The 64,753-nt window shown below is 36.9% G+C and overlaps 4 protein-coding genes and 1 pseudogene across 5 annotated transcripts; 1 reads left to right on the forward strand and 4 right to left on the reverse strand.

Moving 5' to 3' along the window:
- The first annotated feature begins 16,331 nt into the window (after positions 1–16,331).
- Positions 16,332–20,947, forward strand: LOC109146669 (annotated as a pseudogene).
- A 17,460-nt stretch (positions 20,948–38,407) lies between these two features.
- LOC109146761 (F-box/FBD/LRR-repeat protein At1g13570-like) lies at positions 38,408–40,437 on the reverse strand. 2 transcript variants are annotated; one of them, XM_019294405.1, is made up of 4 exons: positions 40,423–40,437; positions 39,497–40,288; positions 39,225–39,377; positions 38,408–39,112 (listed from the first exon to the last, which is right to left on the reverse strand). In XM_019294405.1, exons 2-4 carry the CDS (start codon positions 40,271–40,273, stop codon positions 38,762–38,764), a joined length of 1,281 nt encoding a protein of 426 aa, XP_019149950.1. In that variant the 5' UTR covers positions 40,274–40,288; positions 40,423–40,437; the 3' UTR covers positions 38,408–38,761. The 2 variants fall into 2 exon arrangements, with proteins under 2 accessions (XP_019149950.1, XP_019149949.1); XM_019294404.1 differs by having other exon boundaries at positions 39,497–40,324.
- A 15,713-nt stretch (positions 40,438–56,150) lies between these two features.
- LOC109146670 (protein FAR1-RELATED SEQUENCE 5-like) lies at positions 56,151–57,434 on the reverse strand. Its single transcript, XM_019294322.1, has one exon. It carries the CDS (start codon positions 57,432–57,434, stop codon positions 56,151–56,153), a length of 1,284 nt encoding a protein of 427 aa, XP_019149867.1.
- Positions 57,435–57,461: 27 nt separating this feature from the next.
- On the reverse strand, positions 57,462–59,310 carry LOC109146671 (protein FAR1-RELATED SEQUENCE 5-like). Its single transcript, XM_019294323.1, has 3 exons — positions 59,091–59,310; positions 57,941–58,760; positions 57,462–57,564 (listed from the first exon to the last, which is right to left on the reverse strand). The coding sequence occupies exons 1-3, from the start codon at positions 59,308–59,310 to the stop codon at positions 57,462–57,464; spliced, it is 1,143 nt and encodes a 380-aa protein (XP_019149868.1).
- Positions 59,311–60,060: 750 nt separating this feature from the next.
- On the reverse strand, positions 60,061–63,623 carry LOC109146673 (F-box/LRR-repeat protein At4g14103-like). Its single transcript, XM_019294324.1, has 5 exons — positions 63,268–63,623; positions 62,841–63,165; positions 62,572–62,724; positions 62,374–62,472; positions 60,061–60,348 (listed from the first exon to the last, which is right to left on the reverse strand). The coding sequence occupies exons 1-5, from the start codon at positions 63,621–63,623 to the stop codon at positions 60,226–60,228; spliced, it is 1,056 nt and encodes a 351-aa protein (XP_019149869.1). The 3' UTR covers positions 60,061–60,225.
- Between the last annotated feature and the right edge of the window lie 1,130 nt (positions 63,624–64,753).

Here is a 64,753-nt window from a genome sequence, read left to right on the forward strand (position 1 = left end):
TTCGTGTTACCAACATCCATGAGCCGTAATTACCAATCAAGTCTTGTACATAACATTCAGAATATGAGTCTTCAATTTATTTATCGGTACATAATTTATAAATTAAAAATATTAGCTGAAAACAGATACTTTTTAGACAATGCAAGAGGTCCATGGTCCATGGTAGAAATAATATTTATTACGAGTATTATTTAATCAAAAGTAATTATTATATTAGTTATTCAAAATCCCCTAACCAATTAAGGCCACTTTAACAGATTAACCCCATACAAGCACCTAGCCGCCTATTGCAGTAAAAATAGATGGCGAATATCATTTGGGTGGAATCCTTCTCTCTACTCTACCACTTTACTTTATAGGTATATATATGTTCCTAATTATATGCTTTTACTACATTAAATTAGGGGTTTAAATATTGGCCTGGGATGCAAAATTTGTTTGTTTTGATTTCTTTGTTCTTCCGTTTATGTTTGTTAGAGTCATCTAGGATATGGCAGAAAAAGACAGAATTAATGAACTCCCAATGGACCTATCCATCTTAGTGAAAAAAATGTTACCATATATTTTTCTAAATTATTTCAGGAAACTCCTTGTCACATTGATAAGTGGTTACTTCTTCTCGCTCAAAATGGTGTTGAAGAAATCAACATTTCTTTTTTGTCCAATTGCATATTTTCTTGCTTATTTTCTTGCTGAACACTCAAGAGATTGAGTCTTTCAATTCTAAAGCCTCTATTAAACTAGCTAGCAAATGCCTATTGTGTACTTTCAAATGTCACATCAATTTGTCTCGAATATATTTACTTTGAGTGTAGAAATCGTCTAGATTATGTTGTTTATCTTCCTATGCTTGAGGATCTCTCTTTTGTTGATTGTGAAAACATACTTTATTTTAACATTGTTTCCCCAAAACATGGTTGTTTAAAAATCATCTCAACCGAGCATCAATGTTCTCTTGATGATCATAATAAAGAATTGAAAAAATGTACAAATAGGCCATTGAACTATTTGGGATAGCAATTAAGCCACCAAGCCACCAAACTCGAATAAGCTCCAAATTCATCTAAACTTGTAAAAAAGAGCAATTAGCATTTTTTTTAATGTACTAGCACAACTCTTTTTTGGTTTAAGTTAATTAATGGCAAGTACCCTTCATACAAAATTGGTTGGAGTATTTTTAGTTCATATACTTCTATCCAATCTACTCAATAGTCATGCCTCCATAACAGCATACATTGTTTAATTACCTATAATCATTTTAATTTTATGCATCTCCTTAATATTTACTATAAGTTCAGTAGTGTGCAGTGTAATGATGCGAATACCCTCTTCCTCCGATCCTCTCCCTACCAAAAACAACCCTCTTTGCTTCAACCAACTTCACAATGGGATCGAGTACTTAAATAACATAGATACTAGATGAGTTTCAACAACCGATGCTTACATTTCTAGGTTGCATCAAAATTGAACCCATGGAGCTTTATCATACTAAATTCCTACATGGTTAAAACCATCTGCAATCAATTAGTCCGGACTCCTCAGAGTCCTACAAACAATTTGGGCTTTCGGAGATGCACGAGGAAAACACAACAACTCCCTTAGGTTTTTGACAGCTACAGAACCAACAAAGGTATCAATATCATCATATAGCTGTATTAAAACTCTCTCTAGTGCAGGAGATTTCAAGAGCACCATTTTCACAAAAAGCTTTTCGGGTGTAGATCCACTAAACCAATGCACGAGAATATACGATGGCAGCATATGTTTACGCGAAATATACAAGCTAAGTTCCTGTAAACCATTTCTCGAAAGAAAACGACACCATCGATCTAAATCAGAGTCCGGGAGATAATGATGCCATGCATAGTGTAGAGTAAATTTCTTAACAGGTCCAACATGGAACATTAGAATATCATTTATTTTGTTAATCGGAGCTATACCTTTCTCACCTTTGTACTTTGAGAAGCATCGGAAGAAGTACCAATTAAACACAAGTCGCCCATGCTGCAACCAAACATTGTTCCAGTGAGTTGAGAGCAGAGCAGTTCTGGCAGCTTCTTGGGTAGACAAACACTCCAAAATCCTTTCCTTCACTTCTGCCCGCAGTTCACTTATCAGATCCCTTCCGGCACCCCCTTCGGATTTTCTCCGATGACAACTCGCTATTAAACTGGAAACAGAAGTTAAAATCGCTCGTCGATTTGAATTCCAATTCAGTCACAAGGTTTTGGAAACATACGAATTTGGGAAGAAGTTTAGGGGAGAAGTTTTAAAAACCCTTGCGTTTGCTACTGCCTAGATGTTTTTGCGTTTGGAAGAAAAGAATACTGGACGCTTGATTTGGGCCTTGGCGGAACAGTAGGCTAAATTGTTTCAATCATTATTGTGTGGACCATATTTTGTAACGGTAAAATAATTTACATTTAATACAAAAATAATGTACATTCAATACAAATATAATGTACATTGTATTCATGGGATGTACATTATATTTGTACTGAGTGTACATTATATTGTATAATGTACATTCAGTACAAAATTAATATACATTTAATATATTAAAAAAGTATTTTTTGTTATGGTCCACATAACACTGTGTTAACCATAGTCCATACAATAATTTGCCAACTACCCCACTAATAATACTAATAAATCATTGGGCTAAAAGTTCAAGCCCAAGGTACAAGCATCATTTGACCGGCGTTTTTTTTTTTTTTTTGAAAGATAAGTAGGTAACTTCATTAATAATCAACCAACAACGAAAGACAGGTCAGTGGCATAGCAAACCACGACCCGAAATCATACAAAGAAATAGACGCCCGTGCTAACACATGGGCAGCATGATTCGCTGACCTATTGACATGGCGAATAGAGACGTTTCAAATGTCAGTAGCAATCTTACAACATTGCTTAACGACCAAACCAACATAAGAGGAGTTCAGAGTACGAGAATTAGTTTCTAGAACAATATTATTGATCTGGTGCGATTTCATCCATGTTAAAGCTTCCTTCACCGCCATTGATTCCGCCATAAAAGGATCATTTCCACACTCCAGACTCACACTGCAAGCAGCCACGAACTTGCCATTTGAATCCAGTAACACTGCACCAAAACCCTCTCCATTATCGAACATAGCTGCGTCTACATTGCAGTTAGTAAAACCAACAGAAGGAGGTGACCAACAAGAGGTATGCAAACCAGCAGTATGAAGGGCAGAAGGTACCTCACTGTGTAGTTGCTCCCACGACGCAACAAGCGTCTGTGCATGTGTTCGCATCGACTCCAAAACTGGTGCTTTATTTCTCCAAATCATTTCATTACGGGCATTCCATATAACCCAACGCCGAGCTGCTGCATCAACAAGCTCCCCTAACGGCAAGGTGCGTAGCATTATGGTCATAGCAGACGCCAAGCCTTCACCATTGAAATATGTGGTACTCCCCCAAGCTGCATAACCACCGGACAATCACAGAACAAGTGATCAAGCGTTTCACGGTCATGTGCACAGAAGGGGCAGCCATTGCCCACCCAGACATGCTTGGCCCTCAGGTTCTCTCGCAAAGGAAAAAAATCCCCCATGCATCTCCATAGGAAATTTCTTACCTTTGGAGGGATCGGTAGTTTCCATAATTTAGACCACTCTTTGAAGTATAATTGTGGGTTGACATTTGGGTTCGACATCATTAGGTGCCGGTAACCTTGACGCACATTGTATCTACCATGGAGGTCATCTTTCTAGAACCACTCATCTTTGTAGTCCGGTGAGATAGGGGTAGCAAGAATCCTAGGAACATCAGCTGGAACAAATAAATCATGAACAACCTCGAGGTCCCAGGTGCCCGAAGTTGTGAGTAGTCCAGCCACCGGTGCTTCTCTCAGTTCTTCAATCATAGGCATGGTGCTCCCCAAATTGTTGTGTCCTTGCCATCCCCTATATGTTTTGCCAAACCTGCCCGCAGAACTGGTATGCCAGCCAAGATTGATCTTAGATGTAACTTGGATTGTTGCTCAGCCTAGCATCCAGAAAATCAGAAGAAGGGAAGTACTTCGCCTTGAGAGTTCATCAGACCAAAGAATTAGGACAAACCATAAGTCTCCACCCTTGTTTGGCTAGTCGTGCAAGATTAAATTCATGGAGCTTTTTAAATCTCATCCCTCCTCTTTCCTTCGAGGCACACAGACGCTTCCAACTTAGCCACGATATTCCCCTACCTGTTGATCTGCCACTTTCCCACCAATAACGGTTCATCATTCTTTCTAGCTTGTCAACTTAGCCACGATATTCCCCTACTTGTTGATCTGCCACTTTCCCACCAATAACGGTTCATCATTCTTTCTAGCTTGTCACACACAGTAAGTGGAAGAAGAAACACAGACATCGCAAAGATTGGTAAAGATTGGGCTATGCTTTATAGAAGAATCTTCTTTCCCGCCCTTGAAATAAACTTAGTCCGCCACGAAGCTATTCGGTCTCTGATTTTGTGCTCAATAAAGCGAAAAGCTGCAACTTTGTTTCGCCCCAAGAAGGAAGGCAAAACGAGGTACTTCCCAAGATCATTAGTTAAGCGTACTCCTAAGAACCCCGCAATGTCTGCCCGCATACTCACTGGTGTACTAGCACTGAACATCAAACTTGACTTATCAAAGTTTATTTGTTGTCCAGAAGCTGCACAATAAAAGTCCAACACATTCCTCACTGCATGCATTTCCTATGTACAAGCTTTAAAAAACATGAGGCAGTCGTCAGCAAATATATAGCAAATGAGACAGAGGTGGGGCCCCTCAAGCGATTTTCAAGCCATGAATGTCACCCCTCGCTTCTACCCTATTTAGAAGAGTTGATAGGCCCCCCGCACAGATGATAAAGAGACATGGAGACAAGGGATCACTCTGCCTTATACCTCTCGTAGGGACAACCGTGCCAATTGATTCATCGTTAACCGTAACAGTATAATTGATAGTTGTTACGCACATCATAATAAGGTGGAACATGCCATGGACAAATTATGTTGTGGAACTGCAAGGTGGACACGATTTTAAAACTGTCATAATTATGAATATAAAGTTAAAAAATTATGAACATAGAGTTCTATAATTATGAACATAGAGTTCTATAATTATAAACATAGAGTTTTGTAATTGTGAATATAGAGTTCAATAATTGTGAATATGAATTTAAAAAATTATGAATATAGAGATCAGTAATTATGAAGATAGAGTTTTGTAATTGTGAATATAGAGTTCAATAATTGTAAATATGAAGTTCAAAAATTATGAATATAGAGTTTTATAATTTTGAACATAGAACCGTGTCCACCTTGCAAGGTGGACACGGTTCCATGGCATAACAATTGTATGCCCTGGGTAAATTATTGTGTGGATTATGGTCCATATAGTGTTGTATGGACCATAAAAAAATACATTTTTAATATAATTAAAGTACATTATTTGTGTACTGAATGTACATTATATAAAATAATGTACATTCAGTACACAAATAATGTACTTTCTCTTATTACAAAGTACATTTTTAATATACTAAAAAGTACATTATTTTTGAACTAAATATACATTATTTTATAGTATACAAAATATGGTCCACACAGCTTGTGTGGATCATGGTTAAAATACACAATTTATATACTGAATGTTCACTTACATACTGAAGGTTCACAATTTAAATTGTGAATATTCCGTATGTAAATTGTGAACATTTAGTATATAAAATTGTGAACATTCAATATGTAAATTGTGAATATTCAGTATGTAAATTGTGAACGTTTAGTATATAAAAATTATGATTTATGAACACTCAGTATATAAATTGTGTATTTTGGACCCGGATCCACAGAATAATTTGCCTTATTCGATAGTCCTATGACTTTTTTGTTTTGTTTTTTTTTTTTTTTAATTTATTTTTTATTTTTATTATATTATAATGTAATGTAAAATTGTCAATGACCTTGTGGTCTAGTGGCATGAAGTGGCTCTCCCAAACGTGAGATCATGGGTTTGAGCCTCAGCAGGGGCGGTATCGACTCTTTGTAGTAATTTGTCATACAATGATCAAACCCATTGATACATGGTATAAATTGTCCACCCCCACTGGACCTCAAATTCATGACCTTCCAATTTGGTGTGCGCCCCGCGCCTCCTAAAACGACGTCGTTTTGGGAGGCGCGATAGGAAGTTGACATGATTATGTATATTTTTTTTATACAATTATGTACATTTTTTTTTATACAATTATGTACATCCGAATCAGGAATTTTTTGTGTATTATGTTAAGAGTTGATGTGTATTATGTTCAAAGTTTATGTTTATTATGTATTATGTTAGATTATGTGTATTATCTTTTAAAAAAGAGTGTGTATTTTGTTATATAATTATGTACATTCATGTATACAATTATGTGTATTCTAGTATAACATTATGTACATTTTTGAACATGAGATTTTTTTAAGGAAAATTAACTGCCAAACACTGGGTAGCGAAATTTTAAAAAAAAAAAAATTGAAACGACGTCGTTTTGCATCTGGGCACACAATGCAACGCGCGCTGATAAGTATTATTTTTATATGTTACTAGTATTTTCACCCGTGCGATGCACGGAATGGAATTGTTGTAATATATTAAGAATATTTAAATCGATATATAATTATTTAAGAGTTAATTTCACCAGAGGTCGTTTATCTTTCCTGACAATTCCAAATTTAATCCTAGACTATAGTTATTAATTATTACAATTTATTCTATGTTACAACTCTTACGTTAATATTCTTACTATTATTATTAACACTTAATTACTTGTAGATATTATTATTACCACTTACATTATTATTATTATTATTATTATTATTATTATTATTATTATTATTATTATATTATTATTATTATTAGTTTCTTTTCAAGTACTGTTAGTATATAAAGGTCGTGAGGCACAATAATAATATAACCATAATTAAATATTCTTGTATTGTATTCCGGAGTTAATGCCATTTTTGGTCCTAGACTTATTGAGGCATTGACACTTTTCATCCTCCATAATAAAAATTGCCACTTAGTAGACATTGTTATTGGTCGTTGGACAGTTTTGATCCTCCGTCAATGAAGTCGTTTGTTGACCGTGAATTAGAAGGGCTTTTCTGTCTTTTTATGTCTTATTCTTCTAATCTTGTTTAGACCAGCGCTGCTGTGACTCCTGTGAGGCGAGATGGCGAGACTTGGCGGCTAAGTAGTAACCGTCGGTAGTGAGTAGCAGCGAGGTTCTTCTCCGGCGAGTTGTGGGTACGGCGGCGAGCATACGAGGCAGTAACTCCTTCCAGCGACGAACCAGTAAGGCAGATCTGGCGGTGCAGCAACAGATCTGGCGAGGTTGGAGCCTTCACCGCTGGTTTTTGGTTCCGGCGAAGCAGAGAGGGCAGCAGGTCGACGAACCCTCCTATGGTAAATAGCAGTTGTAGTTGTAGATGGCGTGATGTAGAATTGCACCTGTAAGTCCTCCCTTCCATATTGACCACAAATATCCTTCCCATCTCTCTCTCTCTCTCTGACCACAACTACTTGGTGCACAACCTCAAAAACTTTATTATTCTACCTGAAATTCATTGAAGTTTCAAGCTGAAAATGTGGAATCCGCCGCTCCCCAAAAATCGCATTGTCTGAGGTGTTGGAATGGCCGGTGTTGACTTCCTGGCTGCTGTAGCTTCATTCCCCAACCCGGATGATAAAATTCGGAGCACTAGCTTTGAGGTTCAAGGAGGTGGTAACACTGGCAATGCTTTGATAAAACCCGGATGATAAAATTCGTCTTGGTCTTAATCCAAGGATCATATCTAAGGTTGCTGATGACTCGCATGGCGAAAGAATACTTGATGAGCTTGAAAGGGATGGTGTTGATACATCTTTTATGGTGGTGTCCAAAGGAGGAAACTCACCATTCACATATGTCATTGTTGACAACCAAAAAAAAAAAAAACTTGCACGTGCATTTTCACTCCAGGATATCCACCCATGATATCTGAGGGTCTACATACCCAAATCAAAATTGTCTTCAGCGCTTGGAGTAAATATTGTCTACTTAGATGGAACGCTGCATGAGACTGCTTTGATTGTAGTGCAGGAGGCAAAGAGTAGGGGCATACCTATTATAGTTGATGCAGAAAGGTTAAGGGAGGGGTTGGGTGATATTCCTGGCTTTGCTAGTTATGTTGTATGCTCGACAAAATTTCCACAGGCATGGACTAACGCCCTTTCTATTCCAACTGCACTTGTTTCCATTATCTTGAGATTGATGTCAAATGTAAAATTCGTGATTGTTAGTTGGGTGAAGATGGTTTCTTAATGTTAGAAAGGACTGAAGCGGATAACCTCAGTTTGAAGAAATGGATGTAGCAGTGACCAATGGATGGAGAAATACAAGGATTAGAACATAAAAAAAACAGACAAACCCTTCTAATTCACGGTCAACAAACGGCGTCATTGACGGAGGATCAAAACTGTCTAACGATCAATAACAGTGGCTACTAAGTGACAATTTTTATTATGGAGGATGAAAAGTGTCAATGCCCCAATAAGTCTAGGACCAAAAATGGCATTAATTCTTGTATTCCGTGAGTCACAATAATAATATAACAATAATTAAATATTGTTCAATTCTATATTCTTCTAGGATTTCTATTACCATCATTAATTATTCCCAAATTTACCATAATTAAATAATTTGACCAATTATAAAGAAAGATTATTAATAAAGTATTTTTTTTTAGAAATTGGTGGGCCAAACCGCCTACGGCAGTTTGCGGTGGATAGATCTCGAAAAAATACGTGATTTCAAAAAAACATTTGTCCAAAACGGACAACGGAGTCAAAAGTTATGCCTTGCCGAACTTTTGACACTTTACAACTTAAAAAAAAAATAAAAATTAAAGGCCGGTTCAGCCGGCGAGGAGGCCGCTGAGGAGGCCGATTCCGGCCTTCCTCGCCGCGGCCAGCGACACGATTTTTGCAACACTGATATATAAAATAGATATAGATTAGAATAGGAATAGTATTACACAATTTTATAATATTACAATAAAATTTTAACCCAGAATTATTGTAGAAATCAATATATTTTATTAGGAAGAGAGATTTTTTAGGAATTGGGCGGGAAGTTTAAATTTCAGGATTTTAATTTTATATATAGTATAGATTCTATTACACTATTTTATAATATTAGAATGAAATTTTAACGTAGAATTATTGTACGAATGGGAAAGTAGAAATCAATATATTTTATTAGGAAGAGAGATTTTTTAAGAATTGTGCGGGAAGTTAAAATTTCAGGATTTTGTTTTTATATATAGTATAGATCTATGTGTGTTATAATTATTAATTCATATTATTTAACTTAGTTTAGTATTTATTTAGTTAATAAAATGATTTATATTTATTTTTGTACTCTTTTATTTTACTTAATAAAAGCTAATTAAGATGTGTTTATATTTATTTTAGGGAAAATGATACTTTTTCCCCCTGTGTTATTTACTAATAGCACATTTCCCCCATGTGTTGTTTATGTAACCACTTTATCCCCTCAATTATTTTTGAAGTGGCTATTATTATTATTATTATTATTATTATTATTATTATTATTATTATTATTGTTATTATTATTATTATTATTATTATTATTATTATTATTATTAGTAATGAATTTGGTTTGCAATATAACTTTGCATTTTAGGCATGGAGTACTGCAGTATATTAGGGCGTTGGGTGGGTTCGTCCAATAATAATAATAATAATAATAATAATAATAATAAGTGAAATGTCATTTTTACCCTCATATTTAACAACCCTAACACTTACTTAACGAAAAGGGGAAAAAATAGCCACTTCAAAAACAATTGAGGGGGATAAAGTGGTTACACAAACAACACAGGAGGAAAATGTACTATTAGTAAACAACACAGGGGGGAAAGTGTCATTTTTCCTTTATTTTATAATCATTAGTAAAGTGGAGCCCACCCCTTTCTTTAATTAAATGAAACCCCATTTCTTAGAATAAGAAACAAACAAAAGCAAAATTATGTTGCTCCTTTTTTCTTTCTTTCGTACAGATGATGTCGTCAAAATTTCAGCGCAAAACTCGGCGAGTCTCTTGCGGAAGACATTTTCATGCGGCAATAAAAATTAGGAAATGGACGGTCATAAATGATTAGAGAAATATATAAATAGTAGAAGTTTCTGTAAAACGTTCATTCTTCCCCTCTCGATTATTCTGTAAAGCTATTATTAATGTTTATTCGTTGCTAATTTCTTTAGCTTGGTGTAGTGAATTGAAGCCCCGGAATTGATTATGCTGTAAGATTATTTATTTATTTTTATTATATAATTTTTATGCATTTGGGTATTAAATATTCTTCTAAGTTGTTTGAATAGTTATATCATTTAATTGCTATGGAGGCCTACTAGTTATTTATTTGATATAATTATTTGTTATATTAGTTAACTAGTAATTCACTCGCGCGATGCATGGGAAAAAAATTATATTATTATAAATATAAATAAAAAATAGAAAAATTAAAATATTTTAAATTATTTAATATAATAATATTTTTGAGCTTCCATTGGTCAAGTATTTATTATTTTTATAGAATATAAAATTAGAATTAAAATTAAAATTAGAATTAAAATTTTGTATGGTTAATATAGTCTCTAATTATGTGCATATTCAAATAAACTTATAGAGATAATTTACATAATTACATTGATTTATTCTTAATTGTATTTCATCTATATTATAATTTTCACAATACAAATAATAACTAAGATAATTACATTTGGAAAGCAAATTTTAAATTTTGTATGTGTAAATTTAAACTCTAATTGAACACATTTTTTATTATTTATTTGATATAATTATTTGCTATATTAGTTAATGTTGTGTTACAAATTATTCTAATATTCAGTAGCAACTGAGGTTAATTATTGACGGCTTAGTGATAATTGGTCTCGGGTAGAATATTTTCCTAAATTAAATGCAACCGTTTGTATGCTTGTGTTATTTAGTTTGTCGTTTTTCCTAGTTCCTGTTGCTGCTATTAAATTAAATCTATAGCGCTTGTCTTAGGTTATTTAGTAGTTAGGGGTAATTAAACCGTGTGTGCTTTAGTTACTTACAACTAAGGGAAAACGGAAATGAAATAATTTCATGAAAAATATTCAATTGCATATTAATTACTTTATTAATCAATGATCAGTGTTAAATTCCGGTGGTGGATCTTTACTAATCAAGGTTTTTTATTATAAGTGCTTTCTATATATTACTTGCATTGTTTTATTTGATTTATTTAATCTCTTGTTTATTTAAATTATCTTTTATTTAATCTTTATTCTCGTCATATTCAAAACCCCCTACCTTTAATTTGAGCACAAAAGTTAAACTAGTTACTCTTCGTGGGATTGATCCTTATTCCCGCTACTACGTTTGTAAGGTTTTAATTTGGGAGCCTACGACAGCTCATCACGCGCCGTGGTGCAGGATATAAATTGCCCTAGACCACAAGGTCATTGGTATTTTCTAAGGAAGTTAATTTCCTAAACTTTGAGAAAAATACTATTTTTCTTTGTTTGGTTCATGGGATTCATTTTCCATAGTAAAATTCTTCAGAGGATTTTTTTTTTTGAGTTAAAATTAGGTATTTTTTCCATAGAAAAAGTTTTATTTGTTCTCTTAGTATGGCAATTTTGCCCTCATAAATCTTTTTAATTAGATTTGTTATTATTATTGCGTAAGGGTATATTGATTTTTATACTCATTATTCATTACTATTCACAGTAATTTATTTTCTACCAACTAAACAATATAATCAATCTTTTTGGTAATTTCTTTTTCATGAGATCTCAATTTCACTCATCAAATATTTTCTAGAGCCAAACAGGTCATAAGTGACTTGTAAATTTGATAATGTAGAAATACGATTACTTTTAAAAGTGAGAGTGTGTTGCAGAGTTATGAATAGCATTAAATCCCGTTTGGTTGACATGAATTACGTTGCATTTACAACATAATTCTTTGGCATGCTAAATTACAGTGTTTGGTTGGAGGGAATTGCAATTCCCTCCTTTTTGCTAAATTGCAATTCATGTATCCCCCTACAAATTCTAATTTGATGCAGTTGCAAAAGGAAAAAAAATGATTAAATTGCCCATTATTATTATTGTTACACAAGCGCATGTTAGTCTTTACATCACTTATTCCCTTCACATTCCCAATAATCTTATTCCTCTCTACCAAATAATGTAATTTGAATTCTTACTTTATTTTCACCTTATTCTTTTCCCACCGAAATACAATTTATTTCCCCCTTAATTCCTTCCTTCTAACCAAATATCCTGCTAGGCTTTAATGTATGTTTGTGATGATATTGTGGGCAATGGAAAAGTTATTGGGATTTGTGATAAAGTGAGGGGTTGCTAGGAAGAGTGTACCAGCTTCTATGATGATGTGATAGAATTGTAAGAAGACTTATGGACTCCTGGGAATTTTGGACAAAGTTTTATGTTGGTCTCGAAAGAATAGAATAAAAGTTCAGAGGGGAGTAAATAGACTTTTATAAATAATTTGAAATATGCTAGACGATATAGAAATATAGAATTAAAAACACTTGATAAACTTAGCAGTGTCTTGTGCAAAACAGAATTTAAAACTAGGATCACGGGTTCCCCCAATCGTTATGCCTTGGACCCGTGTCCAGCATGCTTGCTGGACACGGGTAACAGTGCCGTTAGGCACTGTTATCTCCTTTTTTTTTTTTTTTTTTTTTTTTTTTTTTTTTTTTTTTTTTAATTTCAGATCACTTTGTTATAGAAGTATATGTTCATAATTTTATTACTATATGTTAATAACTATACATTCATAACTCCATAACTGTACGTTCATAACTCTATAACTGTACATTCATAACTCTATAACTGTACATTCATAACGTCATAACTGTACATTCATAACTCCATAATTGTACATTCATAATTTTCGAAGCTCTATGTTCACAATTTTAGAGCTCTATGTTCATAATTTTATCACTATATGTTCATAATTGTAAGTTCATAATGTTAGAGCTCTTTGTTCATAATTCGATCAATAACTGTACATTCATAATTCCATAACTGTAGATTCATAATCTCATAAGTGTAGATTCATAACTCCATAACTGTAGATTCATAACTCTATAACTGTACATTCATAATCTTTGAAGCTCTATATTCACAATTTTAAAGCTCCATGGTCATAATTTTATCACTATATATGTTCATAATTGTAAGTTCATAATGTTAGAGCTCTGTGTTCATAATTTCATAATTGCATAACTGTACATTCATAACGGCATAACTGTACATTCATAACGGCATAACTGTACATTCATAATCAAAAAAAAAAAAAAAACGCCGTTAACGGCAAAACACGCGCGAAATTTTTTTTTTTTAACTAAATGACGCGTTTTTTTTAAAAACGACGTCGTTTTGGGCCCGTGTCCACATTGAATGTGGACACGGGTCCAGAGCATAATTTGCCGGGTTCCCCCCTCCCCTTATGGAAAAAAAAAAAAAAAACTAGTGTAGTGATTGTGTAGTGTGTAGTTCATGTGGAGTTAATACCCAAAATGGTCCTCTGACTATTGGCTAATACTCAATTTTGTCCCAAAGTATTAAGCGTACTCAATTTAGTCCTCTTACTTTTTAAACTGTACACAATGTGGTCTTCCATTACAAATTCCTTCCAATCACCATTAAAATGAGGGCAAAAACGTCATTTTGCTTTCTTCTATCTAGAGTCCAAAATCGGCAGCTTCTCCTGATAGGCATATTTTATCCTCATATTTTAGGTACATCTTTATAATAATTTTGCATTAATTATTTAATATTATTTAACAAATAGTTCTTTTTGAAGTTTAACAGTTAATGAGCTAAATACAGTCCTAAATATATATAATATATAAATACATACTAATATATATATATATATATATATATATATATATATATATATATATATATATATATATATAGACTTGCACTCGTGCGCGAACGGCTCGCCCAGGCGCGAAATAAGAATGGATTCTGTTCGTCCACGTGTCCAGATCTAATGGATGAGAAACACTGATTTTTTTAAAAAATGCGGTGGCATTTTCGTAAATAATTGAACATCGAAGTGCAAGTAAAATGTATTACAAGTGCATGTAAAATGTATTATAGGTGCAAGTAAAAATTTACACTGAGCATCAATACTTAGTTGCACGTATAGTTCTAAGTAGTTGCACCTATAGTTCTAAGTAGTTGCACACATAGGTATAAGTAGTTGCATCTAGGTGTATGAATGTTTGCGAGTGGTTTTCAGGAGTATTACAACCCGCGGAACTCAGATCAATGAATGTTAACAAGGCAAAATTACATGCACTGATAGGTGAAAGTAGGTGCACCTATAGTTATAAGTAGTTGCACCTATAGTGATAAATAGTTGCACATATAGTTATAAGCACACCCAGGTGCATGAATGGTTGCGGAAAGTGAATGCTAACAAGGCAAAATTACATGCACTTATAGGTGAAAATAGGTGCACTTATAAGAGATTTTATTTGCACTTCGATGTTCAATTATTTACGAAAATGCCACCGCGTTTTTTTTTAAGTTATTAGATCTGGACACGTGTCGCGCGCTGATTCGTTCGCATTTTCTTCCTGGTCATTTATTCGCACCTGAGTGCGTCCCTATATATATATATATATATATATATATATATATATATATATATATAATATAGAATACATTATTTATATATTACGTAGGGTACTAGCTAGTATATATATTATATATTATATTGTTAAATATTGCTTTGGTCCAACGGATGCATGCAAAACGAATTGAAGGTTTCAATTCGTTCGACTAAGGCAGCGGACAAAACGGAAGAATCCTTCAAACAAGTCAAAATGCTTCGCAAATTTCGACAGTGAGAGGCTCAAAATTAGGAAAATTGGGTGGTTGAGGTTCATTTAGCCTATTTTAAGAATACTATAAATAGTAAAAGTTTCTTATTGTAAAATGTTCATTCTTTAATTCATTCTCCCCCTCTCGAATATTCTTTAAAGTTGTTATCAATGTCCATTCGCGGCTAATTTCTAGTTTGGTTTAGTGAATTGAAGCCCCGGAGTTCATTACGCTGTAAGGTTATTTATTTATTTTTATTATATATATTTTTATGCATTTGAGTATTAAATATTCTTCTAAATTATTTGAATAGTTGTATCATTTAATTGCTAGGGAGGCCTACTAGTTATTTATTTGATATAATTATTTGCTATATTAGTTAATGTTGTGCTACAAATTATTCTAATATTCAGTAGCAACTGATGTTAATTATTGACGGCTTAGTGATAATTGGTCTCGGGTCGAATATTTTCCTAAGTTAAATGCAACCGCTTGTGCTTGTGTTATTTAGTTTGTCGGTTTTCCTAGTTCCTATTGCTGCTATTAAATTAAATCTATAGCGCTTGTCTTAGATTATTTAGTAGTTAGGGGTAATTGAACCGCTTGTGCTTTATTTATCTATAACTAAGGGAAAACAGAAATGAAATAATTTCACGACAAATATTCAATTGCATATTAATTACTTTATTAATCAATGATCAGTGTTAAATTCCGGTGGTGGATCTTTACTAACCAAAGTTTTCTATTATAAGTGTTTTCGATATAATATTTTCACTGTTTATTCGTTCGATTAAATTTCTCGTTTATTTAATTTCTCTTTTATTTAATATTTATTCTCGACATATTCCAAACCCCCCATCGTTTCCTTAAGCACAAAGGTTAAACTAGTTACTCCTCGTGGGATCGATCCTTACTCCCGCTACTACGTTTGTAAGGTTTTAATTTGGGAGCCTACGACAGCTCACCAAATTTTGGCGCCGTTGCCGGGGAGATTTTCTAGCTTATTTTGTGTTTATTTAATTACTTATTTCTTTATTTGTTTATTTGTTTTTCATTTGCCCAAAAAAAAAAGAGTTTAAAAAAAAAATCTTCTCTTTCGTTACTTTTTGCATAAATGCTGTAATATATTTTCTTTTCTTTTTTTTATGCCTATAACTCGATCTGCTAATAAAAAAATCTTGCCGTACTATCCGGAAATTGAAAGAACTATACGCAGGTGGAGGAAACAAGCTTTGAGCAAATTGGAGTTTAGTGATCTGGCTACCGATTCTACGATTCTGATTTAGAAGGGGAACTCATGGCTCAAAATCGGACTTTAAAAGAGCTTGGAGCTTCAAATCTAGATCAACAACCATTATGCATCACCTTCCCTGCTCTGGATGCCAATGTGCAATTCGAACTAAAGTCTGGATTAATTCATCTTTTGCCTTCTTTTCGTGGACTTGCAGGTGAAGATCCTCACAAGCATTTAAAGGAATTCTATGTGGTGTGTTCGAGTATGAAACCCACTGGGGTTACTGAGGAACAAATCAAGTTGAGAGCCTTTCCCTTTTCGTTGAAAGATTCAGCGAAGGATTGGTTATACTATCTACATTCTGGGAGCATCACCACATGGAATAACTTGAAGACAATGTTCCTTGAAAAATATTTCCCAGCTTCAAGGGCGGCCAACATTAGAAAGGAAATTTGTGGTATAAGGCAAAACAATGGAGAGTCATTGTATGAATATTGGGAGCGTTTCAAGAAACTATGTGCAAGCTGCCCACACCATCAAATCAGTGATCAATTACTCATTCAATACTTTTATGAAGGACTTTTTCCGACTGATAGGAGCATGATTGATGTCGCGAGCGGTGGTGCTTTAGTTGACAAGACACCGGACGCTGCAAGAACTCTAATTGCAAACATGGCTGCAAATTCTCAACAGTTTGGCAATAGACTTGTCCAACCGTCTAAGCAAGTGAATGAGGTAAATATTTCTGCTCTTGAACAACAAATTACTGGTTTAACTACTCTTGTTCGTCAATTAGCAGTAGGCAATATGCAAACTGTAAGAGCATGTGGAATTTGCTCGGTAGTTGGGCACCAAACTGATGCCTGCCCAACTCTTCAAGAAGAACCTACTGAACAAGTTAACATGGCTGGAGGTTTTCCTGCGCAACCTCAAGGTAAGTATGATCCATTTTCTAACAAATATAATCCTGGATGGAGGGATCACCCAAACCTTAGTTATGGGAACTCACAAGGAAACCAGTTTGTTCAGAATCGCCCCAATTTTCAGCAGTATAGACAACCATTTCCTTCCAAACAACAACCAGTCCAAAGCTCTAGCGCAGGTATGAATTTAGAAGAAATTGTTAAAACCCTTGCTACTAACACTTTATAGTTTCAGCAGGAAACACAACAATTTCAACAAGAAACAAGAGCTAGTATTCAAGAAACGAAGGCTAGTATTCAGAACTTGGAAAGGCAGATGGGTCAACTAGCGACTACGGTAAGTTGGTTGGAATCACAGAGTTCTGGCAAACTACCCTCGCAAACGGTGGTTAATCCAAGAGAAAATGCAAGTGCAATTGTGTTGAGAAGTGGTAAGGAAATTGAAGGGCCTGCGGTTGCTACCCCATCAGTGAACCAAGAAAAAGAGGGAACTAACAACAATGAAAAATCTCAAGGTAAGTCTCCCAACCCTACTGATTATGAACTAGTTCCCCCATTCCCCCAAGCTTTGTCAGAATCTATAAAAGGAACGAAAGATGAAGAATTATATGAAACTTTCAAAAAATGTGAAGTGAATATTCCATTACTTGATGCAATAAAACAAGTTCCTAGATATGCTAAATTCTTAAAGGAGTTGTGTACAACAAAAAGGACACAAAAGTCAAAAAAAGGTGAGAAAGTGCTAATGGGTAAGAATGTTTCTGCTGTGATTCAAAGCAAGCTTCCTGAAAAATGCAAGGATCCAGGTATGTTTACTATTCCTTGTATGATAGGCGATACTAAACTTGAGAAAGCCATGCTAGACTTAGGAGCATCTATTAATGTTATGCCATATTCTGTGTATGCCTCTTTAAAACTTGGACCTTTGAATGAAACTAGTGTAGTTATCTAGTTGGCTGATAGGTCTAATGCATACCCCAAGGGTGTAATTGAAGATGTATTGTTGCAAGTTAATAATTTAATCTTCCCTACTGATTTCTATGTGCTAGATATGGAAAATAATGATCATTCTGCACCTATTCTGTTAGGAAGACCATTTTTAAAAACTGCAAAAACAAAAATTGATATTCACAGTGGTACACTTACTATGGAATTTGATGGTAATGTTGTTACATTCAATATTTATGATGCTATGAAATACCCTGGGGGTGATAACTCTGCTTATTCTGTTGATATTATTGATTCATTGGTTGAAGAAGTTTTTGAATTTCATGGTGAAGATAAATTAGAAGTTGTTATTTGTGAACACCTTGAAAAAGGAAATAATGAGTTTTCTCTGAGTGCCAATTTACATGAAGTTATTGCATCATTGAATCATTGTCCCAAATTGCACCAACAAAATAATGTTTCTTATATGGCTTTACCTGTCTCTATCAAAAAATTGTTACCATCTGTCGTGCAGGCACCTATCCCTGAGTTGAAGCCTCTTCCCAACCATCTTAAATATGCTTTCTTAGGAGAAAATAAAACATTGCCAGTCATAATTTCAACTAAACTCTCTGCAATAGAAGAGGAAAAACTTGTCCAAGTGCTAAAAGAACACAAAACTGCCATTGGGTGGACAATTGCAGATATCAAAGGGATAAGTCCATCCACTTGCATGCACCGAATTCTTCTAGAGGAAGGAGCAAAACCATCTCGTCAACCACAAAGAAGGCTAAACCCGCCCATGATGGAAGTAGTCAAGGAAGAGGTCCTCAAACTCCTTGGAGCTGGGATAATCTATCCTATTTCAGATAGCAAATGGGTTAGCCCAACTCAAGTGGTTCCTAAGAAAACAGGGATTACAGTTGTCAGAAATCAAAATAATGAACTTGTCCCCACTCGTATTCAAAATGGGTGGCGAGTTTGTATAGACTATAGGAAGTTGAATGCTGTTACAAGAAAATAGCACTACCTTTATGCAAATTGTTGCAGAAAGAGACATCCTTTGAGTTTGACAAAAAGTGTAAGGGAGCATTTGACGAATTGAAGGACTTGTTGACGTCTGCGCCGATCATTCAGCCACCTAACTGGAACTACCCATTTGAGATTATGTGTGATGCAAGTGATCACGCAGTAGGGGCTGTGTTGGGCCAAAAGATCGGGAAATCATCCCATGTTATTTATTATGCTTCTAGGACTTTAAATGATGCTCAGAAAAACTATTCTACTACAGAAAAAGAACTTTTAGCCATTATTTTTGCTTTAGAAAAATTTAGGTCTTATTTGCTGGGCACAAAAGTTATAGTTTATTCTGACCATGCAGCTCTTCGCTACTTGATGCAAAAGAAGGAAGCCAAACCACGATTAATAAGATGGATACTCCTCTTAAGTGAGTTTGATGTGGAGATCAAAGATAAGAAGGGGTCAGAAAATCTTGTGGCCGATCATTTGAGTCGGTTGGTACACATTGAACCTGAACCTCCACTGCGAGAAGCATTCCCTGATGAGCACCTATTGGCTGCAACTGTGGTTTTACCTTGGTATGCTAACATAGTCAACTTTTTGGTTGCTAACAAGTTTCCTTTTGATTCCTCTAAGGCACAAAAAGATAAAATCAGGAGTAATGCCAAGTACTATGTATGGGATGAACCGTACCTCTGGAAACATTGTGCTGACCAAGTGGTAAGGCGGTGTGTACCTGATGATGAAATTGCTTCAATCCTTACCTTTTGTCATTCTTATGCTTGTGGAGGCCACTTTGGTGCTAAGAGAACAACAAGGAAGGTATTGGAATCTGGATTTTATTGGCCAACTTTGTTTAAAGATTCATACTCATTTTGCAAGTGTTGTGATTCTTGCCAAAAGTCAGGTAATTTATCCCGGAGAAATGAAATGCCACAAACTCCGGTCCTATTTTGTGAGGTCTTTGATGTTTGGGGCATTGATTTTATGGGCCCATTTCCTGTATCTTTTGGTTTTGTTTATATTTTACTTGCTGTTGATTATGTTTCAAAGTGGGTGGAAGCTAAAGCCACCAGGACTGATGATTCTAAAGTTGTTGCAGATTTTATCAAATCTAACATCTTTTCCAGGTTTGGCATTCCAAGGGCTATAATAAGTGATCAGGGTACTCACTTTTGTAATCGCACCATCGAAGCTTTGCTTAAAAAGTATCATGTCACCCAAAAGGTGTCAACTGCCTACCACCCGCAGACTAACGGGCAAGCAGAGGTATCCAACCGAGAAGTAAAGTCAATCCTTGAGAAAACAGTCAACCCAAACAGGAAGGATTGGAGTTTGCGATTAGATGATGCATTATGGGCGTACAGAACCGCATACAAAACACCTATTGGTATGTCCCCTTATCGCATTGTGTTTGGGAAAGCTTGTCACCTCCCAGTCGAGTTGGAACACAAAGCTTATTGGGCTGTCAAGAGCTTTAATATGAACATTGATGAAAGTGGCCTACACCGGAAGTTGCAACTTTCTGAGTTGGAGGAGATTCGCAATGAGGCCTACGAGAATTCAAGAATCTATAAAGAAAAGACAAAAGCATTTCATGACAAGATGCTTTTGAGAAAGGAATTTTCAATTGGACAAAAAGTCCTACTCTTCCAGTCACGTCTTCGGCTATTCCCAGGTAAGTTACGTTCTCGATGGGTTGGTCCATTTATTATCACTAACATTTTTCCTCATGGTGCGATAGAGATTCAAAGTTTACAGACTTCTAAGATATTCAAGGTGAATGGTCATCGGCTTAAACCCTACCATGAAGGGGCTCAAGTTGATTATATTGCCGATATACTTCTTGAAGATCCCAGCTACTTTGAATAATATGCACAACTAGAAGGGGAGTTTGTTCTATTCTCTTTTTCTTAATCGTTATTTTTCATTTAATAATCCTTTTCTGCATGTTTTTATTCAACATTGGGGACAATGTTGGTAATAAGTGTGGGGGAGGAGATTTAGTTTTAGTTTTATTATTTCTCTGCTTAATTTAGTTTTATTGTTTGTTTGATTAATTTAGTTTTATTGTTTGTTTGCTTATGTCAAAAAGAAAAAAAAAATTTATTTTCTTATTTCATAATTTTCAAAAAATATTTTACTATTATTTTATGCAAAATAAGTATTATTTTGAAAATTAATATTTTTTTTCTTTCTTGGAATGCATAACATGATTGAATAAATAGTTTGGCAAGTTGTGATTAGTTTGTTAGCATCTCTTGTTTGATATGTAGTGGCTATATTAAGTAAGCAATAAACCTGTGAGTGTTTTGAGCCACTGACTGACACTTCGGTCTTATTTTCTTTCTTTTGTGTGATTTCTTCCATAATTTTGTTTCTCTAGAACTTGCCTTGATTCTCTTTTAAAGCTAATTAGACCATGCATGATTCAAGTGTGATTAAGGCCATTATTTGATTTTGAGCCTCACTAGCCAAATAACCGGTTTGTCCCATGATTTATTTTCCTTCGTTAACCCACTTTGAGCTTTATGACCATTCCTTTCTTTATTTTGAACCACATTACAAGCCTTTTATATCTAAAATAATGCCTTCACCCAGCTGAATAACTAGTGGAGCAAATTTTGGATTATTTTTGTAATCTACGTGAGGTTGGGAAGGATAAGTGTGGGGGAGATCACTTACTCTTATTAATATGATTGAGAGTGAGGTGAGTTGTATCTTCGTTGCCAATATGTCGTTGGTCTTCTATGAAAAAAGAAAAGAGGAAGCAGTTCACGATTCAAAAAAAAAAAAAAAAAAACGCATGAAAAATTGAAAAAAATGAAAAAGAATCAGCAATTGATTTTGAGTTGAAGTTACTTCTAAATAAATGAAGTAAGGGGAAATTCTGGTAATACTGAGGAAGCATTCTGTACCTCAATGGGATGTGTTTTTGATTGGAAATTGAGGGTGTTGGATTATTTGTATTTATTTGCTCCTCTAGTTTGAAGCTTTTGCTTAAGCTACTTTCCAAAAAAAATCCCTACCTTAACCCTAGCCCCATTACAACCTGTGGAAAGTCCTTATGATTTGTGTCATGCATGACTCTTGTAGTGGTGATTGAGAAGATATGCAAGCCTATGGTAGAGCAATTTTATAGGAATGAACTTGAACGAAATCTATACCCATCAAACACTTGAGTGATGAGTGATATTCCTGTGAGGGCTTACTTATTTAGTTTTCTTCGTTTTCAAATAGGATTGCTAACTTATTAATTGCAGGGTGCTTCAGATTGTTGTTCATGATATGTTATGAGTTTTGGGAATTTCGTTTCAATTTACTTCGCAAATAATATTTTTGCTTGGGGACAAGCAAATGTTTTAGTGTGGGGGAATTTGATAGGCATATTTTATCCTCATATTTTAGATACATCTTTATAATAATTTTGCATTAATTATTTAATATTATTTAACAAATAGTTCTTTTTGAAGTTTAACAGTTAATGAGCTAAATACAGTCCTAAATATATATAATATATAAATACATACTAATATATAAATACATACTAATATATATATATATATAAAATATAGAATACATTATTTATATATTACGTAGGGTACTAGCTAGTATATATATTATATATTATATTGTTAAATATTGCTTTGGTCCAACGGATGCATGCAAAACGAATTGAAGGTTTCAATTCGTTCGACTAAGGCAGCGGACAAAACGGAAGAATCCTTCAAACAAGTCAAAATGCTTCGCAAATTTTGACAGTGAGAGGCTCAAAATTAGGAAAATTGGGTGGTTGAGGTTCATTTAGCCTATTTTAAGAATACTATAAATAGTAAAAGTTTCTTATTGTAAAATGTTCATTCTTTAATTCATTCTCCCCCTCTCGAATATTCTTTAAAGTTGTTATCAATGTCCATTCGCGGCTAATTTCTAGTTTGGTTTAGTGAATTGAAGCCCCGGAGTTCATTACACTGTAAGGTTATTTATTTATTTTTATTATATATATTTTTATGCATTTGAGTATTAAATATTCTTCTAAATTATTTGAATAGTTGTATCATTTAATTGCTAGGGAGGCCTACTAGTTATTTATTTGATATAATTATTTGCTATATTAGTTAATGTTGTGCTACAAATTATTCTAATATTCAGTAGCAACTGAGGTTAATTATTGACGGCTTAGTGATAATTGGTCTCGGGTCGAATATTTTCCTAAGTTAAATGCAACCGCTTGTGCTTGTGTTATTTAGTTTGTCGGTTTTCCTAGTTCCTATTGCTGCTATTAAATTAAATCTATAACGCTTGTCTTAGATTATTTAGTAGTTAGGGGTAATTGAACCGCTTGTGCTTTATTTATCTATAACTAAGGGAAAACAGAAATGAAATAATTTCACGACAAATATTCAATTGCATATTAATTACTTTATTAATCAATGATCAGTGTTAAATTCCGGTGGTGGATCTTTACTAACCAAAGTTTTCTATTATAAGTGTTTTCGATATAATATTTTCACTGTTTATTCGTTCGATTAAATTTCTCGTTTATTTAATTTCTCTTTTATTTAATATTTATTCTCGACATATTCCAAACCCCCCATCGTTTCCTTAAGCACAAAGGTTAAACTAGTTACTCCTCGTGGGATCGATCCTTACTCCCGCTACTACGTTTGTAAGGTTTTAATTTGGGAGCCTACGACAGCTCACCAACCTTTCTCTTAGCCGAAAGCAACCCAGTAACCCCTTTCTATCACCTTCCTCCATCTTTCTTCTTCCTCAAAATGATTCGCCGGATCAGAGAAGGGACGGGGAGGTGTCGGACCATCATAACAGCCACTCGATGTCTCGAACGCCAGAACAGTCGCAAGAAGCGATTTCTAAACCGCGATTCGAGTTTGCGACGGAGGGGTCTGATCGAGCAATGGTTGGATCGACGGTGAGATTGTCGACGAGACTTCGGACGACGAAACTAGTAATCGCTCTCGCGACGGTTCTGCCACGCTTCGATCGCCCAATTGAGGACGTCGATCGAGAGATTGAGGAGAGGCGAGGTCCTGGGAGGGTCGAGGCAGATGATCGCTTGTAGCCTCCCCCTACTTCTATTACTCGTCCTCGAACTCTCCTTTTCATTCTCAAGAAAGCTCAACTGCCCACTCTTCTTCAGGGAGATTTCATTGTTTGGCAAATTAATCGAAACCCGTTGCTTCGATTTGGCTGCAAAGAGATCATTTTCTCTTCGGGTCATGGAGTTGATATGCAGGGAAGACTCCTTAAGAAATGCCCTTGGGCCGACTATCCATGGAGTTTTATCTCAGATGGGTATGGGAGTGGGTGTAGTCTTCCGCTCCAAAATCAAAGCTGGTTGATCTTCCAGACCTTGGAACCGCCAGTGCCATGGAGAAGGGGGCGGCATTGAAGGTGGCAACGCGCAATGCGGGACGAATGGCGGTGGAGGCGTTATGAGTTAGAGTAAGGAGAGTTGGGTTGGAGTCGGATTTGCGAAATGTTTTGACGACGACGGCGACGTTTTTGGAACGGCGGCAAAATGAACGTTGGAGGCAATGGAAGAGGCGCTTCAGTTTCTTTCTGAGTATTCTGAACATTGGGACCAAAATATGATGTGGCTGTAGAAAAGGTTGAATCAAGAAATCATTATTCCTTAGCCCCACCGTCAGCCGTAGCCAGTGACCGCAATGCCCATAGCGGTGTGCTACCAGCAGCAACACAGCGGAGAACCGTCAGTAGTTGCAAACACAAAATCAGATGACATTTTTGCCCCTCACTTTAACGGTGGTTGGGAGTGATTTGTAACGGAAGACTACATTGAGTATAGTTTAAAAAGTAAGAGGACTAAATTGTGTACGCTTAATACTTTGAGACAAAATCAAGTATTAGTTAATAGTCGGAGGACCATTTTGGGTATTAACTCGTTCATGTGTAACAATGTATGGAGAAACAAATAAAGTAAAGCAATAAAGAACATAACAATTATAGTGGTTCGAAGGTGTATGTAATCCTTCTACTCCACTTTACTCCGATTTCCAAGAGGAATTCACTATACCCACTACCCTGGTACAAGATACAATTAATTAGTGATCTAGTGCTTTGATCATCCAACACTAATCACACAATTGTAGTGCTTCTAACACTAACACTAGGATTTCACAACTATGTGCTACTATCCTTTATCTACTATCCGATAGAGAAAACACTTGTTAAAAATTAAGATTTTTCTTTCTTCCAACTTTGAGACTTCTATTAATTAATTAAGGGACTTGGATTTACTTTTAATTAATTAATTATTATTATTATTATTATTATTATTATTATTATTATATTTTTTTTAAAAAATCAAACGGTATTCGGTTCAGTTCAATTTTTTACCAAACAATTCGGATCGTTTTTATTGAACCGTTCGGTATAAAAGAATCCAATACCGTTCGGTTGTTCGGTATATTACTGTACCAAATTAGTTCGGTTCGGTTTGGTACGATTCAGTTCGAGAAAACTAAACCGAATTGCGCACCCCTAAAGTTAATTATCAAAATGGTCCCTTGACTATAGCGAAATTACCAATTTGGTCCCTAGTTAACGGTTGACTAACGGTCAAACAAACGGAGTACCAAATTGGTTAAGATTTTTAAAGTTGAGAGACTTAATTGGTTAAAAAAAATAGTCAATGACCAAATTGGTAATTTCGCTATAGTCAAGGGACCATTTCGGTAATTAACTCTAATAATAATAATAAATAAATAAATAAATAAAAAGTAAATCCAAGTCCCTTACTTCTTGCACTTTCATTCAGTTCATATTCTCACAGGTATCTCTCGTAAATTTTTTATTTGATTTCTTTATGGTTTGTTATCAAAAGTTCTATATTATGTGTTATGGTGTTTACATAGTCCATATCCAAAGTCTAATATATAACAAAATAGCAATCCAAAGTTCAAAACGGTATTCGGTTCGGTTCAGTTTTTACCGAACAAATTCAGTTCGGTTCGAGTTTTTACCGAACCGTTCGGTATACAAGAATCTATTATCATTCGGTTGTTCGGTATATTACCGAATCTAACTAGTTTGGTACGGTTCGGTTCGAGAAAGCTGAACCAAATTGCCCACCTTAAAGTTAATTACCAAAATGGTCCCTTAACTATAGCAAATTATCAATTTGGTCCCTAGTTAACGGTTGACTAACGGTCAAATAAACGGAGGACCAAATTGGTTAAGATTTTTAAAGTTGAGGGACTTAATTGGTCAAAAAAATAGTCAAAGACCAAATTGATAATTTCGCTATAGTCAATGGACCATTTCAGTAATTAACTCTTTTGGAAAAATATACTTAATTGACGTTATGAGTTGATAGTAAAAGAAGAAGACACGCTATAATTGAAGAAGAGATTTCAGACATCAATTTTAAGTTAAAAATGATATGAGTAATTTTGTCTCAAGGTTATCTCTATTATGTTTTTTTTGTCCTAAAAATCATGGAATTAAAATATAAAAAGGCATGAGATTCTAATTCCATGAAAATGAAGAATTGCAATTCCTCCCATCAAACAAAGAATTCACTTGCTTTCAAAATTATGTAAAAATTAAGTAGGAATGAAATTGTAATTCTCTCCAACTAAACTACGGTAAATGTCAAATAATTCAAGTTATGAAGTATCTATTTTCCATATAATGATACATCTTATGCATTCATTCCCTTGCCGCATATATGCCCAAAATTATGCAAACTTAAGATATGTTTTCAAAATATATATATATATATATATATATATATATATATATATATATAAAATCTTAAAATCTAAATCCCTAAACCCCTATTCCAGAATCCAACATAACGACTGAACGACTCCGCCAAACACTCCGACGGCGCTATGAATCTGCGAATTTGGATAAGTCTTCTTCTTCGTTGAAATCTATGGAACACTGCCTCACTCCCTCACTCCATTGTCGATTTTCTTTCTCTGTACGCAGAACTGTTAAGATCGATACGGTTCACAACACCAAAATACAGCGGCAATTTGGACCGGAAATAACGAGAATATTTCTAGTGTAAGATTTAAAATTAATCATACACAAAATAAAAGCAATTTGAAGAAGGATTTTCTGTATTGGCAAAAGGATATTACAATAGGAATTACAAATATAACTCTCTATTCTACTATCTATATTTTGCTATGCTAATGGGAGAATTCCTGATGGAATGGTTGGATGAAGAGGAGTTGCCTATTTATAGCAAACCCTCTCCTGCAACTCCATCTTGCTCTTTCTCCTAAAATGAGCATCTTGCTCTTTCTCCTGTTCTTCAGAGATGAGCATCGTGCTCTTCAGAGATGAGCATCGTGCTCTTCAGAGATGAGCACCGTGCTCTTAAGAGATGAACACCTTGCTCTTAAGAGATGAACACCTTGCTCTTCAGAGATGAGCATCTTGCTGTTCAGACCAAGTGTTTGCTCCTGCTCCTAACCTTATCAGACAAAAGGTTCTGCCCACTTCCACATTTGACTTTAGTATTTACAAATCTCCCACTTAAAGTCACAATGTGGACCTTCATCCTTTCTGCCAATTCCGTGCTGCTTGCATACTTGTTAGGCCAATTGAGGATCTACACCATACGAATTTATCGTTGGTAATCGGCTTTGTTAACATATCTGCCAGGTTATCTTTAGTATGGATTTTCTGTATATCCACACTCCCTTCTTCCACCATTTCACGAACAAAGTGAAATTGGACCCGTATGTGTTTCGTCTTGGAATGAAATGCTGGATTCTTTGTCAAGTACAAAGCGCTCTGACTGTCACAAAATAGAGTCATTTTCTCTACTTTGTGCCCGAGCTCCTCCAATAGCATTTGCAACCATATAGCCTCTTTACTAGCTTGAGTAGCAGCTATATATTCTGCTTCCGTCGTTGAAGTTGCCACAACCGACTGCAACTTCGAGACCCAGCTTACTGCTCCGCCAGCAAGAGTAAACACATAACCCGTGGTGGATTTGCTACAATCAAGATTACCTGCATAATCTGAATCAACATAGCCTCTAATGATGAAGTCTGATCCTCCATAACACAATGCAATATCTGAGGTACCCTTGATATATCTAAGGATCCTCTTCACAGCACTCCAATGCTCTCTACCAGGATTTGCCATGTATCGACTGACCGCGCCCACTGCTTGTGCAATGTCTGGTCTAGTGCAGATCATAGCAAACATTAAACTGCCCACTGCTGATGCATACGGTACTCGAGACATCTCCATCCTCTCTGCTTCGTTGCTAGGACTCATACTTGAGGATAACTTGAAATTAATAGAAAGAGGGGTAGAAATTGGCTTACTATCTTGCATGTTGAAGCGTCGCAAGATTTTCTGCAGATAATTCTGCTGAGAGAGCCAAATCTTCCTATTATTTCTGTCTCGGTGAATTTGCATCCCTAGAATCTTGTTTGCTGGTCCCAAGTCCTTCATTTCAAATTCCCTAGCCAGTTGAGCCTTCATCTCCTTGATACGATCATTGTTGGGGCCTACTACCAACATGTCGTCAACATACAACAGCAAGATGATAAACTGATTATCATCAAATCTCTTGCAATATGCGCAAGGATTGGAATCAAACCTGTTGTATCCAAGGCTCAGAATGAATGAATCAAATCTCTTATACCAACATCTCGGCGCCTGTTTGAGACCGTATAGAGATTTGGTCAACCTGCAAACCAAGTTCCCTTCTTCTTCTTCAAAACCTTCTGGTTGGAGCATGTAAATCTCTTCTTCAAGTTCTCCATGTAGAAACGCAGTTTTCACATCCAACTGCTCAAGATACAAGTCAAACACAGCACACATCGCTAGGACTGCTCGAATCGTTGTAAGTCGTACAACAGGAGAAAATATCTCGTTGAAATCAACTCCTTCCTTCTGAGCAAATCCTTTCACAACTAATCGAGCACGATACCGTTCCACTTGGTTGTTGCTATCTCGTTTGATCTTATAGACCAATTTGTTTCCAATAGCCTTCCTTCCTCGTGGTAGCGGGACAAGTTCCCATGTTTTATTCTTATGGAGAGCTTCAATTTCTTCTTGCATTGCTGTCATCCACAGAGATGCATCTGGACTTTTTATAGCCTCATGGTAAGTTAATGGCTCACCATCTTCTGTTAGTAGACAGTATGCAACATTTCCCTCCATTGAATAATCTGAGTGCCAAGCTGGTTCTCTCCTCTCCCGAGTTGATCGTCGAATTTCTGAAGTTGAAGACTTAGCTTGATCTTGTTCATCATGCTCTATTGTTGTTTCAGGGGAAACTGGAATTTCTTCTTCCTTCCTTCCCTCAACTTGTACTGTTGTTGTCACTGGTTCTCCTTTCCAGTGCTTTCACTTTCTTGTACTTCCCTTCTACAAATAGAACATCCCTGCTGATGATAACCTTGTGGGCAGTGGGATCCCACAGGCGATACCCCTTCACTCCATCAGCATACCCCAAGAAAACGCATCTTCTTGACTTTGGATCAAGTTTTGATGTTTCTTGAGCGTTGTATACCACATATGCCGGACTCCCAAATGTATGTAAGTGAGAATAACTACTTGGCTTACCCGTCCACATCTCCATTGGCGTTTTCAGATCAATTGCGGTTGATGGTGACCGATTGATCACATAACAGGCGGTCTTGACTGCTTCAGCCCAAAATGAATTTGCCAAATTTGCAGTCCTCAACATTGCCCTTGTTCTTTCCAACAAGGTTCTGTTCATCCGCTCTGCCACTCCATTTTGTTGTGGAGTATACGTCACTGTGAACTGTCGTTTGATACCTTCTTGCAAACAGAATTTATCAAATTCAACACCAGTGTATTCTCCTCCATTGTCCGACCTCAAACACTTGATCCGTTTCTCAGATTCAAGTTCCACACGCGCTTTGAAGAATTGGAAAACTTCAAATACATCCGCCTTTCGCTTGATTGGATACACCCAACATCTCCTCGAGTAATCGTCTATGAAGGATACAAAATACTTTGCACCTCCCAGGGATATAACTGGTGCTTGCCAAACATCAGAGTGGATTAGCTCCAAGATAGCCTTGCTCCTTGCTTTAGAGCTCTCGAACTTCAATCTATGCTGCTTACTTGTAACACAATGCTCACAAAAGGGTAATGATACCTTTGTTAGCCCCGGAAGAAGATGTTGATCAGCAAGAATCTTCAAACCTCGTTCCGACATGTGGCCAAGTTTCTGATGCCACATCATCGTTGATTCCTCTATAAGATTGTCTGCTGCAACGGCTGCTTCTCCTTGTAGTTGTGTTTCTCCTTTAAGCATGTATAGATTGGCTGCTATCTTCTCAGCTTTCATCACAACAAGCGTGCCCTTGATTACTTTGATGATCCCATCCTGAATGTGAATTTTACATTCACGGCTATCTAATTGTCCTTGTAACACCCCGAAATTTTGAAACTTTTAAAACTTATATAATAAAGGTAATTCCTCATTAAATCCCGAAATCCAACATAAAAGTATGGGGTGCTATGCCACACCTGAGCTAGAGAACTCAGGTGCACAGGCTAATTAACTAAAATCCTCATTGATGTCAATACATAAGCATGGCACGCAGGCCAAAAAGGGAAACTAGCTACTCTACGCTCCAGATCTCTAGCGCGCTCCGGTGTCTACTCATCTGTGCCTGAAAGCCAAATATATCTGTTCAGCGAGAGATGCTGGTAACCCACTCCAACGCGTTGAAACACGATATAGGTATATATATATAGATATAGATATAGGAAAACCATTTTGAAGCAAGAAGATATATACTTAGGAGACTCTAGCTTTTAAAACCAGGAATAGACTCGACAAGTAGGGATAAGCACATCAAACAGTAATAAACAGTTAAGTAGAGATAACATCATAAGGAATACGCATATACGGTCACAGTTCACTTTTCAATTCAAACACATCATCATTCAATCATCATTCATATCACATAATCGTTGATGGCGCCACAGGACCAATCGCATGCCCCGAACATGAGGGTTAATGCTTATAGCATTAACACGGCCCCGCAGCACCCTACCTCAGTACCGCAGTACGAGGGGAGTTGATCGCAACCAACCCTTTGAGAACCGCTGACGAACTCAACGTCAGACCACGATCCGACACACCGCTGACGCACACAGTCGGTGGACCGCGATCCCCTTTAGAAGGGGGGACTTACGACCCTACACACCGTCGATGCGCACAGTCGGTGGACCATAGCGGATCAAGCCTGGCTTACCGCTGAGCTATACTCAGTCGGTGGGCGAAGATCCTCGGAGACTATGGCCCTACACACCGCTGTCCCATCATTCGGTGGATCGCAGCCAGCCGTAGCCCTACACACCGCCTGATTACTCAAGTCGGTGGACTACAGCCTTCCTCGGCTTATTGGCCCTACACACCGTCCTGGCGCGTTCAGGTCCGGTGGGTCAAAGCACCGAGGCCCATAATTGGACCTGTAGTCCAAGAAGTGAATCAATTTGTCCTTAGCCACTTCTGAGCCTTAGCTCAGGAACAATCCATTTGGCCTTCAGCCACTTCCGAACCTTTAGTCCGGGAACAATCCATTCGGTCTTCAACCGACTTCCGAACCTTAGTCCGGGAACAATCCATTCGGTCTTCAACCGACTTCCGAACCTTAATCCGGGAACCACCCAATTGGCCTATAACCAAAATGGGGGATCATGCAACACATAACACATAGGAGCACGTAATAGCATATCGGGAGGGGAAAGACATATAAATAAACTTACGTGTGATCATTCACATACTACAAATAGTCCTAAGGGTTCATACAACTTCCACCTAGGTCAACGGGTTACCAATTCAACTAGCATGCAATCCCTAAGACTCATCTAGCCTACGAGTGGAACCCGAAACATCAAACTAGACTCAAGCACGACAAACGGGGTCCGTTGGGACACCACGGGGAATGGGGAACATCAAACGGGGAAGCTAGGGACCCGGGGTGGGGTACGGACCAGCGGGTAGCCGGTGGGTGGGGGTCACCCGCCAGCTGCCCGCCGGAGGGCACTGTTCCGGGCAGCGGGTAGGTGGTGGGTTCCCCCACCCCCACCTACCCCCCACTGACTCTTTACTCATATACTCGTCCCGGGAACCTTCGTGGAACCCGAAACCATGCTTAGACACTTTTAAACGCAAATAACGACCCCACGTAAGCAATTAATGGATCAAAAGCAAGAGTCATGTAGGACTTATCCTATTACGACTTCTAAATGTAAACAACACCCGAACATGCGAATTCCCACCCAAATATAAATCAAGAACATCACAATACAAATTCCCAATCCAACCTAGGGCTCTAATCAAGAACATATTTTATCTTTAACATCAAGAAAATATCAAGATTCGTCAAGAATCATCACATCATAATCAAGGACTTCTTTTTAACATTAAGATCATCAAGATTATCAAGAAAGCATATAAATCATCTTATCAATCATCAAGAACATAACATAATTATCATAGAAGAATTCAATCAAGACACAAGAATATAGAGGGAGGCCAAGGAAGGAGATTATAGCGAAGAAAATAGGTTTTGTTGAGACATGGGTTACCTCTTAGCCTTAATTAATCATCCCTTGGCTATTAAGGTTCTTCCCTAAGATTTCCATCCGTTTTGATCTCCCTAGGCTTGGTTGTGGGGAGTCCCTTGGGAATTCTTGTGCGGTGATTATTGTGGTGTGACTTCTAGGTGCCTCCTATGTCCTTATATATATATATTTAGGAGTCCTAATTAGGGTCTGAATGGTATGTGTTTACTAATTCTATTCCTTATAGGATTAAGGTCTTCTTTTAGGGATAAGGGTCCATGGTCCATGGTGGACCATATTAATTAATTAAAGAGAATCCTAATCATAATCTGAATAGTAAAGGTACACTTTCTTTATTTCTAATAGGCTTGTGACTCTAGTTTAGGCAAGGGTCCACGATCCGTGGTGGACCACATTAATTAATTAAAGGGTTTTATAATCAAATTAAATCCTTTTTAATTATTATTAATGGAATTAATTAAATAATTAATTCAGGGTTAAGGGCCGTAACACGGGGTGTTACAGTCCCAGAGACAATAGATTTTTCTTCAGGCCCTTCACGTGTCGTACCTCTTGGATAGTGCGAACCGTACCATCAAACATTTTTAGTTTGATGGTACCTAGCCAGCAATCTCTAAGGCATGGTCGTCTCCCATGAACACAGATCCTCCAGAGACAGGTTCATATTCATGAAACCATTCTTTCCGTGAGGTCATATGCCATGTTGCTCCCGAGTCCATTAGGCAGACATCAGCTAGACTTTTCCTGCCTTCAACAATCGTTGCTGCTTCACCAAATAAAACTTCGCATTCATCCGATGTACTCACAACACATCCCTGAGCATTTGATGTCTCGGGATTTTTGCCTTTGGCCCCATCCTTCTTGAGCTGCCAACACTCACTCTTGAAGTGTCCCTTTTTGCCACAGTGAAAACACTTGACATTCTTCTTACCCCTTGACTTTGATCTACCTCGGTTGTGACTCCCACTGGAGCCAGGCTCCATTGATCTTCCTCTTGTCACTGTCAACGCCTGAGACTGTTGTGAGGTTCCAACTTTATCTTCTTTGTTTTTGCGCCGACTTTCTTCTTGAAGAACCGCAGCTGCAATGTCATCGAAGACAAGTACCTCCTTGTTGTTGACTAGATTGATAATGAGTTGATCGTATGAATCCGGTAGACTTTGGAGTAAAATTTCAGCACGTTCATTCACATCTATTTTATAACTCAACGCCGAGAGTTGTGAAAATAGAGTGTTGATGTGCTCAGTTACTGAGGATGTCTCCATCATCTTGAGAGTGTATAGCTTCCTCTTCAAGAAGATCTTGTTGTGCAGTGATTTGGCCTCATACAAATTTACGAGAGTATCCCATATCTCTTTTGCCGTACCTTTTTCCGCCACACTTGACAAAACTTCATCAGCAAGTGCTAAGTGTAGATTGGCAATAGCGTTGCTATCCATTTCTGTCCACTTGGCATCGTCAGTGAAATCAGCTGGCCTTTCTTCAATTGCCGCAACGCAGTTATCTTTTCTGAGAACTGCTTTCATTCTCATTTTCCACAACGAGAAACTGTTCCCATTGAACTTTTCAATCTCGTACTTTGCCGTCATTGTAAGTGGTGTTCTTGATCCTGAACAATATATCTAAATAGTATCGTATAATAGAAAACTACCGGTCCTGTGAACAGTACACCAGGAAAATATTTCTGGAGAAGAGAGGTGAACCACAAATGGACTGCTTAAATACCAAGTCTTAACCAGATCTTTTCCTATACATGTACAATCACTTTACCAGTATGAGTTCTAACATAAACGATACAGTACAGATATACCGATGAACCAACCTGGGGCTCTGATACCACTTGTTAGGATCGATACGATTCACAACACCAAAATACAGCGGCAATTTGGATCGGAAATAATGAGAATATTTATAGTGTAAGATTTAAAATTAATCATACACAAAATAAAGGCAATTTGAAGAAGGATTTTCTGTATTGGCAAAAGGATATTACAATAGGAATTACAAATATAACTCTCTATTCTACTCTCTATATTTTGCTATGCTAATGGGAGAATTCCTGATGGAATGGGATGAGATTGGATGAAGAGGAGTTGCCTATTTATAGCAAACCCTCTCCTGCAACTCCATCTTGCTCTTTCTCCTGAAATGAGCATCTTGCTCTTTCTCCTGCTCTTCCGAAATGAGCATCTTGCTCTTTAGAGATGAGCATCGTGCTCTTCAGAGATGAGCATCATGCTCTTAAGAGATGAGCACCGTGCTCTTAAGAGATGAACACCTTGCTCTTCAGACCAAGTGTTTGCTCCTGCTCCTAACCTCATCAGACAAAAGGTTCTGCCCACTTCCACATTTGACTTTAGTATTTGTGGAACTGCAGAAGAGCTGTGCTCAGACTCAAACTCGCAACCTTCCAAATAGAAGTCCAACCCGGGTACCATTGGACCACTATTGGGGTGTGGTGAGTTATATGCTGTATTTTTTAGTGTTTTTTTTTTTTTTTTTTGCATTTCATTGTGGTGTGTTTCTCTTACACGGTTGGTGTACTCTGAAATTCCGCCACACCTAAGGATATCGCCGCATTTAAACTTTTTCATATATATATATATATATATATATATATATATATATATATATATATATATATATATATATATATATATATATATATAGACGAACTACTCAGTAAAATTCTGATTGATCCCATTATTGTTGCATTTTTTTTAATGCAAATTTGGTTGTAAATTATGAGCTGATTGATTATATATTTTTATGTTTTGTTATTAGTATTTGAAGTTAAATCCAGAGGATTTTGTGCTTATGGAGGAACTTAGTAGTGTGGCTCTAACACAAAAAATGCTTCGCACTTTGAAGTTTAGCCACTTTAATGGATCGAGGTTTAAAATGCAATCTATCAAGGTATTTCTTGCTTGTTTTCTAGGAATTCAGAAGGTTAATTAATTGTTTGCTCCCCTATAATATATTAAGTTACTGAACAACATTTGTTGGTAGAGAAAGACACCATTGGTCTATATCATGCTGCTAACCTGTTAATGTGCAAGAGAATACTCCGTAATATTTATTTTGTTCAAAGGTAGCTTTGTGGTTATCAGCTTTGCATATTTGGAAACATAGGAAGAAGTCCTAATTGAACACAGAGTTAATGAAAGATTTGGTCCCTCAATTATTAGCAAACTGTCCATGTAGTCCCTCAATCGCTTATTCATCGATTTGGTCATCGAAAACAATTACTTTTAGTCGATTTAGTCCTTCCGGCAGTCAATTTGGTCCCCCAAAATAATTATTTTTAGTCGATTTAGTCCCTCCGGGCATCGATGAATAAGCAATTGAGGAGCTACATTGACAGTTCGCTAATAATTGAGGGACCAAATTGTTCATTAGTAGCCAATGCTATAATTGAACATAGTGTATGATAATATTATTAAATATAATTAGGCCGGAGCATCGGTCGGGTTCTAACGGTTCAGGTGGATGGAAATTATAGACCGTTCGATCATATTTTGGTTTGTGTTTTGAACTCCCAATCTGTGAAATTATTTTTGTAAATTCGTCGGATATTTATATAAACAAACCCATCGGATATTCGAAAATAGATGGGATATCTCAAATTTAGGAAAAAAAAATTGAAATTACAAATTTTGAAATAAATTCCAAGCTACTGACTACCACAAGCATACTGCATACATAGCAACAATTTACTAATTTAGTTTTAACTTACAACTACAATTACAAACATAATAGTTTACCTCTTTCTTATCTTTTACATTCAATCATTTAATAGTTGATTGGCCAACCTCATCCAATGTTCTGCACATACAAGCCCCTCAACAACTTCTAAAAGCATCTAGCACTTGCCGGCTCCGACTAGTATTGAATGTTGATTCGGATGGTAACGGTCATGGTTGAAAAAATCGCTAGGCGGGGCACTCGAGGAGCACCTAGCGCCTAGGCGGGGATTAGTCGGCGCCTAAGCGCCTGTGTATTTTTTATTTTAAAAAAATTTGTTTAAATTTGTTTAATTTTGTAAGACTTGATAATTATAAACTATTTAATACTTCAATAGTTAATACTAAAATATTAAATATTAACCTAAAAAACATCTAGAGTTTGAACAATTTAGGGTTATTTCACTCAAAACGATGTCGTTTTGAGTGAAATAACTCATTTAAAAAAGAATGGAACAATAGTTAATTGGCCGACTAGGCAGCCTAATCGATGCCTAGGCGACCTAGGCGGTGCCTAGGAGGCCTAGTCAGCCACCTAGCCGGCCAGCCACTTAGACCACCAATTATGGTGATACGCTAGGCGGCCGTCCAGCACCTAGTGCCTAGGCACCGATTAATCGGTGCCTAGGCGAGATTTTTGCAACATTGGTAACGATAGAGATGAGAATAACAAGAATGTCTCTTGCCATTTTCCGGTATTATGATTGCACCATTTCAAAATGTCAAAATCATTTTCGTCCTCTACAATTGCCTCAAACAAATATATTTCAAGCTCAGTTATTTTCTTGCCCAATTCCCCACTCTACAATTTTTGCTTCTTTAACTGAGCTTTTAACAAAGATTGAGCTCTCTCAATTGAAAATTGAATCAAACATTGAAATAGATGAAACAAATTATCTAGACTATGCAATTGGATCAGACTGAACACCAAAACTAGCCACATAATCATCATATAACTTTTTAAAGATCAACAATAACCTTAGCTTCTAAAAAAATGATTTACCATTTACATCACCATACAATTGGGTAAAATAGTATAATATGTATTCTACTTTGTCCTTGGGTCTAAGATATTTGCATAAAAAAATAAAAAATTTCATTTTATCTAGATCACCTCAGTATTTATCAATCTTTGCCCTCATATTTCTTCCCATCATTTAAACACAACTCCTATCATTTCATTTAATATGCATGACAGATTAAAAATCTCATAGAAAAATGAATTAGAAATCACATACAAATAACCAAATATCCTAACTGTCATTTCATAGAAAGATTTTAGAATTTTAACCAAAGAACCAATAGAATCCCCATACATGAAATCATGCACATTTCCACCTAAGTTAACAACAAAAGATGTTTCATGATCTTCATACGCATCAAACACTTTTTGATAGAGCAATGCAATATGAAACATCATGTATGTGGAGTTCCACCTTGTAGAAACATCAAGGCTTAAAGAATTTTTAACTTCCACCCGTATTAAACTAGCAAGATCTCTAAACTTTAGTAGCAAGGGGAGTTCCTCATATACCTAAACTTTAGTAGCAAGGGGAGTTCCTCATATACCTAACACATTCTCGGACTTTTTTAACAGTGATGTCAGATTTCTTCAACCCATCTTGTACCACCAGGTTAAAAATGTGAGCAATGCATCTCATATGCAAATACTTACACCTAACAACAATACCACCCTAAGACAACATTTTATTCTTCAATAATCATATATCAATATCATTGCTTGAAATATTTTCTACTAAACAAAAAAAATACACACACACACACACAGACTTTAACCCCGTGAAGCAGACAATTTTCTAGTGCATTTGCAATGTATTAACCCTTATATGTGAAGACAAAGGGACAAAGCAAACTATATTAATGCAATAATAAATAAGAACGCACCTTATACATATCACACATTCACACAATCATCATCCGAGACAAAATCTAATACTTATATACATTCAAGGGAGACATTCTTCAGGTCTACTGCTTAGCAAAATAAGATGTCATCCTTGTCTTACAGATGTTTACAACAATTCAGGACAACCATTGATTACATTTCTACTTTAAACCATGCAATGGAGCTGCACAATACTCAATTCCTAAAGTCCTTATCTCATCAGATAAACACGTCTACAACTTAACAAGAAATGAAAATTAAGTACAACCATGAGGAAATTAAGGAAAAAGAAAATCATGATTGCCAAATATATACTCTATAGGATCGGTTTCTTACTCCACAGGGAGTGCAGAGAGTAAATTTCTTAACACGGCGGCCGACAGGCATGGCGCAAGAGATCGACTGTCATTTATCATGTTCACCAGAGCTACGCTTTTATCATCTTTACATCAAAGCCCCTATTGACCACAATTCGCCCATGGCCCAACCCAACATAGAGCGATCGTGTTCCATGCAAATAATTTGGGCTTTTGGAGATGCACGAGGAAAACGCAACAACTCCCTTTGGCTTCTGACAGCTACGGATCTGTCAATATAATGATATTCCATAATAACAACTTTCTCTAGTGCGGGGGAATTTGAGAGCAGCAATTTTACAAAAAGCATTTCATTTGTTGATCCATTAAATGATTCAATCTTGATTGTGTTAAGCATCTTTAGATCCTGAACAATAAAGCAACCATCTAGATCCTCCAAAAGACTTGAAGCAGCTTCTATATCACGTTTGCATACTGCCTATAACAAGAAGAAATGAAAGACATGCACAATTCTGAGGACATTTGAGAAAGAAAAAACAGAAGAATCATATATATACATGCATGATTGCCAAATTAAATGTATACTCAACCTGATCAGCCATAATTCCCAATTCACATAGGTTGGGGCACTTTTGAAGCAATTGCATAACAACGGCGAGCTGATTCTCACTACCAAAACTTAAGTCATCCAACCCCAGTACTTGGAGATTTATTGCAGTCGCAAACAAAGATGCGTCCATATACTTGAAAGATGGTAATAAAGAAAGAAAAAAATTAGGCAGACAATTAAGAACTTTAACAATTAAGCAAGAAGGAAACCATCCATTTGCATAAAGTAAAATGTGGAAGATTAGATTCTCACCGGCAAGGAAGAGTCACACAACCAAAGAGCCTTAATTGCTTTCAAATGTGGTGTCAACCATCTTGAATCAACCACATCATGCACAGAATTACGAACAGATAACATTTCAAGTTTTGAAGCGCTGATCTCAAATTTAGTAATCCCTACACAATCTAAGAAATTCAGCCTCTCAAGGTTAGGAATACTAATACTAGAGGCAGTTCCATTAACAGTGCGTCTAAATTCAACAGCCTGGAAAAATAATGAAGTCACATTGGAAAATATACCACCAACATTATTTACCGGCAAATCAATAGAGGTAACATCGACACTCAGTTGCTTAATTGTGGGGCACGAGAGTATACAAAATGGTAGCTTATAATCAGTATCTCTATTAAAAAATCCTATGTTAAGCTCCTCCACACCATTTCTTGATAGAAAAAGACACCACCTATTGAAATCAGACTGCCGCAGCTCAGGATAATAATTATTAATCCCTAGAGTAAATTTCTTAACCGGTCCAGCACGGGATAGGAGAATATCATTTATTATGTCAACTAGAGTTCTGCCTTCATCATCGTGGCCCTCATCGACACTATATGTGAAGTCACAATCGAATGCAAGCCTCCCATGCTGCAACCAAACATCATTCCAGTGGTTTGAGAGTAGAGCAGTTCTGGCAGCGTCTTGGGTGGGCAAACACTCCAAAATTCTGTGCTTTATCTCTACCGGGAGAGGACTTATTAAATCCCTACTTGCATCCGCTACGGTGGTTTTGATTAGCCGACGTCGACCCATTAAATTGATGGGTCACCCGAAATCAAAAGCTAAAATCCTTCTATTCTTCAAATGTAAATTTAGTATTTCGTGAATAAACGAAATTAGGAAGCTAAGAGTTGGGGAGAAAACAGAGATTGGGGGAAAAGTGACAAATTAGAAACCCTCACCTCTGATGTTTGGGCCTTTGCGGGTTAGAAAAGCCGAAGGGAAATGCTGTTCCTCTAGAAGATTAGCCGTAGAGCAGAGTAGCAGACGCCAGACGGAAAAGACTAAGGCCGGCCGCCGGTGGAGACGGAGAGACGTCTCAGTCGCAGGACTTAAGGGCGAAGGCTGACTATTAAACTTGGGTGTAGGGTCATTTTATAATCGAAACCAAATAAACTGTTAACTGGAATTTTATAAAATCTTAGTTATTAATCGAATCAAGTATTTTGGTTACAAAATAATTAACCAAAATTCATCTATTTGATCAGAACTTTCATCAAATTTATACAGTGGACCATGGTCTACACAGCATTGTGGACCCGGAACCAAAACGATGTCGTTTAATGTGTAAGTTTTAACAGATTCTGTAACTTTCGGTTTCTTATATTTTAATACAAAATTTTAATTTATTCTATACACAAAATACTTATGCTTAATGTATAGAAATACATAACATGATACATAGAAACGTATAGCACGATATACATATACATGTTTCTATTTTATTTATTCTCATATTTGATTTGTGTAAATAATTTATGTCATATAGACACATAATTACATAATATAAGACATAGAATGTGTTTTACACCTATTCAAAAGCATTCGGACAGAAGATTAATTTTAAAAAATTCGTGGTATGCTTTTCCAGCAATGTTAAACCTGCCCACCGGAGTATGGTTACTCAATGTTGGGGGTAATCGAAGGGGATACAACGGGGAAATATCTAGGGCTGCCGTCAATAGTGGGACGAAAGAAAAAACAGATATTGGGGTTTCTGAAGGACAGGATTCTGGCCAAGGTGAGAACATGGAATGCAAGGTTCTTGTCGAAGGCTGGGAGGGAGGTGCTGCTTAAGAATGTCATTCAGGCAGGCAATGCCTAGCTATGCGATGATGGTTTTCCTGCTACCAAGGGGAACCTGTAAGGACATTGAGACATTGATGAATGAGTACTGGTGGACGGGAACTGTGGGGAGTGGAAAAGGCATACGGTGGAGATCTTGGCAGGGTTTAACAGCCCCGAAAGCAGTTGGGGGAATGGGTTTTCGTTCTTTGCATGAGACAAATTTGGCACTACTGGGGAAATAGGCGTGGAGGTTGGTCACAAGACCAAACTCAATAGTGGTCCGAGTTTACAAAGCACGGTATTATCCGAATAACACCTACGAACAGGCGGTGGAAGGCAGCAACCCATCTTTCATTTGGAGGGGTTTGCTTGAGGTCCAGCGAGTGATTCGGGATGGGTGCAGGAGGAGTATTGGAGATGGCCACGATACGGTGATTGGTAAGCATGCATGGTTACCATGTGTGGATGAGCCTTTCATCACTACATCAGTAGATGAGGAGACCTTTAACTCACCAGTGTCTTCTTTGTTTGATGCTCAAAATACAGGTTGGGATGTGCAACGGGTGCGGAGTGTCTTTAACGCCCGGGATGCCAGCTTGATTCTGAACATACCAATATCTGTGCGAAGGCCAAGGGATTCATGGTACTGGTATTGGGAAGAGAGGGGTAAATATTCTGTAAAGTCGTGTTACAGACGGTTGAAGGGTGAGATGTTGGATGCCCGGCCGTGGTCTCGGATTTGGAGCTTACAAGTACCGCCAAAGGTCAAGCACTTTTGCTTGCAGTTGGCTTCTTCTTTTTTGCCTACTAATGATGCTCTACGGGCAAAGAATATTCACTGCGCTTTGATGTGTCATATGTGCAGGAGGGTCCCCGAGAGTGCTTATCATATGTTTGTGGAATGCAGCGCAATGGCACGTGTTTGGACTCTTGCGGGTGTGCTGACAGTGGGGGATGCTCATGGTAATGTAATTGATTGGTTTTTTGTTTTACTGTCTCGTTTGCATGGTGATCTAGTGGCAAAGTTTGCTATGATATGTTGGGGTGTGTGGCAGAGCCGTAATGAATGTGTCTGGAACAGTATTGCTTTTAATGTGGAATTGGTGGTTCACCGGGCACTCAGTTTCTGGTCTAGTTGGATGAGTGTGAATACCCACGGCCAGGCAGAACAAACAGCAGCAGGGGATGAAGGCTGGAAACGGCCTAAGGCGGGACGTATTAAACTTAACACGGATGCTTCTGTGTTACCGGACTCCAATTCTATGGGGTTGGGGTGGGTGCTGAGAGATCATTCAGGCTTATTTTTAGCTGCGAAGAATGTGTACTTGGAAGGGATATATACAGTAAATGAGGCAGAGACAATATGCTTGAGGGAGGCACTGAGCTGGTTGAAGAACACAAGTATGGGAAGTGTGGATGTGGAGATGGATTCACAGAATGTATTTTATTCTCTACAGGCAACTTCTTTTGATTCTACTTTCGGTTTTTTAGTAGATGATGTTAAAGAATTAGCATCTATGATAGATGATGTTAGATTCTGTTTTGTTAAACGATTTGCGAACTATGTCGCTCATACGATTGCTAGAGAGTCATGTTCTACTGCAGGTTGTGGAGAGTGGTTTGATGTCCCACCTCCTTTTCTTGTACCGCACCTATCACGTGATTTAATGCATTAATATTTTCTTCTCAAAAAAAAAATGTGTTTTGTGTTATACAACTACTCATCAATTTCATGTACATAATCTTTATGCTTAATGTACAGAATTTTGTAACATAATGCACAGAAACGCATAACACGAGATACATATACACGTTTTCTATTTTACTTCTTTTCAGATCCGATTTATGTAAATAATTAATGTCATATATGCACATAATTGCATAATATAAGACATAAATTCGTAAAATAAGACATACAATGTGTTTTGTGTTATACAACTACTAATTAATTTCATGTACAGAATCTTTATACTTAATGTACAGAATCTTTATGCTTAATGTAGAGAATTTCATAACATAATGCACAATGCACAGAAATATGCTTTACACAGTATAAAAAAAACTCTGTAATGCGAACGGAAAAACAAACGATCTCCGTTAAAAATAAAGTTCAAAGTGACATCATATAGGATCAGGGTCCACAGTGCATTGTGGGCCCTGGTCCACGGTATAACGATTGAGTTTATGCACTCCCACTTAAAATGTTTAAATTTAAGGAATATATTATTATTAGCTTTAAAAATATGATAATTGCTCATCAACTCTCATCTTGTTTTAAACCTGTAGGGGAATAGCAATCGTTATGTTGTGCAACCGTGTGTACCATACATGGTGCACACGGTTGTGAACGACGTTGTTTCACTATGGTGGAGTAACGGTACTGTTAGTGGCACCATTTAACTCTACCAATCAATTTTTTTTCTCACCATTGTCAACTGAAGTCTACTTCTTCTTCAAGTATTATGCATTTTATGGATATATAGTTCACTAATTCTGAATTTAGGGTGCGTTTGGAAACACGGAAAATGACTTCCGCAAAATATTTTCCGAGTTTTCAGTGTTTGGCAAGAGAGGGAGAAATGTGGTCAATAGAAAATGATGCATTAGTCAAAGGAAAATAGATATGTTTTGGGGCCTTTCTTTTGCGGGAAGTCATTTTCCAAGGGATGCACATGCACAATTTTTCGGACCTAATTTTTTGCGGGCTTTTGCGAGTTGTGCAACCAAAGTCCGCCACATGCGGGTTGGCGAGTCCCGCGGGCCGGTCCGCGGTTCTTTTTTTTTTTTTTTTTTTTTTTTAAGAGTAAAGTCTACAAATAATATTAATTTTTTCACATTTAAAAATTTTAAAAAAGTTACATTTTTTAAAATGTTAATATATATAATAGGATAAATATCCTATATAACTGCATGTAATATAGGATATATATATATATATATATATATATATATATATATATATATATAATACACACACACTACACAGTAATATATCCTATACTACACGGTATCTACACAGTAATATAGATACACACACACACTACACAGTAATATACAGATAAATTACTGTGTAGTGTGTGTATATATATATAGAATTAGGTTCTGGTGCGGTTGTGCGGTTTAATCTGGACCATTCATCTCGCTTAAATCAACGTCCAAGATTGTCAAAAAATTTTTAAAAAAAATGCGGTGGCAATTTTATAATTTTTGCATCTAGGTCAAAATTAAGGGGAGTGGATCTGTGATTACTGTGCGTGAGTTTTGTATATAAGATGCGTGAAGTTTGTGCGTAAGTTGCGTGAGTTTTGTGCTTAATGTGCGTGGGGTTGTGTTTAACATGAGTAGTTGTTAAAACTTAAAGTGCGGACTTTTGTGCTTAAGGTGCGTGAGATTTGTTCTTAATGTGGGTGGAGTTTGTGGTTAATGTGTGTAGGGTTTGTGCTTAATGTGTGTGAGGTTAGTAATTAATGTCAGTAGTTGTTGAAACTTAAGGTCTATGAGTTAATACTTAAAGTGCGTGGGATTTGTGCTTAATGTGCGTGAGTTTTGTACTTAATGTGCGTGAATTTGTGCTTAATGTCAGTAGTTGTTGAAACTTAAATTCTGTGAGTTAATATTTAAAGTGCGTGAGTTTTGTGCTTAATGTGCGTGAGGTTGTGCTTAATGTGTGTGGGTTTTGTACTTAATGTGAGTGAGTTTGTGCATAAGATTTAACACTTAAGGTGCGTGTTCTATCACTTAAGATGCGTCATTTTTAGCTTATGCTTCTTTCTTCCAGACACGCGCGTTTTTTTTTTTTTTTTTTTTTTTTTTTTTTTTTTAATTTTCATTGATTTGAGCTGTTGATCTAAATTTGATCAACGGCTCATATCTAACCGCACAACTGCACAGGAAGCTATACCGGCACTTGAACTCTTCCGTATATATATATATATATATATATATATATATATATATATATATATATATATATATATATATATATATAGAAAGAATGTTATTCACAAAAGAATTTTATCAAAAATATCAAACAATTAAAATTTTGACGTATTCAATTCTTTTAATTTTCATTCTTATTTTCTGGAAAATGAACCAAACATACAAAGACAGTTTTCCGTTGTGTAGCCAAACACCAGAAAGGAAAATGTTTTCTGGAAAATAACTCATTTTCCAGAAAACATTTTCCAGAAAACATTTTCCAGAAGTCATTTTCTTACTTTCCAAATAGAGCCTTATAGTTCATTCAATCTGAATACACAGACGAAGTGAACTGCCATAAGTCAAAAAAGAGTACCAATAACCGGTATGGATATATAGTTCACTAATTCCGGATATATAGTTCATTAATTCTGGATTTATAGTTCACTAATTCTGGATATATAGTTCATTAATTCTGGATATATAGTTCACTAATTCTGGATATATAGTTCATTAATTTTGGATATATAGTTCATTAATTCTGGATGTATATTTCACTAATTCAGAATTTATAGTTCATTAATTCTGAAGATTAGAGAAGTCTGTTGAGATCAATTACACAACAATAGGATTACAGAGTATATCTTGAATAAAACTCTAACTAATCCTAACCAATAGAATCAACTAAGTCAGCTATTCTAATACCACACAAAATGTAATCATACAATATAAAATAATAATAACAATAATAGTCATACTAACACACCCCCTCAAGCACAAGGTTGGAGAGTGACAACATTGAGCTTGTCTCGTAAAGCAGCAAACCGCGATGACGTGAGTGGTTTGGTGAAGATATCTGCTAACTGGTCCGTAGTAGACACATAGTTGACCACGAAGTCCCTCGAAGCCACCTTGTTGCGGACGAAGTGATAGTCAATTTCCTCATGGTTGGTACGGGCATGAAACACATGATTAACACATAGGTAAGTCGCCCCAAGATTATCACAGCAAAGCTTCGCCGGATGACCAGAGTGTAACCCGAGCTCCCGGAGTAAAGAAACCACCCAAGTGACCTCGGCGGATACATCTGCTAAAGCCTTATATTCTGCCTCGGTGGAGGAGCGAGCTAGGGTACGCTGTTTCTTGAAGAACCAAGAGATGAGATTAGACCCCAAGTAGATAGCGAACCCACTTGTACTCTTTCTATCAACTGGACAGCCAGCCCAGTCAGAGTCGAAAAAGGCATGAATGCTGGTTTTCCGTTGTGTAGCCAAACACCATAAAGGAAAATGTTTTCTGGAAAATAACTCATTTTCCAGAAAACATTTTCCAGAAGTCATTTTCCTACTTTCCAAATAGAGCCTTATAGTTCATTCAATCTGAATACACAGACGCAGTGAACTGCCATAAGTCAAAAAAGAGTACCAGTAACCGGTATGGATATATAGTTCACTAATTCCGGATATATAGTTCATTAATTCTGGATTTATAGTTCACTAATTCTGGATATATAGTTCATTAATTCTGGATATATAGTTCACTAATTCTGGATATATAGTTCATTAATTTTGGATATATAGTTCATTAATTCTGGATGTATATTTCACTAATTCAGAATTTATAGTTCATTAATTCTGAAGATTAGAGAAGTCTGTTGAGATCAATTACACAACAATAGGATTACAGAGTATATCTTGAATAAAACTCTAACTAATCCTAACCAATAGAATAAACTAAGTCAGCTATTCTAATACCACACAAAATGTAATCATACAATATAAAATAATAATAACAATAATAGTCATACTAACACACCCCCTCAAGCACAAGGTTGGAGAGTGACAACATTGAGCTTCTCTCGTAAAGCAGCAAACCGCGGTGACGTGAGTGGTTTGGTGAAGATATCTGCTAACTGGTCCGTAGTAGACACATAGTTGACCACGAAGTCCCTCGAAGCCACCTTTGTTGCGGACGAAGTGATAGTCAATTTTCACATGCTTGGTACGGGCATGAAACACATGATTAACACATAGGTAAGTCGCCCCAAGATTATCACAGCAAAGCTTCGCATGATGACCAGAGTGTAACCCGAGCTCCCGGAGTAAAGAAACCACCCAAGTGACCTCGGCGGATACATCTGCTAAAGCCTTATATTCTGCCTCGGTGGAGGAGCGAGCTACGGTACGCTGTTTCTTGAAGAGCCAAGAGATGAGATTAGACCCCAAGTAGACGGCGAACCCACTTGTACTCTTTCTATCAACTGGACAGCCAACCCAGTCAGAGTCGAAAAAGGCATGAATGCTGGTTGAGGAAGACAGAGCGAGGCAGAGCTCATAATCAAGAGTCCCCTTGATGTAGTGTAGCACACGCTTCACCAGGCCCCAATGTTTTACCGTTGTCGAATGCATAAACTGACACAAGCAGTTGACTGCATATGCTAGATCAGGTCTAGTAATAGTAAAGTACTGCAAGGCTCCTACAATGCGTCGATATTGTGTTGGATTCTCAAACAGTTGGTCAGACGGAGTAACCGCCTTAGTGACAACAGCAGGTGTGGCAAGGGGTTTGCAATCTGTCATATAGCGACGCTAGGAGAGAACAATGCCGTCGCCTGCCGTAACTGTTTCGATACCCAAGAAGAAATTGGGGACGCCAAGGTCGCGAATCTTGAAGGTTGTAGAAAGCCGCTGGAGGAGTGTGGCCACTAGCTTAGCGTCGTTGCCCATCATAATTATATCATCGACGTAGACCAGCAGGAACACTCGGGAGTTCCCTGTAGTGTAATAAAAAAGGGAGACATCGGTTTTGGACATCAATATAAAATAATAATAACAATAATAGTCATACTAACACACCCCCTCAAGCACAAGGTTGGAGAGTGACAACATTGAGCTTGTCTCGTAAAGTAGTAAACCGCGGTGACGTGAGTGGTTTGGTGAAGATATCTGCTAACTGGTCCGTAGTAGACACATAGTTGACCACGAAGTCCCTCGAAGCCACCTTGTTGCGGACGAAGTGATAGTCAATTTCCACATGCTTGGTACGGGCATGATACACATGATTAACACATAGGTAAGTCGCCCCAAGATTATCAGAGCAAAGCTTCGCCGGATGACCAGAGTGTAACCCGAGCTCCCGGAGTAAAGAAACCACCCAAGTGACCTCGACGGATACATCTGCTAAAGCCTTATATTCTGCCTCGGTGGAGGAGCGAGCTACGGTACGCTGTTTATTGAAGAACCAAGAGATGAGATTAGACCCCAAGTAGACGGCGAACCCACTAGTACTCTTTCTATCAACTGGACAGCCAGCCCAGTCAGAGTCGAAAAAGGTATGAATGCTAGTTTTCCGTTGTGTAGCCAAACACTAGAAAGGAAAATTTTTTCTGGAAAAGAACTCATTTTCCAGAAGTCATTTTCCGACTTTCCAAATAGAGCCTTATAGTTCATTCAATCTGAATACACAGACGCAGTGAACTGCCATAAGTCAAAAAAGAGTACCAGTAACCGGTATGGATATATAGTTCACTAATTCCGGATATATAGTTCATTAATTCTTGATTTATAGTTCACTAATTCTGGATATATAGTTCATTAATTCTTGATATATAGTTCACTAATTCTGGATATATAGTTCATTAATTTTGGATATATAGTTCATTAATTCTGGATGTTTATTTCACTAATTCAGAATTTATAGTTCATTAATTCTGAAGATTAGAGAAGTCTGTTGAGATCAATTACACAACAATAGGATTACAGAGTATATCTTGAATAAAACTCTAACTAATCCTAACCAATAGAATAAACTAAGTCAGCTATTCTAATACCACACAAAATGTAATCATACAATATAAAATAATAATAACAATAATAGTCATACTAACACTGAATATATAGTTCATTCATTCTGAATACACAGACGAAGCGAACTGCAATAAGCTAAAACAGAGTACCAGTAACCGGTGTAGATATATAATTCATTAATTCTGGATATATATAGTTGAAATTATGCACAGCATAACGCCGTTAACGGCAATCGAAAATGAATTATTATTTTTTTTTTAAAGTTGGCCGGCATCATTTTAATCAAAACGACGCCGTTTTGCAATCGTGTGCACCATGCATGGTGCACACGTTTGCACGGTATAATATGCCGGGGAATAGGCTCCAGGTTCAAAGCCAATTGAATTCGAGGAATTGAGGCCCAAAAGTTAATTAGATTATAGGAATAATTGAAATCCATAAGCAAGGTTTCATAATTTGGCAAATTATGCTGTGTAACCGTGTGCACCATGCATTGTGCACACAGAATTGGATTCATAATTTCTATACTATAGATTCATAATTATTGAGCTCTATATTCACAATTACAAAATTCTATGTTCATAATTTTCAATGTTCATATTCCCAATTGTTGAACTCTGTATTCATAAATCACAGAACTATATGTTCATAATTTGATAACTATACAGTTTAGAAATTATGAATCTACAGTACAAAAATTATGAATCTACAGTACAGATATTATGAATCTGTAGTATAGAAATTATGAATCTACACTTTAGAAATTATGAATCTACCGTATATAAATTATGAATCTACCGTATAGAAATTATGAATCTATAGTATAGAAATTATGAATCTATAATATACAAATTATGAATCCAATTTCGTGTGCACCTTGCATGGTGCACACGATTGCACAGCATAACGCTCCGAATAATTTGATAAAAACACGGTTAACCTATATAACTGAAAACTTTTTATTAATCATTTTTAATCAAAATATTTCGGTTCATTATTTATATATTGATTATTGACTATTTTATAGTATGAAAGTATGAGTTGAAAAATCTTTATATAAAATTATCTACTAAATATAATAAGAGCCAGTGAAGGCAAGGGTATAACAAAAATAAGGTGTAATTGTTTGCAGAACTAGTATAGCACCCGTGCATGCACGGATAGTAACACATATTCAATAATTATATTATTTATCAAATTTAAATAATGTAAAAAATAAATAAAAATACTCAAAATATTATATAATATCCAAATCATATCTTATTATAATAAAGTATGTATAGTACCTAATATCAAATTTCGTTTTATAATGATGACTTAGTATTGAGATTAAATTAAAAAAAAAAAAGGACCATATACCATCACTTGTCAAACTACAAAAATACCATGGGCATACAAAGAGAACTATACCAAAAAAAAAAAAAAAAAAAAAAACACAAAGACTGAACCTAATTTGTGGGTATTTATAAGCAACCTAAGTGACATTTAAAAGCTAGAGTACAAAGTGACTTTGCTAGACACAAAATTTGAATTTGAAAATTTTAATTAAATATAGTCAGCACAACAAATAATGTATTTGACTGTCCAAAAGTATTAGAATTTGCATATACTAAACATAATGTAATATTTGTAAGTGCAGGCTATGTGTATTGTTTAAGGTTTCCAAGATAATATATTTCTTTAGTAAATGCAAGTCATGTGTGCTGCTCCCATGGTGGACTAGGGTCACCTTCCCTAGTGGATCCTGGTCCAAAATGACATTGTTTTATATCAAATGTCAATTAGTACATCATATTTAATTTAATAACATTATCATATACTATGTTCATAATATTTGTTCTATATATCCATAAATCAAACCTTAGTGTCCATAAACACAAAACTAAATATACATTATATGCATTTTCATTCACCTATAGTAGGTTCATAATATTCATTCTATATATATTCATAAAAATAAAACTTAATGTACATAGACAGTATACTATGAACGCATCATGTTTAATAATATTCATTGTGTGTTATACTCATAATATTTGTTCTATATGTCCACAAACATAAACATTAATGTTCATAAACACAAAACTAAATATACTCATAATATTTGGTCTATATACATGTCTCCCCCTGAGATTTACGCTATCTTGTAATTAAATATCAAAGTTATAATACAAATATGTTATATATTTATATACCAAATATTTAATACAAATATAATAAATATTAATATTTTGTTCAATACTTTCACATGATAATCGTTGACACGCATCTCACAACACATAAAACATGTAGAGGAAAAACTACCACCGTCAAATATCAACAGACGCTTACAAAATAAAGAATTCATAGTACAACAACTTATAAGATCTCGATCATATACATAGCAAGGCAGGGCTGGCCCTGGGCATGTTTGCCCAGGGCCCCCAAAATTGGGGGCCCCAATTAATAAAAGAATTTATATATACTATACAGTCGTAGCAGCCTGCTGCCTTGTATAGTATTTATAACTTTATGAGAAAATTGTAATTTATGCCCCTCCATAATATGTCAATTGTCAATGTCACCCTTGAATTATTAGTGGTGTAAATGTTGCCCCTCAATTTTCAAAACGATACATATATTGTCCATCCCAAGTGAAAATTGAGGGACAATTTTTACACTGGGGGGGGGGGGGAATATATGTACCGTTTTAAAAATTTAGGGGCAACATTTACACCACTAATAATTCAGGAGTGACATTGATAATTGACATATTATAGCATAAATTACAATTTTTCCTAACTTTATTTATACAATTGGGCCGCCAAAAATTGGGGCCTAATTATTTATATATATATATATATATATATATATATATATATATATATATATAGGAATATATTCAAATACAAACAGTTCTTAAAATAAAAACAGTGCGGATTCATCTGGGTCGTTAGTTTTTGATATTGGATGTACAGGATTTGTTTTTGATTAATTATAGTATTTGGTATTTGAATTGCCGCGTGACATATTTTAAGGGGGGTATTTTTGCGATTTTGTGTGGGAGGGGGACGGTTCAGTTGTATTAGAAGTTTACTAGCCAACGGTTTTCTCGGGCTCTCTCTCTCTCTCTCGTCACTCTCGCGTTTCAGTGTAGTCCAGACTCCAGAGCTCTCTTCCACGCCGTTCAACCGCGCAGTATTCATCAGCAGCCGGAGATGGTCGCAGGGAGGGGTCGCGGTGGTGCCAAGCGCCGGGGAACACCGTCTGATGGCGTAGGTCGAGGTAACAATGATCGCACTTTTCCGTTCCGTTTTTTTTTTTTTTTTTTTTTTTTTTGCATGTGGGGGGGTGGTTTGCATGTGGGGTTCCAGCCCAGGTGGGGTGGTTTGCGATTGTTGGGGTTCTGGTTTGGGGGGTTAACGACGGGGTGGGGATGTGGGCGGCGCCGGCACTACCGGTAGGGTTTTTGTTTTTTTTTTTTTTTTTTTTTTTTTAATAAACTTTTTACGGTGGGGGGCTTATTCTGAGCGGAAATTAGGCCCTAATTTCGGTTCCCCTGTTTTCCAGTGTGTGGTATTTGGCGCTGTGGGGGTGTTAGTGGGCGGTAATCTTAGATTAATGAAGTAGGGATGTCTTTCTTAATTTGTTATGGCATGCACTGATTTGTGAGAGGAAGCATGTTACCTTGTAGTTGTGTTTGTAGAATTTTGATATTGTTAACTCGTAGCACAGTGATACTAAATTGAGAAATTGATGGGTTGTGTGTGGTATTGTGTTGATCAAAGGAAGTATGTTTGTAGAATTTTGCTAGTGTGGACTGTTATTAGAGTGCTATTAAATTGAGTAATTGTGGGTGTTGTGTACTCTTATTACGGTGGTATTTAATTGAGAATCCTGATTCGGGAAAGGAATCATGTTACCTTGTTTGTAGAATTTTGCTAGTGTGGACTGTTATTAGAGTGCTATTAAATTGAGTAATTGTGGGTTTGTGTGTGGGATGGTGTTGATCAAATAAGGTGCACTTGCGCCTTATTTTTGTGTGCATGCGAGTTAGTGGTTTCGTTATGTGGGTTTCGATCTCTTTTTTTTTTTTTCGTTGGTTCTCTTTTGCCTTTTTACGCTCATTGTTGTCGTGGTTTTTGTTTTTTCTGTCTTGATAGGGTGGTCATGGTAATTTCTGTGGTGGCGATGTCTTGGGTGCGGTTGTGGATGGTGTGGTTTCTGGCGGGGGCATTTCGAATGGGGGTGTTTCTGATTGTGCTTTGCCGGCGGTAACTGTTGAACCTACGCGTGCTTCTCATCCTGCCGATACACCTGTGGTTGCGGGGGTGGTGCGTATAATGTGTTCTTCGTAGTTAGTTATTAGTATATGCACATTGCGTGTGGCTCTTAGTTAATCTGTTTCCGTGTTGAGATGTGTTGTGGTTTCATTTTTTGTCTTCCGTAGGGTGGGGGTGCTGCAGTACAAGCTGGGGACTGTGCTGTTCCTGCGCGCGGTGAATCTGCGATGGCTACACCGGTTCAGCATGGGTTGGTATGTGCTGATTTGGGGTGTGTTGCGGGGTGTGCATGAATTGATTGTGGTGTTTACGGCCATTTTGTGTGGTATCCCACGCTTTGTGTGTTTATTGGTGTTGTTTAATTATCTTATTTCTTTGTGCAGCCATCAATACCTGTGGGGGAGGACATTGGGTGTCGGTCTGCCGGGCCTGTGTGTCAAGCACCCTTGAAACCTTGTCGGGGGGTTTCTCGGGCGCCGATTGGTGTTCCTCCGGGGGTGTCGCGCCTAGATTTCAGCGCTTCTGGTTCCACGAGCTCTATGGCTTTGCCCGATTTGGACAACCCGGATGAGGCGGTGATTTGCAACTGGTTGTTGTGTGCTGCAGATGCGAACATGTTAGTTTGTGAATCTATTTTTTGATATGCATATTCCGTTTCGTATGGGTAGTTCATATGTTTGTTTTGTTTATCTTTGTATGTTTTAGGGACGATATTTTGTTCGATGTTAGTGGTAGGGCAGCGCGGTGGGGGACTTGTTGTCGCTTTCACCTGGGTCATTGGTTGAGGTTGCCGTGGTAGATGCGTGGACGTGTCTTTTGAATTGTCGAGAGCGGTATAGGGCCCCTTCTGCCCCTTCCCGTTTTTTTGCATCCACTTTTTCCACGGTTTGTTTCTACTTCTTACCCATATGGTGTGTTATGTTTGCGTGTTTATGTGGTTTGATTTTGCGTGTGTCGTTGTTGTAGCTTCGTACGGTTGTGGATACCTCTCTTGATCTGGATAAGCGGATTGCTATGTTTAAGGACAGTCTCTATGGGGAGTTTGAGATGACGCCTTACCAGCATATTAATGAGGTGGACATGGTATGTATGGTTTTCAGCTTGTTTCAGTTGTTGATCTGCCATTGGTGGAGTCGTACAATTGTGTAGACTAGTTTTTTCGGTATTTTTCGATTCAAATTTCCAATGCATTAGAATATGTTGGGTCAGTTTATGTCGTTATGTTGTGTTTGTACTTGTTTTTGGTATAGTTTAGCATTTAAAAATGGGAAACTCACTTGTTGTGCCTACTATTGTCCGTGTACTGTTCCAAGCCCCTACTGGATGTTTTGCGTGTACTCATTGTATGTCTTTACCCATTCGTGGTTGGTGTGTGCAGTTTATGTTCCCCATCCTACGGCAAGGCCACTATTTTCTTCTTTGCATTGATTTCCGTAATATCCGGTATGAGATTATTGACAATTCGACGCTTCAGTCCAACAAGCAGTTGAAGTATGGCGATTGTCTGGATGATTTGGTATGGTTTTTGTTGTGACCGAGCTTTTAGTTGCTAATTTTTTTGTTCTTTGTCTTCTTTTTTTATGGTACTCATTTGGTCCTTGGAATTTTGCTGTAGTTGTTCATGCTTATGGAGTTATTTAAATGCATTGATCCGTCGAGGTCTGAGATGTGTGCATTGTTGGATGCGAAGCGCATGCAGATGAGTTGGCGTGATGGCAAGAACAAGATTGACTGTGGCGTGTATGTTATGCGTCATATGGAGAGTTATTTAGGACAGGGAGTTTCTAGATGGAGGTGTGGGCTGACCAAAGGTAACACTGCCCAGCTCAAGAAGCTGAGGTTGAGATACATGAAGGAACTTACAACCTCCGAATTCAATTTACATAAGTGTCGAAATATCTCCAGGGCATATCAGTCTGTGAAGTCTGTCGCAGGGGGTCTGTAGTGTGTCGTTGTTGTGCGGGGTGTATGGAGTTTTAGTTCGTATTTTTTGGCGTTTAGATGGCATCCGGTTTGCAATTTGTAGGCCTGTTGGTGTTATTATTTATAATGGTGGTAGTTTTTTGCGAAGTGTAATTACTTTTGGTGCATGCCGGAACTGGTAGCTGCATTTTACTTATGGGTATTATTATGTTAATTTTTATGGTAGTTTGTTTTTATTATTATTATTTTTTTGGCTGGTGCAGTGTGCAGGGTGTGCACAACGGGTCCCGTCCGTGTGCATTTAGTCGACCTAACAATTCATAAAATTGCATGCGTCACTGGTAGTTTCCATGGGTAGTTTTATATGTAAATGGAATAAATTAGTTTCCATGGGTACACTTTAAATTAGGGTAGTTTAATTTGATTGTGGGGGGTTTATTGTTTATTCAATGGGTGCACATTTGCGTTAAATACTATGCGTTCCTCAATACATTTCAAACATGGTTAAAACTTAATGAGTTTCACTGCTGTAAGTAGTGACTCGGGGGTGGGTAGCGTTTTTGGCCAATTTAAAGAAAACTTTGTGTGCGCAACGATGGTAGACGGTGTGCATAGCTGCGGTCCTTAGTTATTTTGACTATCCTGGGTGGGTGTGCAATAATGGTATAGGGTGTGCATATCTATGAGTCTCGTGTACTTGACTAAGCTGGGGATGCAAGTTGATATTAGATGGTGTGCATAAGAAAACAAATAAAGTAGTTGTATATTGCCATACATGGCTATTAATAAAATATGTGGGTGCGCAAAGATGGTAAACAGTGTGCATATCTGAACAAACTAACTACTAACAATGGGTCTAAATATGAAATTTGACTAGTATTTAATTGAAATTTAAAATGAGGCTGCATTCGTAGTGATGTAAACCATGACGGGCTACTCGTCTGGTAGGGGTTTTCTTTCTGGGCAATTCCTGCTGTCGTGGCCCGGCCGGTCGCAAGTAGCGCATGTCCTCACCTTTTTCTTGTGTTTTTCGGTTGCTTTCTCTTTGTTGCTCTTTAATCTTTTCCCACTACCTTTCTTCTTTGCAACGCTTGGGGGTTTGATTTGGATCTCGGCCGGTGCAGTGGTGTTTAGTATTGATTCAATCACTGATTGTGGGGTGGTGCTTGCTTTGGTTTGTTGTCTGGCGCTTTGTAGCCTCCCTTTAAGTTCTTGCATTGTTGATAACATTATATCCATTTCGTTTGGGCATCCATTAGCCAATCCCATGCAGTTGTAGAATTCATTCCATAGTTGGTTGGCAATTGTTCGTAATTCATTCCCACCCTGTGTGGTACTGGATGCTTTCCACACTACATTGTACATTGGCTGTGCACACGCATTCTTAGTCCAACGGGGAACAATATAGCATCCTGGTATTTCTTCCACGCCTTCGTTCTTGAACACGGCTAACACATGCTTACATAATAGTCCTACTCTGTTGAATTTGTTACAATTGCATTGTGTTCTTTTAGTAGATTCTTCGTGCGTTACCTCAAATATTTGTTCCCCAGTGTCATGAACAGTGTACTTGGAACCCCCGTCGACATTTGTCTTGCAGGTGATTTTGCATGTGAAGCTTCCTTCCCATATTTCTTCCTGAAAGTCGTAGAATATGTTTTTGGTGTACGTTGCAGCGGCTTGGCGTTCTATGGCCAATGGGGTTTTAGTTTCAGGGAATGAACTTTCGCCCTCTGCGTTTAGCTGTTTTTGCTTGTACCTTTGTTCTCCGATGGCACGGTTGTATTGCATTATGAACTCTACCAAGCTGTTGTGGTGGTTGGTGAATTTGCCAAAATAACTGTTCTCTGATTCTGACCGTGATGTTGTTTTGAGTAGTCCGCCCATGAATATGTCTTGAAAATATGCAGGTATCCATGATGCACGGGCTTTGTACATTTGATCGAACCACCGGTGGTGGACAAGGTTGTACTCCTGCATTACCTCTGCCCATTTCAATTCGAATGCAGTTGCACTTAAAGTTTCATCCCATACTGTATTGTTCAGTGCCTTCCTGAAGTCCATGTTTTTTGCTAGTGCATTCCCTACCTTGTCCCCCACTTTTTCCATTATGTGCCACATACAGAATCGGTGCCTTGTTTCCGGCATAATGTTAGGTATTGCGACCTTTAATGCAGGGTCTTGATCTGTAATAACACAGCTTGGTGTATATCCCATCGCGGTTTTGAAGTTTTTTAGTAGCCACTAGTAGGAGTCAATGTCCTCTCTTGCAATGAGGCCTGCTCCGAATGTAATGCTCCGTTTATGGTTGTCGACTCCTGTAAACGGTACAAATACGAGCTTGTATCTGCATGGTTTATGTTGTAAAGTAATTAGTGCACACACATATAATAGTAAAAACAGCTTTGCAGGCAGGGAATTGTGCAAAACCACTCTGCCATGCACACAGGGTTTCAAACAAGTGCACACCACTCCTTGTACCCGGTTTAACAATTATTCCCAAGCACCCCTATTGTTAGTGTTATCAATAGTACCTCATGCTTATCACCCATGCAATCTGTATGTGCGCCGACTACCATGCTCTAGTCAAATGGATATTAATTTTAATTATAAGTCAAACGCATTCAATTCTGCTGTATAGATCCCTATGCATACAGTTTTACGAGGGCATGCACACAAACATTTTTATTAAAGTAAATTAATTTAATCGGTGTGTTATGTACCTGTTTGTGCTGTAGGTTGCGTCGAATGACATCACATCGCCAAAACATGCAAAATTTTTCCGGGATATTGTGTCTGCCCAAAAAAGCCTGCATAGCTCTCTGTCTTCGTTGAGATCAAAATCAAAGTAGAAGTCGGGTTCCATCTCTTTGTTTTTGTACATGTCCTCTACTACCATCTGTGCATCTGCTCCAGCAATATATGCCAACAAGTCCCTTCTAAAATTGCAGAAATCGGTGGATGTTGCTCCTATATCGGAAAAACTTCCAACCATTTCCTTGTATAACCTCCATGATTTTGTGGAACCAATGTTTGCCCTTGCACAGTTTGCTACGAATATCTTGTGTCCAATATCTAGCTTCCTATTTATTTTAAGAAATGGCCTACCAATGTCAGAGCATAGGCAGTGTGTGTGCCATAGCTCAAGTGCATGTATTTTGTAGCTACCGCTTTTGCGCCTTGTGAACCCTATTCGGGCGTTACAACCAACACGAGTTGATAGCCGACGCCTTTTCTTCGGTGAGGCGGTGGTTCCTTTGTCGCTACTACTCATTTTCTTGGGCTTGTATCCTTCCCGTGAACATAAAATATATTTTAAGTGAACTGCCCCTGCCCTGTTCCTTCGCTTCGTCCCGTGTCGGATATCGAATCCGGCGATTATTGCGTATGCCCCATAGAAGTCTACTCCGTTTTCTAGTGTTGCAAATTCTTGCCCAATATATGGGGTGTTTTCGCTGTTGCATTTAGGTAGCCACTGTTTTGTGCCATCGGGTAATACGACCATGTTGCACTCTGTTGCTTCGTCTCCATTGTGTTGTGCCCCTATAAATCAAAAATGGGATTTTTTGTGAAATAATATAACACTTGTATATCAAGGGCAGCACTGTTAATACTATGTACAATATAAGTGGAAAAAATATGTGTATGCACATGTGTCCAAACTGCAAATTCGCATGGTTCGCCGTCGTTTTTTCCCCCAAATTTCAGTTCACCAAATTCGAATGCCTACCTCACCACATCATGCGGATTATCATTTATTATAACACCCATTAAGTAGCACGCCATGCAGCATAATTTCTGCAATTTATGCTTTTCTTTTTTACTAGGTAAATAATGAAGAACACACACAGCGTGCTTTACCAGTGTACGTACCTGGGTCCAAAGCTTCCATAGAATCCGGTATGGCGTCGTATTGAATGGGGGCTGATCTGTCGTCCGTGGTCGGTCGTAGTTTTGTCCGTTCGTAATTGCTTGAATTTTCGGCCGGTATGGCGTCGTAGTTTAGTCCGTTCGTACAGAGGTTTTCCGGTGGCAGTGTTGGGTTGTCTTCAGATCCTACGCACTTTAAACTTCCTTTTTCGTATCGTAGCATGCCAGTCTATTCTATTCCGTTTCTGATTAGTATGCTGCCGGTTAAGAGGGGTGTGCATTCTCTATGTTACCCTTCTCATAAATAATTGGTGATCCGTGTGTTAGTAAGCTGCATTCATCTTGACCGTTGATCTAATCACATCTTGTGGCTAGAATATGTCCACACATTTGTATTTTAAGGGGGTTTGTATTGGAATGCATCCCTATATATATATATATATATATATATATATATATATATATATATATATATATATATATATATATAAAAGGTAGGGTTCCAGTGAGAACATGTGCTTAGGTGAGAGCATGAGAACACATCATGTGCATCCATCTAATATTTTTTAATGGTATAGATTAGATTAAGTGTGTGCGAACGCGCATTAAATGTGTGCAACCCCTAATATAATAGACAAGCTTTCAAGTTTTGGAGTGCTGATCTTAAAATTACTGATCCCTATGGAAATACAGCTTCTCAAGGTTAGGAATACTATATACAGTTCCATTAACATTATATTATGATTAAAAACAACTTGATTTAGAGAAAGCTAATGAAGTTTTTTTTAAAAAAAAACATTGTTAGATGAACTAATTGATGCAAAAAAAAAAAAAAAAATCATAATTCAAGTAATTTATTAGCAAAAGCAAATGGAGGAACATTTTTGCCCACAATGCTTGCTGATTACAAATATCTCGATCATGCTGAACAACTTAGAAAGCATTTCAACTTCCAACACAACCATTACTTACATTTTTAACTTGCACCAAAATTGAACCAATGGAGATTCACCAAGTTTGTGAAAGGCGAAACCAATGTTACCGGCCAGTCCATACGCATAGAATCATTGTCATTGTCCGTGCAGACAATATGTGAGTTTGAAGATGCATGAGGGAAGCATTCCAACATCCATTGGATTTATCTCACCACGGGGGCATTCGTACCCCAAAACTTCACGATAAATCTCTCTAGCGCAGGGGATTTTGAGAGAAACATTATTATAAAAATCAGTTCGAGTGTGGATTCACGGTATGATTTAATCTTGATTGTATTAAGCATCTTCAGCTGTCTTGAATAACAAAGCAACTCTCTGGATCCTCCAAAAGCCTTGAAACACCTTCTTTTTCATCCTCTTAAATTATAAAGTATTTTAATTATTGAGGTATAGATCGATTTTGTCTTGCTGTGAGAAAGCATTTAGGAAAATGTATGCTAGTTGAGGCTTGAATTTTGATATATCTCCTCTACAATCTCCAGGGTAAGAGTGGTGCTGAACTCTTAAGTTTGGAGTTCAAACTCATAGAAGTTGTTGAAATGCTTTTGGAGAATTCATAGAGTTGCATCATTAATCGGGATTAAAAAATGCTTAGCTCAATTATCAAGATTGAATCATTTAATGTAACCTCACTCAAAAATTACCTTTTGTGAAATTTCTGCTCTCAAAAGTCTCATGCTTCAAAGAAAGTTGTTATTAAAGAATCTTATAATATCATAGCCTTATATATATATATATATATATATATATATATATATATATGCATTATACTCTTACTCATCTTCTTCAAGTCTCTAGTCAGCAGTCATGCATCATTACTATATGAGGTTGCTTTTCAGATTTGGAAGCGCCATTAAACCTACTCCATGTGCTCTTATTGTATAGTTGGATGAAGTTCACTTTTAATAAATAAAAAAATCTTTATTTTTACTTCGTTTCCTAGAAATTATTATTATATCTTAATTTTACAATGGTGTTTAATGTATTGACTAAGTGATATATTCTTTGTATCATTTTATGTATCATGTTTATTATGCCGGAAATAAACACCATGTCTGCCTCCCAAGGCCAACATCGTAGCTACCACCGCCAACCTCATATCGGAAAACACCATCGATGCCGAGCCCGGGTCGGTGAAGCTCTCCAGAAACACATTCTCCATTGTTCATCTGCAACCATACAAAGTTCGAAAGCAAATGTGTGTGTTTTTTTAGGTCAAATGCATTTCAAAAATTGGTTTGGGTTTTTTATTAACAAAAAAAAAAAAAAAAAAATCCAAAAGCAAAGATGCATTTGGGAAATGTGTTAATTTACTAAAATTTGTCCATTTTTTTTTTCATTTTTTTCCATCACTTTCATATTTTTCCATTATGATCAATTTCCCTAATGTTATGTGGAAACATCTTATGTTTTTCTTGTGCCTCTACAAAAGCAGAAATTGTTTACATCTATCCTAATGAATATCCTTCAAAAGAAAGGCATTTTCAGTTAGTGGATATTAGAATCTATGGACTACACAATAAATAGCCTCTGTTTTGCTTGTTAATTATGGCAAACAATCTATGGACTACACAATACTTTGAACTCAATGCTATGAACTTATTCACAACTCTCCGAGCCCGAGTCGGCGAAGCTCTCCGAAAACACATTCTCCTTCGATTCATCTGATCTGCAAGCACAGAAGGTTAGGAACGCAAATATGTTTTTTTTTTTTTTTATAAATATGTCAAACGCTTTTCAATTTGGCAAAATAATACAAACTCATTTTATAAATGTGTGGGTATTTCGTCAAAATACCCCAAAGCCTAAAATGCGTTTGGTTAAAAATCCAAAAGCAAAAATGCATTTGAGAACTATGTTTAAGGTCCAGTCAAAGTTTTCCACAATGCTTGCTGATTAACAAAAGCAAATAGAGGAACATTCTTAATTGCCCCCAATGCTTGATGATTACAAATACTCCGATCATGCTGAACAACTTAGAAAACATTTCAACTTCCAACACTACCATTGCTTACATTTCTAAAGATTGAACCCATGGAGATTCACCAAGTTTTTGAAAGGCTAAACCAATTTTACCAGTACTCCATACCCATAGAATCACTGTCATTGTCCGTGAAGACAATATGTGCGTTTGAAGATGCACGAGGAAAGCATTCCAACTTCCTTTGGATTTTTCTCACCTCGGGGGCATTCATACCCCAAAACTTCACAATAAATCTCTCTAGGGCAGGAGATTTTGAGAGCAACATTATTATAAAGAGCATTTGGAGTGCGGAACAATTTGATTTAATCTTGATTGTGTTAAGCATCTTCAGCTCATGAATAACAAAGAAACTATCTGGATCCTCCAAAAGCCTTGAAGCATCTTCTTTGTCATCCTCCGAACCGAACTATAACTCAAGATGAAATGAAAGACAAACACAACAGTGAGGACATTTGAAAAAGCAAAACAAGAAGAATAAGACATGATTGCCAAATATATACTCCACCTCGTCCGTCGAAATACGTAGTTCACATAGGTTAGGACATTTTTTAAGAAATTGCATCACAACGGCAAGCTGCTTCCGACAACAAAAATTTAATCCATATAGCATCATCACTTGCAGATTTATTGCAGTTGGAAACATAGATGTATCCATACACTTGAAAAATAGCAATAAAGAAACAAAATTAACAACCACAAGAACTTTAACTAAGCCAAAAGGTAAAGAATTGTATCTATCCATCCATTTGCATAAAGTAAGGGGCAGATCCTCACCTCCAATGAAGAGTCACACAACCAAAGAGTCTTAATGGCTTTGAAATGCGGTGCCAACCATCTCGAGTCAACCACATCATCCATAGAATGAATAACATACAAGATTTCAAGCTTTGGAGTGCTAATCTCAAACTTATTGACCCCGCTACAAAGTTTGAAAGCCAACTTCTCAAGCTTAGGAATACTAATACTAGAGGCAATTCCATTAACACCGCGCTTAAATTCAACATGCAAGAACTCTAATGAAGTGACATTGGAAAATATATCACAAGCATTTACAGGCAAATTAATAAAGGAGCCACGGACTATCAGTTGCTTAATTGTCCTGCAAGAGAGTAAACAAAATGGTAGATGATATTGTGGCCCTGGATAATTATATAAAAATATGTTAAGTTCCTCCACACCATTTCTTGACAGAAAATGACACCACTTATCAAAATCAGTTTGCTGCGGCCAAGGATCATATGCACTGTCTATCTCTAGAGTAAATTTCTTAACAGGCCAAGCACGGAGAAACAGGATATTATTGATTATGTTCACGAGGGTTATATCTTCTTCATCATCATAGCACTGTTCAGCACTACACCAGAAATCCGAATCGAACACAAGCTGCCCATGCTGCAACCAAGCATCATTCCAGTGCCTTGAGAGCAGAGCCATTCTGGCGGCATCTCGGGTGGGCAAACACTCCAAAATTCTGTCTTTCACCTCTATCGGCAATTCACTTATTAAATCCCTATTTGCATCCTCCAGTACGGTTTTGAGTCGCCGACGTCGAGCCATTAAATTACAGAGATTGAGGGAAAAGTGACAGAAACCACTATGATGTTTGGTTTGGGCCTTTGCGGGTTAGGGAAGCGGAAGGGAAACGGAATGCTAGATTAGCCGTGGAGCGGAGTAGCAGACGCCACACGGAGAAGACTCTGGGAGTGGAGACTGGAGATAGAGACACGGCTGATTGTGGAACGAAGGTGGAGGGATTTCTAATATGGTATTTTTCGGCATAGCAAAAATGACACCCGTTTTGGATGATTTTTTTTAAAAGGTAATTTCTGAGTTTTATTTATGTTAAGTAATTAATTGAGATTTTATTCCTCAAATCTTAATATACCAATATGGTATACACCTAAACTAATCCTATACAATATTATTCACAAACTCTATTTAAAGAATTCTCTTTGTAAGTCAATGAGGAAGATAACAAATAGCTAACAAAGGTAAGTGTGAACATTCTTTAACCTTTCTTCCTTTTGATAAACTCTATTTTAGAATTTAGACAAGGTTATTTTCATTTTTTCAATTTTTTATTACTTTCTCCATGAATTATTTCGAACGAAAATTCCTTATCAATCATAGTCAACATTCAACAACTTACACTATCAAATATATAATTGAAAAAATGTATTTTTCGTTCATCAATTGAAAATGCTTAACACAATCAAGACTGAATCATTTGATGGGATTAATTCACACTCTCAAATTAAATGTTTTTTTTTTTTGTGTGAAAATGCAAAAAGTTTAGAGTTTTGCATATTTGGAGTGAATGATAGGGTTTATACAATTTGAATGCTAACTTGCTATTCATTTATTCATTTTGAATTCATGTTTTAGAAATTTAGTGTTTATGCAATATAATTTGAATATGAATTTTGAATTATTGTTTTTATTTCCACTTTAGAGTTAATTCCACCAGAGGTCATTTGTCTTTGATGGCAATTCCAAATTTAGTCTCGAACTGTCTTTTTTTTCATTTAATATCCCAAACTATTATTTTTTTGAACATTTTTAGTCCTCATAACTTTTCCTATTTTTAGTAACGGTATTTTTATCTTTTCATATTTTTCTTTTGTTATTTTTCTAGTTTCAACCGGTTTAATTGGTATAGGACTTTAGGTAACCTATGATTTTTAGTA

This window comes from Ipomoea nil, unplaced genomic scaffold (genome assembly GCF_001879475.1).
Source record: "Ipomoea nil cultivar Tokyo-kokei standard unplaced genomic scaffold, Asagao_1.1 scaffold1936, whole genome shotgun sequence".
Classification (NCBI taxonomy): Eukaryota; Viridiplantae; Streptophyta; class Magnoliopsida; order Solanales; family Convolvulaceae; genus Ipomoea; species Ipomoea nil.

Bases quoted from the DNA above. Each gene is read 5' to 3' on its own strand.
- LOC109146761 (XM_019294405.1), bottom strand. From the start codon at position 40,273: ATGGGTCGACGTCGGCTAATCAAAACCACCGTAGCGGATGCAAGTAGG. The intron at 39,378-39,496 runs GTGAGAATCTAA...CCATCTTTCAAG, and splicing joins TGTGTGACTCTTCCTTGCCG to TATATGGACGCATCTTTGTT. The intron at 39,113-39,224 runs GTTGAGTATACA...TTCTTGTTATAG, and splicing joins TGGGAATTATGGCTGATCAG to GCAGTATGCAAACGTGATAT.
- LOC109146670 (XM_019294322.1), bottom strand. From the start codon at position 57,434: ATGGGATATACACCAAGCTGTGTTATTACAGATCAAGACCCTGCATTA.
- LOC109146671 (XM_019294323.1), bottom strand. From the start codon at position 59,310: ATGCTACGATACGAAAAAGGAAGTTTAAAGTGCGTAGGATCTGAAGAC. The intron at 58,761-59,090 runs GTACGTACACTG...TTTGATTTATAG, and splicing joins TATGGAAGCTTTGGACCCAG to GGGCACAACACAATGGAGAC. The intron at 57,565-57,940 runs GTACATAACACA...TAAACCATGCAG, and splicing joins GCAACCTACAGCACAAACAG to ATACAAGCTCGTATTTGTAC.
- LOC109146673 (XM_019294324.1), bottom strand. From the start codon at position 63,623: ATGGCTCGACGTCGGCGACTCAAAACCGTACTGGAGGATGCAAATAGG. The intron at 63,166-63,267 runs GTGTCATTTTCT...ACTCTCTTGCAG, and splicing joins CAAACTGATTTTGATAAGTG to GACAATTAAGCAACTGATAG. The intron at 62,473-62,571 runs GTGGAGTATATA...CTTGAGTTATAG, and splicing joins TACGTATTTCGACGGACGAG to TTCGGTTCGGAGGATGACAA.